This window comes from Tetrao urogallus, assembly GCF_951394365.1.
Source record: "Tetrao urogallus genome assembly, chromosome: 2".
Taxonomy (NCBI): domain Eukaryota; kingdom Metazoa; phylum Chordata; class Aves; order Galliformes; family Phasianidae; genus Tetrao; species Tetrao urogallus.
The window spans coordinates 58,286,221-58,347,168 of record NC_136814.1 but is presented as its reverse complement, the minus strand read 5'-3'; the positions used below and the strand labels follow the sequence as shown (position 1 = coordinate 58,347,168).

At 39.6% G+C, this 60,948-nt stretch overlaps 2 protein-coding genes across 2 annotated transcripts; one reads left to right on the top strand and one right to left on the bottom strand.

Annotated features, from left to right (window-relative positions):
• Positions 1-1,062: 1,062 nt before the first annotated feature.
• On the top strand, positions 1,063-2,121 carry RNF146 (ring finger protein 146; the record flags this gene model as incomplete). Its single annotated transcript, XM_079550538.1, has 1 exon — positions 1,063-2,121. The coding sequence occupies one exon, from the start codon at positions 1,063-1,065 to the stop codon at positions 2,119-2,121; it is 1,059 nt and encodes a 352-aa protein (XP_079406664.1).
• Positions 2,122-7,924: 5,803 nt separating this feature from the next.
• On the bottom strand, positions 7,925-34,187 carry ECHDC1 (ethylmalonyl-CoA decarboxylase 1; the record flags this gene model as incomplete). Its single annotated transcript, XM_079549886.1, has 5 exons — positions 7,925-8,330; positions 23,764-23,844; positions 25,750-25,802; positions 29,103-29,245; positions 33,968-34,187. The coding sequence occupies 5 exons, from the start codon at positions 34,185-34,187 to the stop codon at positions 7,925-7,927; spliced, it is 903 nt and encodes a 300-aa protein (XP_079406012.1).
• Positions 34,188-60,948: the final 26,761 nt, after the last annotated feature.

Below are 60,948 nucleotides of genomic sequence, written 5' to 3'. Positions count from 1 at the left end.
ATTTTCTCCCTCATTTGATATTTGGTGTTTTGTTTTGATTGCTAATATGTAAGAATATAAAGGGAAAATTATTATGAAACAATGTGTAAAAAGATGGGCATGACTAAAACATCTCTAAGCAGTTTTTTGCATGTTAAAGCTAGAGTATTTCACCTATTGAACTGCTACAAAATGACAGAGCAGCACAGTTATGCATTCTTTGGTCTTATCCTCACTTTTCATAGAGTTGGTTAGAAAAATCATCTTTAATGACAGAAGTAAGGCATGACTAGAGAAGGAAGTTCACAAACTAATCAGATTCTGGCTGTGTGTTTCATCTCCTGTGATATACTACCCCTTCTGCTGGGCTGGAACAATTCCTTTTGAGGTAAATCAGCGAGTTCACCTGCTCTTTGGGAATAAGAAATGCAAGATATGTTTCGAAAAAGTCACTTCAGTTTTCAAATCCAGTTCTTTCTGTAGCCCTGTGGCTGTTGCAAAGCAGTCTCAGGAATAGTACACTGGGGTGTATGGTGACTAACAGAGTGGGAATACAGTCTGGTGCTTCTGCCAAATGCATTTTGTACTATGGGACCCTACTCTGAAGGACTGTTCCAATAATCCACAAATCAAACTGATGAACCCCAGTACTGTGAAATTAGATGGATCTGTGGTTAAGTTACCCCCTTGGGAAAAGAATCATAGCTTCTTTAAATTTTCTGAGGATGCTCCAAAATGGCTGGACATTTTGTAGTACCTTTAGGCTGCATGAAGTTCATCAATCAGTACTGCTTCAAGAAAAGGACTGAGGAAATTTCAAAGCTTGGCACGGTATTTTATTAAAAACGAAGCAGAAAATTAAAGCTTAGTGATTACAAAAGAAATTCTCCCTAAATTCAGCTTAGTCTGTTGACTGAGGAAACAGGATGCTAACCTGTGTCAGTTTCTTCAGAAGTTGAGCTTCATAAACGATATCTCACCTTAAGATAAGGCAAACATCTCATTATGTGGACTGCGAGGTAAAGGCACTAGTTTAGGTTGACACAGTAAACTGACTTAAGCCTCTCTTTGATCTTCTGCAGGATGGCTGGCTGTGGTGAAATAGATCATTCAATCAACATGCTTCCCACAAACAGGAAGACAAATGAGTCGTGTGCTAATGCTGCACCTTCCCTGACAGTCCCTGAATGTGCTATCTGTCTGCAAACGTGTGTCCATCCAGTAAGTCTGCCTTGTAAACACGTGTTCTGCTATCTATGTGTCAAGGGAGCTTCTTGGCTTGGGAAACGTTGTGCGCTCTGCCGGCAGGAGATCCCAGAGGATTTTCTTGACAAGCCAACTCTATTATCACCAGAAGAACTCAAAGCAGCAAGCAGAGGCAATGGAGAATACGCTTGGTACTATGAAGGAAGAAATGGTTGGTGGCAGTATGATGAACGTACCAGCAGGGAGCTGGAAGATGCCTTTTCCAAGGGTAAAAAGAGCACTGAAATGCTAATTGCTGGGTTTTTGTACATAGCAGATCTGGAAAACATGGTTCAGTATAGGAGAAATGAGCATGGACGGCGCAGAAAAATAAAACGGGACATAATAGATATACCAAAGAAGGGAGTGGCTGGGCTTAGGTTGGACTGTGACACTAACAGTGTCAACCTGGCACGAGAGAGCTCTGCTGATGGTGCAGACAGCACACTGACTGGAGGGGCTGCAGCTGTACAGCCTCTGGTGCCTGTTTCTGCTAGGCCCCTGCCATCACTGGATGGTCAGCTTGTGAGTCCTTCGACACCCTCTCCTGATGCAAGCACTTCTCTGGAGAACTCTTTTGCCCACTTACAAATAAATGGAGACAGTATGGCTGAAAGGAGTCATAGAGGAGAGGGAGAGGAGGACCACGAATCATCATCTTCTGGTAGGGTACCAGCCCCTGACACCTCTGTGGAGGAGACTGAATCGGATGCTAGCAGCGATAGCGAGGATGTGTCTGATCCCCTCCAGCAACACCCATCCTCTGCCCAGCAGAGACACTTGAATGCAAACACAAACCAGCCTGGAGCGGATAGACCAGTGGCAGGGGGAGGGGTGGCAAATGCAAGTGTAAGATCTAGGAGGCCAGATGGACAGTGCACAGTCACTGAAGTGTAAATCTGGAGCCATGCAATTTAAAAACTCAGTCTCCTATCTGTAAATTTTCTGTCCACGTTGGCATTGCACTCAGACCTAGCAGTGTGTTTGGTGGGAGGGTGGGGCGAAGGGAAGAAGCAGATTTGGCCTAACTTAAGTCTTTTAACATGTCTTAGCTGGAAGACTAACTGTAAGAAACTGGGTTGTCCTGTTAATGGTTTGAAAGCTGCTTAGCAATACCCAGTTTTCTTGAAAATGTCTTGTGTTTATTTTGTAGCATTTTGCCCTTGAAGATACTCTATCCCTTTTTGGCCAATGTATATCTACTGTACAACTTGAATTGTCTTCATTATCTGATTGTTGCATTAAGTGTCTTACTACTTTCTGCATGGATTGATGTATGAAAAGAACACTAAAGCAACGTGGGAGCAGACACGATGTTGGGTGTGAGCAGGATGCTTAATTTAATGTGAGAAAAATAGATGTGAGTTTGGAGTTAAAATGTGTTTTTACTAGACAAAGAGCAAGCATTTACCTTCCTTCAATGGAAATGTAAAAATGCTGTTAACTTTTGTTGCAAATTCTTACCTATACACTTCATGGCATTTTCATCGGCTTTGCCATCTAGTCCTTGTAGTTCTGTTTTTGAGGTCTTTCTTGATCCGTCTCGTTTTTGTTACGGAATTTATAATTTAATAAAACTACATTTTATCAGTAACCATCTTAGATATGTCTCCAATTTAATTGAACATAAATGGAGGAACTTTAAAGAAAACAATCATGAAACAGCTTCCTGTATTTGCCAAAAGCAAGGATTGGTTTAGAGTGGCATCTTTAAGTTCTCATGTTCCTGACTATTTCAACCAGAACACTGATCTAAGAGGAGTATGTTTTTCTAATAAAAAAAAATAAATCATACAAGTAACAGGCTTACTGCTAACAGAGGCTTCATACTTTTCAAGTGCTGACCAACTCACTTCACTGTTGTTGTGGGCAAAAGTATCACACAGTCTTATTAGCAGCAGAAGTGTTGAAATGAAAGAGCAAAAATAATCATACTTGACCCTAAATTACAGAAGACGTGTTAAGGACGAGATTGCTATTATCTGTTCTTCATAGCAAAGTTCATAACTACAGAGATCGGATAATTTGGGACTTGTATTTGAAATGCACTCACAAATTGGCCCCAGTTATTATAGAATGATTATTAGAAAAGTCTACAAGCCAGATCTTAAGTACAATTTGTTTTTATTATAGCAGTTGTTTCTCATTTTTTTCAAAAACATCTGTTCATTGCCTTTAAGATAAAGCTAATTGAACCATAGTTCTTAGTGCACGTGGCCTTGAATAGAAAGGGCTGATAGCTGATTCTTAAGCATTCCCATCCATCAAACAAAAAGATGCTGTAAGTACACAATCATTTGAAGAGAATTAAATGGGCTGGCTTTTAAGAATGGTAGATTTCAGTTTCTAAAACTTTCTTACAGTAACAAAGACTGACATGCATTTTCCTGGGCACAACTGTATCCATTTCTGATTTCTCTGCCCACAGGTGAAACAGTGGGTCAGTGAACAAAGGAAACTGCACAGGAGACTGAGACAGATAAAAAGAGTATTTCTTGCTTTCTCAGCTTGGAAGGGATAGTCTTGGTCACAGATTTTCACATTCCAGTTCCATGAAGAACAAAGCCAGTAATGTGACCTTTGGCAGGAAAGAGTTTGGAGCGCTTTTTACTTTCATTTGTTAGCTGTCACCTTTCTTTTTGTTTTGAGTACCATACACTAGTTCTAATCAAAGTCTAACTTTGTGCTGTAAAATAGTAAGAATGCTTCCAGTGTTTGCATGCATTTCACTTAGGGTAAGGTCATGCCCTGTTAAAGCAAGAGGCAAAGTACAGGACCTGCTGTATACTTAATTTGAGGAGTTTCAGCACAATATATATATATATATATATATATATATATACACCCATATACACAATTAATTTTATCAGTGATTATCCAGTAGGGTTTTTGACCAAAGCAGAAACAGACTTCTGTTCAGGCCAAATACCCATCAGTACTGTTTTTGGCTCCCCCCCTAGGGTTGACTGCAGCTACAAATTACTAAAATTAAAGTAAGGTTGATGGGAGCTTAACAGCTAATCAGAGTGGTAAACCCTCTCCCAGATCATGCAAGGAAGAAGTAGCAACCAGTAATTCCCACCTTATATTTAAACTGTTATCTTCAGTAGGAAACTTATTCTGCATCTATTTTAGCCAAGCTACAGCTACACTGCATATATTTTTCTTTAATGAAGTAGGGGGAGCACCTAGCTTACCTGGGTAAGTATATTCCTGCCAAAGGTTGGGTAGCAGCAAATATGGGGAAGTATCAATATTGCTAGAAGTGATCCCCAGTGTGACAGTGTTCAAGCTTTCAGCTAAGAATCCATGCACTTTAAGTACTCAAGAGTGTCCCAATACACAGAGGCAAGAAATAAGACAGGCATTTCACAATGGAATAGAAAACCTTGTTTGCTGAGGAGAGAGGTGGCAAATCAGCCCCTAGAAAATACAAAAGCGAGTACTCCTTTTAATTAGGAGACCAGGGTGGATCAATTCTGAATTGGGTTTCTAATTCATTTTGTGCATTTGGTGCTTGTTCAGTTTTAGATCATTTCTAAAGGAAAAGCAGCATGTAGTCTTTAACAAATTTAAAGAAAATATAAATGCCTATTAGCTGCTGGTTACAGGTTATTTGGCACTTCAGAATGACAAGTAAGTGCTCTGAAATTGACCACTTAGGTTTGAAATTTCTAAAATGGGATTCCATTTCATCTCAGTCTGGAGCCCTCATGATAGCACTCACAGTAATTTAGTTAGGCTGGTTTTCATAGTAAAGACTGTACTTATTTTTAAAATGAAGAAGAATAATACAGTATTAGACTGTGCACCAAATCTTTGATCAAAGCAAACACCTATAATTACGAGAATCTCCTACAGTAGTGTTTGGTGTGTTTGCGATTCCAACTGAGAGGGCAAAAATGAGTTTCCTGTAACCTCTTCTGACAGTGTCTTGGCTCCTTGGTTCTAGCACCAGTTAATTACATGTCCAGTTCTTAGTAACAAACACTGGGGATTGCTGGAGAAAGGCATTTGCTGATGGCCGTGCCTATAAATCAAACTGGAAAGAGGACTCTTGTGCATATAGGACGTACATACATACCTAGTTTCACTTACTGACAGCACAGGTCTAGTTCAAACTGTATACATAAAACAGATGCAGCATTTCCACTGCGGTTTCCTACCCAATTTGTATCACTCAGCTCACAGAATATACTACTGGGGGCCTTATAGCACTTTGATTTTAAAAAAAGAGATACAAGTGGCCTTTATTAGGTTCAAATATTCACAGCTATTAAAAAAAAAAAAAAAATTAAAAAAAAAAATCACAATATTAGCAACAGCAAACTTGGCAAATTGTTGGTGGCAGAGACCTACTTACTTGCCATAGAAAGCACATTTTTTTGACTGACAATGTGAGGTGCTATTGCTTCACAAAGTTGAATAGGGCATGAGGAGGAGGGAACATGGACCGGAGCATGCTTTGAAGGTACAGACAGATGGGCAATCTGGAATCCCTCAGGGATTGAGAGACTTCATGAAAAGCAAATCAGCTTCATTACAAATGAATCAAGTATTCCCTTACTATATTAAAACACCCTTATTTCTTAAGTCATGGGGTTGAAACCCTCTAGAGTATAGGAAAACACCCACCAGCACAGGGCTATCAAACAATGAGCTGCTAGAGAAAAAAGGGGAAGAGGGAAAGCACATAATAGACAATACCCTCTCCCTGTATTCCTATTCCCATCTCTAACCTGGAAGTAAAAAAATCACAAATGTTATTTTTAGGACAGGGAGGTGTGAAATCATCCTCTGAAAGTAGTACAACATACAAAGGCAGAAAGGAGGGATCAACAGGCCAAAGTTGCTCATCTTCTGCAAGTTGCCAGCTCAAAACACACCTCTTTCTTCAGCATTTCTTTTGGTTGCTTTATGCTACACTCCCCACTGTGAAAGCCATATAATAAAATACCCAGCAGAACGTAGCATATACTCAAAAGCTACAGAATCTTAGCTGGCCATTTAGCCTGATTCCTGTCACTGATCTGTCCCCAAATCCCCAAACCTACATATAGTTACCTCACTGTCTCTAGCTTGGTAATCCTACCACACTGTGAAAATCATAACATGGATTTTCATGCAAGGAATCACTTCCTTTTCCTAAGGAACTCTGAACCATGCACCTAGTTAGTTACGCTTAGTGAGAGCAAGAATGCACATCCATGCCAAATAGTCCAGAGTTTCCTCCTTAACATGCTCCCCTGGGGTACATGGGTCCCAGGTCCAGCCCTCATTATCACTGGATTGAGAGACAAGGTGATCAGCTGTATAGGAAATTCTCAGTTATGGATATGCCTGTACATTTCTGCTTTCACAGATGTTGCACTCTAAATGAAGAATCATCAGCCAAAGCAGGGACTCTGTCTCAGTTCCTAATTTCTAAAGGAAAAACTCTCCCTGCTGAGTTATCTAGTAATTCACACAGTCACACTAGCATGGTGTAAGAAAGGTGACAGTTGATACAGTTGCCTTTAAGCAGTTTCAAATCACCCAGGAAAGGTAACAGTCACAATCCAGTAATAAAGAATGAATAGCTTACCCCTTTTCCAAAGATCAGGGTTCCCTAGAAACAACCAGGGGAGATGATCTTCAAGTAGAGTTGCTTCCCTTTTGATGCCAGCCCTTAAATGAGGTTAGTGAGGGGCAGACCCTGGGTTCACCCCTTCTGGTTGCACTGGTGAATTGCTTCCACTGTGATCCCAGGGCTGGCTGTGTCCCTTCACCAGGTGCTCAATCACTGGTTCAGGCCGTGACCTAACGGTTCCCATACACATGGTTATTGAGTTCCAATGATCTCTCACAGCCCAAACATGTACTACTAGTAATAGGAAAACAAGTCCTTCCAGACACGTCTCCCATGAATGCTGAAGTACCGAGAGCATCTCGCTAAAAAATATTGTATTTGGGAGCATTATACACCATAATCTTCTAAAATTTCAAGAAGATTCAAAGTGAAAAATGATGTCAGCAGCTTTGCGTGTGCCCAGCAACACAGACCAATGCTGTGGGAATGCACAGATGCATTTGTTGGTAGCTGGTTTCCAAAGCTGTGAGTAGACACTTAAATTCACTTAAAGATCCGGATCCACAACAGCAAATAAAGTCTACAAGCTCTTCGGTGAGTTACAACAATTTCTCTAAAAAAAAAAACCAAAAACCTAAAAAGTAACACATCCTTGTATACTTTCTGAACAATTATACCAAGAACTGACTGAAGATGAAAAAACGATACTCTTACCAGTTATCAAAGCTTCAAAGTTGCTTTAAGGTTTTAGAGCTTTGGGCACACCTGTTCTGTAAATAAAGAAACCTCTCATCTCTCACACAATTCATTTCTATACCAGTTAGAAAAAGCAAAATTACTCCAAAGAAAATAATCTTCAGCTTCATTCCAAAATAATTAGATTCTATTCTAAGCACAGTATTTACCTTTACATAGGAATTTCACTAATCTTCATTCAGTAGGTGATTAAAACAGTAAGGGATCTTCTGGGGATTACTGTGTGGTTGCACACCAAATATGTCTGCCAGACATGAATGACAGGAATGTTAAGAACTTGTTCCTTTAAAGTGGCACTAAACGATTCAATCTATTATCTGCTTTGGTGAAAGCTTCGTGTGTAAAATATCAAGAATATTTATTATATATTGACAATCACTTATGCTTTTGTCTTCTAGCCAATGCCTCCAAATTGGCAGGCCCACCCCACACAGTTCCAAAAACATCCTTCTCTGTCCTTAAGGCAGCTTCGAGCGGCAGTTCTCTTCCAGCTGCGACCACCATTTTCACAGCTCGAATCACACTAGCTGGACCCTCTGTGTACTGACTCAGCCAGGCTCGAGCTTCTTCTAGTGATTCAGTTTCATCCGAAGAAGACAAGGTCCGCTCTGACAGCCCGAGATGCAGCGCTCTCTCAGGGTCCACCCCACGAGCCCCGCTCAGCAGCTGGAGGGCAGCTCTACTGCCAACAATTTGCACCAGCCTGGCGGCTCCTCCCCAGCCTGGCACCAGGCCCATGTGCTTATGGACAAATCGAATCTCGCTGCCTGGCGTCATCAACCTGTCAATGAAAAACAGACATTCAGAGGTCAGTCTGAGCTGTGACTTCAGCTTTCAACTCTCTGGCATTCACTCCTCCATTTCCTCCCTTCTGCTTCCAAATGATAATGCAGTATGACAGTTTGCTAATTACAGCCAGAGCTGTAAAATCTTAATTTTTACATCACTGGTGCTTCATTATGTTTTCTGTTGTTGGTGGTCTAATTTAGAGAGTCCACACAATGTGTAGCAGAATTCTGCTTATGCCTTACGGTGTGCAATAGAATTGCTCCTCTCCAGGAGATAGTCTCACATTCCTGTTTTCAAATATTTCACATCTTCATTTCATTTCCACAGTCTGTCACCTTCCCTGTTTAAGAACTCACCTCAGGGTTGATTAAGCTCTCTCCCTGAAGGAGCTCTGCTGCAGTGGATGGTACTCTCTGCATGGCATTCATACTGACACACTGGGTTAGTGGAAAAAGCCTCTCAAAATAGAAACACGAAGGACAGATGTACAGAAGTAGGCCAGTACTTCTCATTCTTAAGATATGGTTCTGCAGTGTGGTTGCTTGCTGCTACTTCTAACACAAGGGTTGCGAATTATACTTGTGAGGCAGATTAACTTCCATCCAAACACTAACTGGCTTTTTGAAGATAAAGCATGTAATACTAATATCTACATGAGTGTTTCCTAACAATGCAGTTTTCTATAATTGAAAATACCAAGATGAACAGCTTTAAAAAGGGGAAGAAAAAGAAAATCTTCTTTGAAAGTGGAACTGCTTTTGGAAACTCACTGTTCCCAAATCTGCTTAGTTATTGTTAATTGTAAGTTTGTTTGGTTGCTTTTTTTTCCTTTTTTCTTAATGAGAGCATTATCAGCATTCATGATGTATTACAAAGCACCAGGGCTGAAGAGCTTACAACACTTTATCCCACCCCCAATACAATGCACAAAGGCAACAGCTGACATGCCAGATTGCATGAAGGCCACTTTGTGGAGATAGTGGAGGAAGGTTAATGTGACAAAAAGAAGAGAATGGTGTTGCAGGGGAAGAAAGGCTTTTAGCTAAAATGAGCAAGTGCTTCCCAAATGCAGCAAACCCCAAGAGGTTCAAGTCTCTCCTGTTCAAATTCTGCAAGTATTCCAAAATTCCTTTCTTGGTGCAGCTTACTTTGCAATTTGCTGACACCCTATGTCCTACTGGGAAAGCAATAATGAAAACATTATTAAGGGCTTAATTCTAGCTGTGCTGAGCAACACAAAGCATTAAAAAAAAGAAGTGGTCACACACAGCGAGTCAGACGATGCTAGATGATCTGTAGGCAGCCACATAACACAGCCACAATGGATGAGTAAGGTGGTGCCATGTTTGTTGAATCTGAGATTGTGTAAGCACGTAGGGACAGACATGTCAGTGAACACACTGTGGGAAATTGCATGGATTCATCTGGTAAGTTCTGTCAATGCAGTTGGAAGCTCACATGTAAAGTTGAATTTTATGTTAGAAGCATGGTCAATCCCTCAGTACCATCAAGAAAAAAAAAAATTTACTGTGTGGGAAAGAATATGTGAACCTGCTCAGTTGTCACCCTCTTCAGAGAAAATGAAACCAAATGAACTGAAAGGAAAACAAATGTCTGGCTGCAAGTTCCAGACTCCCACAGGAAGTGAGAGACCTCTCACTCTCACTCACCTCTCCTTATACCGCTCACCTCTCCTTATACCGTACCTTTGAACAAGCTGCTCAGAGAAAACTAAGTGGTCAACAGAAGGTGTAAATGTAGTCTCTGCCTGTCTTCAACCATAAGAAAGGTTTCTGTGGTTTTTCAGGCTTTTCAACTATGAATCCTCTCCTAAGTTATGTCACTTCTTTTAGAAACCACCCATCACTCTCTCCATTTAGTTACTCTGCACAATTCCAATCCTTCTGCTCAGGGAAGTGAAGGAGACTTGAGCTCAGATTTTGCACATTTCGAAAGGCAAAGGTTGCTGTTAAGCTGCCTGGAACCAGCCTTGAAACACCACCAGCTGCAGCCTTGCATAAATACTTCCCTCTTTGTTTTATGAAAGGAGTTGAGTCTGTCTTCTGAGACACGAAGATCTGATCTAACGTTAGACAAATTTATGTAATAAAAAGTACATCAAATGCTACTAAACACAAAGATGCAGACATAAAAAGACAGAAGCACCATTCTATTCTTGAGCTGTTTATAGCTTATTCATCTATTACTGGCCCTGTCTGAAACACAACAGGGGATGAATACAAAATGAGTCTCTGATGTGACTTAGTATGTCTGTATTTCTCTTCTAGGTCAAGAGAATTAAAATCTGGGTCTCCTACATCCCAAGGGAAGGTCATACAATGAGGCTCCTGGACACATGCCTCTTCCGTCCCCAAAAAAATGAAAATCTGTTGCATGACAATGCTGAAAAAAACATTTATCAAACACAATTTGTATACAATGTAACTGAAGGACTTCAGAAGCAGAGAAACATCCTTCAGAACAGTGAAATCCTTGTATCTTAAAACACAGAGGAAAAGGCAATAGAAGCACTAAAGAGCAGCACAAACCTTCTCTAAGAACATTATAATCCCATGTTACAAACACTACAACACCTCTAGGAAGAGAGCACAGCTACCAGGGGCCACATCCAATTTTGGGTTTGTCTGAAGCAAATGAGCTGCAGCAAATACTCCTGCTCTGCATCTTATAGTATTCTCAGATCCACCAAATGTTACAAACCCTCCACACCTTTGATAGGATTCCCTTACGGACATCTTGTTGTGGCCACAAACTGACTGTCACATCATCACATCACATCACATCACTAAAAATGCACGTGAGAAAAACACCATGTTTGCCATTACCAAGGCAGCCAAATGAGTCCCATCCTTGAGCAGGCACACTTGCTTCCTTAAAGACAGTGCTCCTTTTGAGCTAAGAGTGATGCTTCCTGCACTAATGCACCTTCCAGCTACTTGAAGGTAGAGCATACACAATGAAGGCTGGAAATGTAATGCAAACTGAAATGTATTCTCTGAGTTTTTCAAATTTGCTTTTTATAGCACTCCTTTTACTGAACTGTTCCAATAGGTATAATCAGCTTCTTGGGTAGAATACAAACTGTTTTACAGTCTGTGCTGGCCCTCACTTTCACATCTACTGAAATTCTGGGATTTGAATTCAATTCAGCATTCTGACAAAGCAAAGGCACTAATGACAAATATCACATTATGCATTTTAGAAGTTTCTGCCACTATGCTTCTGAATGCCATGATGGAAAAAAGGATGCCTAAAACATTAAACATGCTGTCAGCAATCTGGATTTCGTTCTCAACCCTGCTTGATTCTCAGTGTCATATAAGGACACAGATCCTTACTTCCAGTCTTCTCCTATGATCTGGCCTGACACTGACACATCAAGGAGAGAAGCAGCCAGCGTCACACAGGGCTGCAGCACCTGGTTCTCAGCTCAAGTTGTCCTGGAGAAGGCAGCCAGAACTGCAGGAGCTCACTTTCATCTCTCCCACACATACTTTGGCCTCCTACCACTTCCTCTCAAATCTCCAGTCAACACAAATAACAGGCCTTTGGGGTCATATGGTTCTCTGACCAAATGTGCTAGCTAACTTTTTCCATACATTTTGGTAACTCTATGAAATAAATCTATACATTCTCGTAAATCTGTAAGGTGATTTTTTTTTTATTTTATTATTATTATTATTATTTTTTACAAAATCATAACTCTAAAAATAGTCAAAGGTCTTAAGATGCTCAGTACTCTGTGAAACCAGCAAGAATGCAGTACTGACATCAAAAGCTTTCAGACAACAATCCAAACCACATATACAAGTATTTTAAGCACAGAAACATATTAAAGAAAAAAAAAGCCAACAGGACAATGGTAACAGAAAGAAGGTAACCAAGGGCTGAACATTTATTTTAACCAACAACAGAAGCACAAAGTTAATACACAATTCAGTAAAATTTTGCCAATGTATATGTTTTTCTAACACATTTATCAATACGCCATCAGCTTACTTAACTCTTGTTAAATTAAGCAACAACTGAGCAACGCTGACAGATAGCCACAGCAGCTTTTTAAAATAAATGCAGCTGGAAAGTTTAAGTTCTAGAATTTGTTAGAGGTCAGACATTACATTGCCTGTGGATGGCATTAATTACGCAAACAGAAACTGTTTCACTACATGCGCATTAAAATTTGAGGACCTTGCTTGCAAGTGATAAAAGCTCACAAGTAACTAGCTCAGGATTTTGTATCTTTGCTTGGTAAGTACTAATAGGACCAACAGAAGTTGCATTAGCTCTTAAATCCATATTAAACTATAAGTGAGCTTGAAAGTCCTGGGTCCATTGGCCACTTCTTCCCTTACTGTACTGCAACTTCCCCAAAATACAATTCCCACCCCATCATCTCACCTGCACACTGTGCCTCAGTCTCACTCCACCTTCCTTAACTTTTCCATCATCCCAAGTGGCACAGAAGATCCCAGTATTGATGGTGGGTCCTTGCAGCCAGTGTCTGTGACTCAGGCAGCAGACATAGTTACACAGGTAATATCCATACTCTGACTTCCCTTCTCCTCTTGATGCTTGCAAAACCCACAAAAAAAACAAAAACAATAACAAAACAAAAAAAAAAAAAAAAGAAGAAGAAAAGAGCACTGCTCTTAATGCACAAAATCTGCCAAAGATGTGCAAAATATTGGGCATTTTTAGCCAACTAAGGTTTTTTAGAGCAGTAAGTTAAAATAAAGTAAGGGAGAATTGTATCTATTGAACTTACAGCATCAGAATAATAAATGAACTACCAGTTCCTCTACCTGTGTAACAAAAGCCCTGATTTAGGACCAAAAGTCTTTTACTTCAGCTTGGTCTCTCACACTGCATAGATCAAGTATTATCTTCCAGACAGCATACTACATCTTTGGCTTTGCAAAGAAAATAGCTTTAAAGTAGATGGCTGAAAAACAAAACTTTAGACGAGGTAAAACGCGGGCAGTTGGACGCAAGAGTATTTCCTTAAAAGAAAGAAGCCATATGTTTCTTTCACAGGAGGAAAAAGAACTGCCACAGGTCTCTAAAGTGCAGTACAAACTATCAGATCTGAGTAGATGGAATTCTCCCATACTGCCCATGTTGGAACATGAAAACCAGAGTCCATCTGTGCCTGAGGAGATGCAAATGTGTAAGAGGGCCTTCAGCCAACAACAGATTAAAGCTCTTCCTATAGCCACAAAAGGGCCAAGCAAACCTACAATTAGGGCAGTCAGCCTGAAGCTTGGGCAAGGCCATCAAAAAAGCAGTCAAGCACTGCTGCCACTGCATGCTACTTTGAATGGTTCACATAGCAGCACATAACTGCAGTTTGGATATTAGCTGACTTGTCCCATTTTTCTTTAGCAGGGGAATGGCCCTGCTGATCTCATGCTCAATCAACTTCTGATATCTGCACATCAAATCTCAGTCAGAAAAATACTTCAGATACCACACACCTCCCCAGTCAATGTATCTGAACCCTGCCCACACGTTCAGATGTTAATGCATGCAAGAAACTGTGGAACATTCTTGGCATTAAGATACTACAAAGTCAAATTCTTAAGGCCTTGTATACGAATGTTCTGTGGCATCTTGCCATAAAACTCATGCCTACCTCCTCCAGAATCTTTTAACAACAAAAGCAATTTCTGAGTATAATTGTGAAAATAAGACTTGTCAAGGCAGTGGTTCATATTCATCTTCACAAAAGCACACAAAGCCTGATATAACTGATAAAGGGAAGGCTCAGTTCATACCAATGGAGACCTTACTTGGAAATTTAATACACTGCAATTAAATAATAATATCATGTTCTATTAGTGACAACTTGTCTTGAATAGTATTTAGTCTCTCAAAATATTCTCAGGACTATAAATCTTATTAGAAAGGCTAGGAATACTTTCATGAGTTTCATTTTTAATGGAAAACAAACTAACAAACAAACCAAGTTTTAGGTTTGTTCCATATTCTAACACACAAGCTTTCCATGGTTATTATAGCAACGCTGGACTTGAGGCCTTTTCCAACCTGAACTATTCCACAGTTCTATGAAAGTCCTACTAAAACAACAGTCAAATTAACTAATTATTTTTGCAATGCATGCTGAAGTAGGAAGGTATTGCAGGAAGAATATTCTGCAGAAGAAATATGCAGTATAACACCAAAGTAACTTAGGCAGTCAGCAAAGCTGATGAAGAACAGTTTCCTGTCCTTGTTTCAGCTTTCCTGACAGATGCTGTTAAAATAAGACTGTCTCCTCCAAAAAATAAGCCCTATAGTGCAAGGTCTCTTTACCACTACACCACCAAATAATTATCCAGGTTACTCCATCAAGGGATTATCTACATAAAACAGCTAAAGATTTTTCTGAAATTCAGCTATGTTACTACACACACTGTCATCAAGAAAACATCTCAGTTTCCTGAAAAGACTAAGAACTTGATTCATCCTGAGAATAGTTAGTCATAATTTCACCTGTCCCTTCAATCTCACAGGCTTTAAAGAGACCAAAAAGCCCCGATTATAAACTTAATGAATGACTCCTTGCTAATTATGTTTAGCAGATTTTTCAAACTAACAGTGCAGTAAGTATCGATCAGCCACAATTGCTTAGTGCTTTCCAACACAACTTACTAGTATTAATTCCCTCTACTCCTCTCTCATATCTTCTGTCTCATGGAGAGCCTCTCATGTTTCTGCCCAACACAAATAAAACAAGTATCACAGCAATAGCTGCTTCAGAGCAGTGATAACATGAAGAGAGACTTCCAAAACGAAAATACTCTAAAACTGATAAAACAAAGGAATTGACCACGACAGTCCATGCAGACTGACATCATAAAAACAAACCCTCAAATCTTTGCTCTTCCTGAAAATCCTTTTGTCATAAATATACTCATGACAGATACCTAAATGGTAACCAGTAGAGAGTGTAAAGAGAAGACAGTTTAGGAGTTTGGAGAAACCACGTTCTTATGCATGTATAATGGCTCAATATTGCTCTGCAATCCCCAATTTCACCAGGGTCAGAAGACATTGTGCATATTAATCATCTCTCCTGCTCATAAACATTAATCTGTACTATTCACTACAGGAACGCAATGGAAAGATGTAGATCCAGTCAGCTCTCTCAAATCCTTGCAGGGATTAAAAAAAAAAAAGAAATCACAAACACATCTTCTTTACTTGAGATTTAAATACATTAAAATTATATTCAAGAACCAAAATAAAAAAGATTCTCCCAAGCACAGAGAGTTCTACGTACTTTCTAAAACTCAGTGTCAAAGGAGTAGGCTTAAGGACAGCATAACAAATCTCACCAGCAAGGGAGCTCACTTTTCTTACAGCTCTTCTGCCTTACAGATTATACAGAATGTTATTTATAGTTACGGAATTATTTTGTAACACGCTTAGTGCATCCGCTTCCCCCTGCTCAATATTCACATAAAGTAGCCTAAGAGAAAATATCTCACATTTTGCCAGCATGCATTGCCTTTAACTTTGTTGCTGCCCTCCAGTCAGATTTTTCCAATGCATTTTTCAGAATTCTAAGAATTAATCTCAAAACCTGGACCCAGAAATAGACTCCTCGTTACAGATGTGTTATCTTGTGGAAGAGCTAAGACTTCTGAGTTGGCTAGGGAACCTGAGTCCACTTCCCAGAGCTGATAGACCTTAACAATGAGAAGCACATTTATGGGGAAACTTAACTGTTTTTAACCACAATCCTATCATGCTTTCTCACATCAACTCAGAGTCAACTAAAATGGTACGGGTAATTCTGTCATCTATGGCCCAAACTTTGAGGAACTCAATGGAAGGTGAGCCTCCAAAAAGTACAGGGCCAACTCAAAGAGATTACTAGTTTCAGGAGGAAGAAGCACAAAAGCAATACTGTTACTAGGTCTACTGAATAACAGGATTTAAAGCAAACCAAAACCAGTCCAGAACATGACTGCATAAGAATGACTGGAGCATGGAGAAAGTTTTATTTCTCAAACAGTTCCCTGATCAGAGGTAAGAGGGTAAAACAGAGCCAAAAAGACTGTTAATTAGAAAGAGATTATGGGAAAAAAAAAAAAAAATGCAAGGAGAGAAGTTGTTGCAAATACCCCCCAAGGAATCAGCCTCATCGAGGAAAGGTAGACAGGGCCACCCAAAAGTCTTCTACAGGTGATGTTTATTGTAATACTTGCTGCAATCCATGGTGATGGCTCTTCTAATCACCTTCTGAAAAAGAATCTCCCAAAAGTCAGTTAAGGATGAAGGTTCAGCCAGTAGCTGAGAATTAAGGGTTTCAGATCTATTTTTGTTTTCTATTTTTTACCTCAGGCTGGCATTTTCTTGCCTGTGGTTTCATACAGAAGAGCTTGCTACTAAAATTATATTTGTTCTAAAAGGTATAAATGAAGTTCAATATTGGAAATTACGGAGTGTTTTTTTTTCTGTAACAGGAATGAAAAATTGAATTAGATGACAGTTCACAGGGCAAGAAATAGGCACCCAAAAAGCATGACTGATTAAAACTCCAAATGCAGTATTAAAGGAAGCAAAAAAGAGGGATTTTTTTTTCTTTTTTTCTCCTGTCATTTTTCAGAAAGCTGACAGGAAGGAAAATTATTTGGCCTAACTTCAAAGGAATCAATCCATTTCCCAGGTTCAGATGTGGTTCACACACCCCAGAAGTGCTAGGGTAAAAGCAGAGGGCTGGCCAGGCTGCTCAGCTCTGGCACAGCAGGTCATGCTGTCTACCACGACATGCTACATGCAGATATCATGTGGCCCTGTTACAGGGTGCAATGTGAAGGAAAAGTTATACAAGATGTGGAACTGGTCCCTCATCCTCGCTCTCATGCCTGAGCACTCAAGGTAACCTGGAAGACCAAGAAAGCAGCAGGAGACTTTGAAAAGGTTTATGAAAGTGTGCACACAGCATGTTATAAAAGTATATGGAAGAGAGAAAACAAAACAGATAGCTATTCCAGGGACTGCAACTTCACTGAAGTGTGAGGTATGAACTCTGATAACCTACCACAAATCACCAGAACAACAGTGTGGGACTGAAGGCCCGTTATTTGTAATGTGGTGCCTGGATCCCTTTTCCCTCCCTACAGCTGTGATAAAGCTGTATAGTACATACCATGGGTTCCACCACATTGTCCCTCCCCTAAGTACTGATGCCCCTCCCACTCTCTTCCTCTCCTAATTCCCAGCTATGATTTATTTCCGTTACCCTGGTGTCAGTTCAATGGGTCCCAGCCACAGTTACACTGCAACCTCCATTATCACACAATTATTTTGAGTAGTTTCCATCTTCACGTAGGACTTTGGTCTTGCCCATGAAGCAGGTTTCAGCTACTCTTTATAGGCTGCCAAAACCTAAAAACACAAGCGAGTGAAAGCCAAATAAGGCTCACATAAAAATTACTCATGCTAGAAACCTAAAATATTACCTGTCTTTTCTTCTGAAAAAGGAACTAGAGTTGTTTGGATTTCATTCAAATAAAGGCTTTCAACAGCAGATATGCTTTTCAGACTGAAGAAAAAATTTCCATTAGAAGAGATCCACATTAATATTCTACAAGATTTTTTTTTAATGAAAAACAGGCATTCATAGGTGACTTTTTTTTTTTTTTGCAGCATATTAATAACCTATATTAATAACCTCAGTTTCCCAAATTGTTATTTCTGTCATATATGTTTATCAAGACCAAAGAAAGCCAAACAAAATACTCCTGGATGAAACTCAAAAGCTTTTGCTCCTGATATGTAAAAGGGGAGGGGGAGTTTTTCAAAAATCAGAGATTGGCATCTGAAATGTCAAACAGGCAAAATTCACTTTGGTCTACTAAACTCAGTTGATTGGAAAGTAACAAAGTTTCTCAATATTGATCCTAGGAGTTGCAAGGTCTGAACCACTCTAATACCTGAGGATATGCCTGATACACCACACTTCTGCAACACTCAGCATTGAGGGACCTAAAAACTGTCATGACATCACACTAATAAACCTTTGCAAGATTGAAGAGAACAAGGCACACTGAAATTCAGCTCTGAGTGATGCTGAATTTGCACATCCTACCCAGCAATTTCTGACTACAGCAACAAGATCACTTTATGTCACTGGTGATTAAATCGTAACATGTTGCCGCTTTGTCGGGATACTACACTAATGAACTGAAGCCTTTTTTTTTTTTTTTTTTTTTTTTTTTTTTTTTTAAGTGATCACAGTGGCTGTTTCAAGTTTTCCAGATATAATATGAATTCAGAGCTCATCTCTTTTTTTTTTTAGAATTGGGGGAGTGGTGTCACAAGGACATGTCAAAAAGGCTTAAGTAGAAAGACCATGATAACACTGACATTCAACAGTAACCTGGCTTCTCCAACTTTTAACTTTTTAATATGACAGATCAGTTACATTGATGAGGAAGTGAAGACAGATGCAGATCACAACTGGTGGTACATTCAACCATAGATTCTTAAACACACAACAATTTAAGGAAAATAGGAATTTAATGTAGGAATTTAAAATTTTATTTATTCCTTACTGTAACTGATGAGTTACAGCAGTAGCAACTCATTTTTTACAAACCATAGAATCCAGAAAGGAAGAAGTTGAATCTACCCATGTTTACAGGTCCGAAGAGTCTGCATTCTTTATTACACAATTACATGATTTTAGATAAGTCAGGAAGTAACAGGGCAAAACTGAGGCAAAAACCTAAGAGTTCCCTAAAGCCAAAAGATTGCCATCCTCTCCTGATTGTCATCCTCTCCTAGATGCCCAGTTCCACTTTTACATTGGTTCTAGTCATTTCTAGCTTTCTGCAAATCACTCACTCCAGAAACAAAAAGTATCTAGCCTTTCCATTACTTTAGGTTTGATAATTGACTCATACAGGCATTTTCAGTGGTACTTGGCACATGAGTAAGCAGTGAGCAGAGGAGAGTAGCAGGGACACTCTACTCCTCCTACATCAAGGTGAATTGTTCAGTCAGTTTGCCCTTTTTTTGAAATCATAGTTTAGTATAACTCCACATCATAGTCAGTAGACTTGAATACATAAGTGTCTCTCAGACTTTACATTAATCAACTTGTGGAGGTATCTGATATAAAAAAAAAAATAAGGAAAGGAAGATTATTTTGGTAGCGAAAATCAGCAGTGGAGTGTCAAATACCTGGAGGCTGTTTTATCTACACTGGGGATGAATCACTTCACAGATGCAGTTGTAATAGATGATTTCCTTGCATTTCTACCTTTCCTGAACTAATTCTTCTCGAGCCTAGAATGCTTCTCCACAGCGAAATGACAGCCTGGTGTCTCAGCAGGAGTTAGCATGTATCCAACTCTGCATTCCCTAAAATCTATTTTATCTTGTCTTCCACTGTCTGTCTGGGCTATCTCTACTATTCCTGCATGGCATTAGCTGTACACAAAAAGGACATGAGGTTGCCTAGTGTTAAAGGTAGTGTAAAGGTAAATAGACGCTGAAAACAAAAATCTCATTCAATCACAATAAGATGGTTTGGCCTCCTAAAGAAAAAAAAAAATTGAATGAAGTAAATCTCTACAAAAAGATGACTTCAAAAACAAAACTTCAACTCAAATTCACATTATGTTGTTGTTACTTATATTTTTAGTTAAATCAGAGGTCAATTTGAACTGCAGACATAAAAAAAAAAATACTTAAAAAATCCTCTGTGTGGAAGACTGTAAACGCGTGAGATTCAAAATCCAATTAAAAATGGTAATAAAGAAAATACAAATCCATAGACGTACAGGTTTTCGTGTCCCTTTTTAGTAGTACTGTGGTTACTTAATGAGATGCCAAACATTCAAAGTCAAAAATAAGAACCGCATTCTTAAAAGTTTCACACAGTTTGCTTCTATAATCCATTGCTTTGAAAATTCATCAGAAAATCGTAACAAGAAACCTCCCAAGGTTCTAAAAACATGAAGTGGTGCATGACTGCAATGAAATTTTTAAATTGCCAACTGATTTGAAGGGCATTTTATGCTTGGATATTGTCACACACACACACATATGAATGTGAGAGGGAACTTAAATATAGCTAAACAAGTGATCGGTGGCATCCAGTAAGCACCTAAAGCTGTGAGAACACATTCTTAGATTTAGCTACCGATTCTGTCCCTGACAATGTGCAGCTATGTTATTTCTGGAGTCACGTGTGATAAAGTCAGCCTGGATTCTGCAAGAACTCATGAATGTGTGAATTGCCTCCTGTAACACTGTACCATTCATACCATGCTCTCTTCAGTACTGAGGCACTCTTTTTTTGTTTTGATGGGGTTTTTTTGTTGTTGTTTTAAAGGAGCAACAAATGAGCTGTAAACTAATAAAAGGATGAGTGCCTACAACTGAGAAGTCAGTCATAGTGGGCCTACATTTATAATGCGTCTGTATTCTTCTGCTCCTATCATTTTGAGTAAATTACATTTAATTCATGCTTGTAAAAGTACATGAACTAATCATTACAAGAACACAAGGAAAGCTATCCAATAATAGTGCATTTCAGTGCATTTCTTATGTGTCTAATGGAACACACCTATCACCTTAAAATACTAAGCAGCATGCTTACATGTTTCACAAATATACAGAAAACACCTGATTAAAATGCAGCAAGGCCAATATGGTATCAATGCATTACCACCAGTATTAGCTCCTTCCCTTGTTAAAAGCTTGATTCTGCCATTGCTAAAGACAGCAAGAGACTGCTCAGAAAGCAAATGCCTCTTTAAATCACTGGTGCTTTTTATGAGGTAAAAATATGGCTAAGCACAAACAAGAACAATGAAATTGGGCCCTTGTGATTCAACTGTGCCAAATCAGTTCCACCTCAAGAAATTACAGTTGATTAACTTATTTTCTAAAAAGGACAATTATACTTCGGCTTCTATCGATGAACCATTTTGACATTAGTGATACAAGACGTGGGCGGCTTTTCATCTTTTTACTCTTGCTCTCTGCCTGGAGATGCTCCCTTTTACACTGGACTCACATGGAACTGCAATGTCTCTATCCTGGTTAAAGGGTGGTGCCAAGGAAGTGTATTTTTCAAACACACTGAGGTACAGTGAAGTCCATTCGCCAAGAGGGGTACAGACGGATTTTTACAGAGCTGCACAAGTAACAAGAAGACCTACACAGATTGTCGCAGTGAGATTTCTCAAAGGCAACAGTGTGAAATAGGACAGTTCAGAACACAAAATTAGCTTTCCTGGCTATTGGCTGCTAGCCTATCGATATTAATATGCTCAGAGATTACCATGTTCTGCTAATTGTACAGACAGATTCATTATCAAACTTTCTGCTCCATACCTAATCATTAATTAATTGCCCAGAAACCCACTGTAAGCAAGTCTTCCTCAAATTCCTTAGCCAATCTGCAAACTCCACGCTCCTTAACTTCATGCACTGTGCAAATATATGACATATTTCAGGTTTCCACACATAGAACTCATTTAACTTTTTTGTAAAATTGCATCACTGAATCAGGTGAAAGCTTCAGCATCACAGGCATTTGTGTACTTCACTGAAATGGCTGCAGTGTTGAGCAGAACTGCAACATACACCGACGGTAGGCAGCAGAATCCCCAAGGTGCCTTCAGAAGAGAAAATGTTCAGCAGTGGCACGCTGGAAAAAAGTCTAGATTTCTTGAAACTACTAAAAAGCTTTGCTACTCAAACAAGTTTGACACATGCATGGTTTTACATTGCTCAGATTTACAGGAATAGACAAGTGAGATAATTACAGTGACAGAAGCTTCATCTTCCTAATTTTCATATCAGAAAAAAAAAGTCTGAAAGGATTTTATTGACCTCATGCTTGGCTAGAGAACAATTTAAAAAACAAATTGTGTGTTTATGATCTTAAAAGGATCTTGCTTCTTATGAAGAGCCACACTGCAACACTCCATAAGTAAGCTAAGACTGAAGATGCCTTGAGAAAACATCCTCTTCCAGATAGAAGGTGGAATAACCTAAGATACTTTCTCCTCCCATCACTGCCCTTATGTCAGCAATAAATCGCCAAAGTTCATGCAAGACCTACCTAATCCAATTTTAAATCTGGTGGAAAATAGAATAAAGAAAATAGAAAGAAAAAAGAAATAGAATAAAGAGACAACCACAAGCACTGCCACTGGAAGAACAGTCTATTAACACCAATAATATCTTAAACCACATCAGCTATTTTAAAATTGAATTTGTCCACATTTCTACTTCAGTACAGATTGTAACACGTTACCAGAACACATTTCTAAGAAGGAATATAAGCCATTTTCATTCAAGTGAATCACTTCAACAATATCAACATAAATAATGCAGAACAGACTGGTATAGATAAAGAAAGTTTTTCAGGCCAGGACCAAACATTTTGGTAGCTTAACAGTGAAAAATATTCTCAGTCGAAAACTGAGAATCAAAAGCAGCCACAACTCACTCATTCTCTCTGACCAGTTTATTCAAGATAAAAACCAAACCTCTCTGATTCATTCGCAGGTTCCTCTTTTGGCATCTCCTGATTCAAGACAGAATTTCTGTTCCAGTAATATCTGCTCATAGTCCTCAAAAGAACTGCGATTCTGTTGCCAAGTACTGAAATCATCGAATTCAGGAGCAATAACAGCACACAGTATTTTTCTCTAGCTTGTTTCTGCTATTAATTAAGTCCCATTTGCTGCTTCTGAATTGCTATTATTTAGTTGCACTGGATGAGTGTGTTAGAAAGCAGTGGAAAATTGATCAACAACTGTAGTTATTGCGAAAATTATGGCAGCGCATTAAAGGAACTGCAGCTGCTCACTTATGCAAATAAGAGCTACTTGACAATGATTATAATGATAGAGTATGTCAAACAACATAGCTGGAGTAAGAGTAGAGTATATATTTCAGAAAGCCAAAAGATTCCATTTCATTATGCTTATATTCCTTAAACTCCTCTTTAGGGATAGCACGATCCACTTTCTGTCAGTGGACTTGCAAAGGACTCTGAGGTGCATTCCAGCCAATACTACAGCTGTCAAACAAGACACCTTTTACCAAGTATTTATAATGCTGCAATACAGAGGCTGTAACAAGAGTGATAGTTCAGTGATAGTTCTTAAAGTTCCTCACTGCTCTTGTTTTACACACTGATTCTAGCTATATAACTCAGCAGTAAAACATCTTTCCTTCATACTATCACAGGAAAAGATGGAGCTTCCTGAAGTTTACTGACCAAGCAAACAGGCCTAATTCCTAATACCTTGGAATCCACGGACATGACTCCAAGAAAAAGCAGTGCCTAATGCTTCCTACATTTCATAGGTACAGTCATTAAGTTGTCAAAGCAACGTGGTGACTACTCAAACTGTTAATCATACCTGAAATCACATGCTGTGGTAAGTTCTGCTCCTCCTCCAAGAGCTTTTCCTTGGACTAGTGCAATGCTGATCAATGGCAACCTAAGCAAGAGAGTTTTGTGAGCAAAATTCACACATGAAGTTCTAGAAATAAGGATTCAGACAAACTATCTCTATAGTAGAAGCTCAGAAAAACATACTGCTCCATCTTATTCAAATAACTACATCTTTTGCAGATAATCAGCACAATACCAACTCCACTTACGCAGAAACAATTATTCCACAACTAATTCAGGCTCTCGTGTTGAAGCAGCAAGACAGAAGTAGCTAACAGAATCACAGCAAAGCAGATCATGTATTATGTTATGGAAAAATATATGCCACAGATTATACCTGAAAAGATTATCTGCAAGAAGGACGGTGATACAAGACTAAACGCTAAGTTGATATAGTACATAGAACAATAGATAAGGACTGCACAGCTGGGTTATCTAAAAATAATGAGATTCAGTGTAACAACCTCAGCAGCTTCTTCAAACAGCAGTGCTACCATCTCAACCAACAAAACTTCTTAGAGGACAAAACCGTCCTTTGAGGATAGCAACAATCTGCTACCTTTGATGATGCTGTATTTAATCACATTCAAGGTAATTTAAAGGACAGAAGGAAGGAACAGTACATAGGGATAAATCCTTCCTATTCTCTAATTGTGAAATTAATACTAATAAACAGTGACTGACTTAGGATAAGCTAAGTAACCTAGAAAATAAAGATAACTAGTCCTAGACTTTTCACGCTGGTAAAGCTGTTTCATTTTTACTATGAAGAAACATTTAATTCATTGTTCAGTGTTAAAAATACATTCAGAAGTCAGCCTCCCAACCACAATCATGTATTTGGTTTTATTTCTACCTTAATAGAACCACCAACAATTTCTTACAGCCCAAGTCCACTTATTGCAATACACTTTACACAATAAATCACACAGGGGAGCCCACTAGGAGAAAGAAATCTCATTATTCCTATAGTCTATAGGGAACCAGACGATATGGTCCAAGTATCCTACATCCACAGTCATCTGTTTGAGGCACTTCCTTCAGGACCACAGTTTGCCTCAGCTCTCTCTGATGGAAATTGATCCCCTGAAAGATAGATTTGGCCAGACAGCAATTTAGTGCTCCACTTGAACCACAAATGGAATACAGTGTAAAATACCCTAAGTTAAAACCCTTGAGGTGAGGTCTTAATCTTCATACATTTTCTTCGCTTTGCCACATCAATCTTTATTATACTTAGGCCAGCTTATACAAATGGATGCTAATTCTGATCCTCAGGATTCCTTACAATACAGTATTAGTATTAATAAGTCACCAGTCTCCAGGGCAGTTTTACAAAATAAAGTTAGCTTATAACATTTTCTCATATATACTACTTGAAAACAAAAAATAATTATCTTTCCAGGGCCCTGAACAGACCAAAAAAAAAAAAAAAAAAGAACCTAACCACACGTGCATGCAATAAAAATGTGATTTCTTAAAAGAAGCCTAATCTAAAGGAAAGAAAAAGAAACAAAAAACAACAGAAGAACCAGATGGTAGAACTGAATATGTTCTCCTTATGAAGTGGGAAGATTAAATAAATACATTAGATAAATGCTACCTGCGTAGGCTGTATAAGCTAGCCCTGCTTGTTTGTTAAGAACAACTGATTTCTAGCGAGTAAGATACTTCAAGATCTTGAGTTCCTTAACTCTAATTACCTCCCAGTCCCTCCATATACAAACTTACAGGTTATTTTTTAATTTTTTCTGTTCCAATCTCTGGAAAGGCTAACAATGCAAATTGTCAAAGTTTAATTTAAATCCACAAATACTTACCTGAATAAGTATACACAAATACAAGCTCTGGGATTTAAAATCACACGCTTAAACATCTCATTAAAGAGTTCGCCAAAACAAATTTCAATCATTATAATTACTTTAAAAGAAGGGTAAAGAAAATATGTTACCTCATGAGTCTGGTTAAGGTATTTTGCATAAACATGCACATATTCATCCCATCCTACAAAGAATAGAAAATTTAAAAATGATAAGTAATTCTAACGTGTCACAATTAAAAAGAGTAGATATGAGTATTCATTATATTCACTCTAAAAGGTTTGAATTTGGTTAATTTTGCTCAAATTCCAGCCCAAACTCAATAAGCACCAATAGAAAACCTATTTAAAAACATATAGAAAAACTATATATGGATTGAGTTAAAAACAAACAAAACTCTCAATCACTTTTTAGAATTTCATTTAGAATTAAGACACTATTAAAACAATTGCAAGTTTCTGCGATGTGAAATTTTACAGCCTTTCCTCTTCTCACTTCTCCCAGGCAAACATCCAAAGAGATTTAAAGGCCTATATAGGACCATGGATGGCTCTGAACTTGATACTGCTTCAATTCAGTATTTTGGTTTAAAAACAGTGGCTTTTGTTACTCACTGCAGCCACCTTCTGTGTCCATTAAGATCAGTAGCAATACTTCCACACCAAATTAAAGATAATAAAATCTTCCATGATAGCTGCCTTAACATTTCTCATCAGGAAGTTCAAAACTCACACAATTATCCATGGTATCAGTTCTCAAATGTACTTGAACAGTTCCCATATTATAACCACAAGGATGCAGCTGGAAAAGAAGCTCTGCAGAAAAAGGCACTTTCAATTCATCACAGTTGGGTTCTTGCATTCAAGATGGCCACTTCAGTTAATGCCAAAATTCAAGATGTATGTAAAGAAAGATTAATGCCAGAACAGGCCAGCTTGATGAATGTAGTTATGACTGAGCTGAGAAAAATAAAGGTCTTCCTGTAATCAACTAGTAGACCGATTACTGTATATCATATGGAAAAATATCTAAACAGAAAACACCCTGAAAAAAAACTCTAGGTTGAGTCTCAGACAACATAATTTGAAAGTCTTCCTGAATAAAATAAAATAAGGTTACTGTGAAAAACTTCCCCCTGATATCTAATCTAAGTCTCTCTTCCTTTCGTTTAAAACCATTCCCCCTTGCCCTATTGCTAAATACCTATATTAAAGTTCATTTCCCTCCTGTTTATAATCTCCTTTTAAATATTGGAAGGCCACAATGAGGTCTCCCCACGGCCTCCTCTTCTCCAGACTGAACAAGCCCATCTCCTTCTGTCTGCCTTGGAGGTACTCCAACACTTCGGTCATCCTCACAGCCTCTCTATGCACCCTCTCCAAAAGCTCCACATCTTTCTTGTGCTGGGGGCCTCAGGCCTGGATGCAGTACTCCAGATGGGGCTTCACAAGGGCAGAGAAGAGAGGAAAAATCCCCTTCCTCGCCCTGCTGGCTGCCCCACTTTTGCTGCTCAGAATACTGCTGGTCTTCTGGGCTGCAAGCACACATTAAGTTTTTCATCTACCAGGATCCCTAAGCCCTTCTTGGCAGGGCTGCTCTCAAAATTCCCTTCTCAGTCTGTATACACGTCTGAGATTGCCCTCACTCAAGAGCATCACCTGTCATTGCTAAAAGTTACGGGCTAAAGCAGCCTCACAAAACAGAAAACAAAACAAAACACCTTAGAGACACTTGCGGATAGAAAACTTAATCTTCTTTTAACCTGAAAGAAAACAAAACTCTCTGATTTGCAGCAAGTTAGAAAGCAGAGTTCAACAAGACTAAAGAGCAGCAAATGCTATTCCCTATTCTATTAAAGTTTTATTTAATAAAGACTTAAATCCCAATAGATGGTTTAGGAGTGTGCTATTGTGAAGGAACTTTCACTTCAGAATAAATAATTTGAACTCTCCAAAAGAAACATAAAGCAATCAGGTTTAACTGTTCTCAAATTATTTCTGATGACTTGCACTTTTATTTAAGTCCTAGTGTGAGATCTACATTCTCAGAGAAAGTTTTCAACACAGTTATAACTAATACCAACATATTTCCTCATGCCCAGTATCGCTGCTAGGTCTCATATAAAGATTAGGTGCCTTATCTCCCATTGCAGTGGCTCCAACTAACTTACATAAACATACAGACAGAATATTAAACATCAAAGAGAGGATGGAAGCAGAATCATGGAGAATTACTAAACGTAGAAGTCTGAAAGAAAGCGTAGACTGCAGATGTGGATAAAAGAAAGCCCATGCTTGGTTTTTACTCCTTTTCTGTTTCTACAATGCTATAAAAAAAATGAAAAAAATCAGATTAAAAAAGATCAATAATAATAATAAAAAATCACCGATATATTTCTATTTTAAAAATGAGCAGTGCTAATAAACACAGAAAATGAAAATTCCTCAAAAAATGTATTTATAAGGTAGAGTGCCCCCCATATCAGGAAAAGTACACCTCTCAGGGTGTTCCACAGATGAAACAAAGCCTACTGTACCTTTTGAAAGCTGGACCATCCTACTTGTGTTACCAGGCCAGAAATACTTCAGACAGGGTTTTTTAAGATGCCTAATTTCATCAACAGAAGCAATTACTAAAGAAAAATACTAGGTAAACTATTTTTATTTTTTATTTTTTTTTACTAAACCATTCAATAAGGACTAATTTGTGTGGTCAAATCCTGTAACTGGGCATAGAAAAGCACCAGCCTATCCATTACCACAATTTCAAATCAGGATGTGACAGTACTACAGAAAGGCTCACTTCCCTTGCTGCCAACGAAGTCAAGCCTTGCCAACAGCCATATATTAACCCATAAAAAAAACAAAAACAACAGCACATGTGAAAGTTGTCAACATAAGGAGGCATAAGTGAAAACCCACTATCCAACCCTTACCTTTTCAAGGCCCAACTTACTCACAACTGCTCTAACTGGTCACAATCAACGCTATTGCTCAACTGGACAAGAACTGCATCTCTCTTTTTATCCAGGTCCAGACACTCAGCTGACAAAATTGAAATGTTCTTGCAATAGCAGCCATGCTACTCAAATTTATTTTTGGCCTGAGAATATATGAGAAATGATTACTTCTCCTTGCTTTCAAAGATGAAGCTACTGAAGGACACTTTTTTATGAGTCAGTTTACAATCTAATCCATCTAATGTTCTGAGAAACTGAAAAGACTTTTTTTTTTTTTTTTTTTTTTTTTTTTAAAGAAAAGGCTAAAAAGATGTTAATACAGAAATTCAGGGCTATGAATCTATTACCATAATACTTAAATTGTGGATTAAAAGGGCTGCCAGCATTTTTTCAACCATGAAAAGCTCCATCCTGTGACTTGCATGTACAATCGCAGCATAACCACAGTGTAACACCTCCGTTTGAAAGAGACCTCAGAAAACTAGAAAGCTCATTTTTCTCCAAAGTCTTTCTACCACTACTTGCCTGGGAATTGGATATTGCTTTGACAGCATTCAAATCAGATCCTGAACAAAAAGTGTTCCCTGCACCACAGATGATAAGGCCTTTGCCATCCTTCCAGTTTTCCAGTTCAGTTACTCTCTCCTGGAGTTCTAGCATCATAGTGCCTGTTACAAGAGGGGAAAAGCAACACTTTTAAAACAAAATAATTATGACCAGCATGTTTCACATTACATTTTTCAATATCTACATCAAGTTAATACAAGAAAGGCTTAAAAACACAAAGGAAAGCATCATCTTAAATTCCTGTCTCCCCTCATGCAAGCACTATTTTTACTCAGCGATGCACTTGGAATTCTAAAGAGTATTCTGCAATTTGCATTACACTCAAAGCTAAACAAAGAAGTGCAAAGAAGTAAACACAAATTGTACTTGATTTATTTTTGTTTGTAATTGCATGAATTCAGGACATCTGAACTTATTTGTGTCTATTCGGATCAGCTCTTCATTTTAGCACCACTGCATATTTCACTCTACATATTCAGCTGAAAAGATTTAAAAAAATATATTTAAAAAAAAGGCTCAAGAGCAAAATATGTTGAAGGTCAATGACAAGCATCCATTCAAAAAATAATAAAAATAAGATTTGAAACTAGAAGCAAATTACATTTGTCTTTTAAAAGAATAGTTTTAAAAGATATTTCTGAAACTTCTTTTGTTCCTTCTATGGTAACTGCCTAGAAAAGCTCTTTGGAAATTACACCCTAAGCTTCAAATGTAGGGATTGAATAATACCAGCTCTTTACTTCTAGCTTAAGCATAATACTCTCATTCGTTAGCTTGAGAACTTTCTCGTACTACGGACTGTTGTAACTATGCTAATCTCCTGTGTTATGAAACAGATTTCTTTGGATTAATTAATTTCTGCTCTAAATAAACTGAGAAAAAGGCTAAAAGGTGGAAGATTATCAGTGCTATGAGAGAGCTTGTTAAAGATCACATTTAAAGTGTAGAATTGAGAAGCTTGAAGAACAATTCAGGGGTGTCATCACAAGCTGCTGAGGTTAGAGTATAGTTTGTTCAGTGAAAACACTTAGTTTTTATGCACTATCCACAGCAATCCCCTGAACTTGCATTGGCAGGCTCTACTTCCAAAGACTTTCGACCACACCTATAGTCTTCATCAACTGTATACATAATTTGATCAATTACTGCAACATTCCATGTCTGTGATTCTTTTCACCTTCTTCCACATAACATTGAAGTGTGAATTAATATTTGACATCCAAAATAATTCATTCTTCAGCAAGAAAAGCTTTCCCTTACAGTTACGGATCTCTGTTTTTAATCTACTTCACATAAACATATGATTAAAACCTGTTCAATTGTTGCTGACTGACCAACTAGTGAGGACAACTTTCCCAATCTTCCTGACACAGATTTCTATACTCACGTTTCTAGAGCTAGTCCCAGACAGCAGCATCTTAGAATCACAGAAGCATAGAATCATTCAGGTTGGAAGGGACTTAAAGCCCCTTCCAAAGCTTGCTAAAGCAGGGCTGCCACCCATCAGACCAGGCTGCCCAGGACCCCATCCAGCCTGGCCTTGAGCACCTCCAAGGATGGGTCACTACAGCTTTTCTGGGCAACCTGTTCCAGAGCCTCACCATTCTCATATTAGAAAACTTCTTCCTAATGTTAAATCTAAATCACCCTTTTTTAGTTTAAAACCATAACCTCATTTCCTATCCTCCACAGCAATGGAATTTACAGAATGTTAGCTACAAGATCTTTCTCTTTGAATGCGTATGACTCTCACGCACTCTTAAGGCACAAATATTTACAGAAATTAATTTCAAAAAACAGACTACATACATACAGGCTGATGATACTCTGAGCACCACTCTTCTTAGACAAAGATGCAAGTGGACAGGACTATCTTTTTCAGATATAAGCATGCCTAAGATTAATATCTCAAGTAATCTTTCTTCTACTACTCTTGGGTTTTTTGACCCAATGTCTGCACGTACTGATCTTTTCTTGTCTTAAAATGGCCTGATAGCATCCATCCTGATGTGGAAGATTCCTTCTTCCTGCTTGTTTTCCTTACAACTCCTTATAAAGGAAGCATGTTAGCACCAGGTCAAGCACCCTGTAAGGGACATCCGCCTTAGTCTTCCTACTTTTTGAAGACGTTCCTAAGGAAGTCAAGAATTAAGTGGACGTTAAATATTCTTTAAATAAATGTGTATCATTCCCCTGGATTTATCTTTTTGCATGTAACTCAAGCTTTCTTATAATAAAGTTATTTTGACTGACATCAAATCTTTGCCAAAGTCAAGATACAGCACAATCATTTGTGGTGCTCTAAATAATCAGAGCAGCAAGCTACTGAGTCTTTCCACAGAGTATTGTGAGTTAAACATCTAGTTTTTAATCAGTTAACACTGAAAAACTGAATATACAAAAAAGAACTGTATCAGGCTGTTGCGTGCAATAGCAGGGGAGACTAGAGAAGAAGGTCAGCAACTGCTTCCCTTCCTTCACTTCTTCCATTGCTGTGTACACTGACAACTACCATTAATTCTATTACTTCACCAACAGACACTACCAAGTTTATTTGATTCAATGCGTGAGGACACAATACCAAAGAAAATACTCATCCTGCCAGTCTTAGTCCTTCATTATGTGATACCAGTAAGTTCATTCTCCACACGGCACTAAATCTACTTGGAATAAATCACTTGTTTGCATTTTTAATTATAATCCAACAATAAATACTTTGAATTTATTTTCTATAATTGACTTCATCACCATTATTATCTAGTTCACGCAGACTACCTTCTTTCTATCTTAAATGAAGTTCAACTTCAGTTCAGAAAGAAGTTGGGCTGCTGAAATTGGTTCCACTAGGCTTGAACTGACATTATTAACACTTGTTTCCAAAGAAACCATTTCAAACAGGTAGCTATCAGATTCCAATTAAGAAGAGAAAAAAGGCATAACAACCTCCACACTGCCCATTAGCAATTTGCCAATAATTTTGTTCTATTTTCAGTTCAATGTGTTGCTTGAGCTTAGAATAAACATAGTTCTCCTTTGAGATAAAAAGCTGCTGTGTAAAATAAATGCCTGGGCAAACAGGATTTCTCTCAACAGTTTAATTATGTTTTGCATCTTTCTAAAGGAAGCATACATGTATCGTGAATTCACATCTGCCATTTTCAAGAAGCTCTGAGATACAGCATCAACAGTATTTCATTTAGGTACTGTGTTTTACAGGCTCTGGCAAATGAAGACAGCTAGGTCTTGTTGTAGCAATTTAAGGTTTGCTCATCCTATTCCTTTTCATACTTCTCCTTCTCCTGAAGGGTATTACTCAATATACAGCAAACTGAAAATGATAAGTTGCTTACTAGTTCCTCATTATCTACAGCTTACAATAAAATTAAAATGAAATGAAGAGCAGTGTACATTATTAGGCCATATCATCATTTGCAGTGTCCAAGGGGCCAGCATGACTTTGCTTCTGCACTCTCAGCTGTCACAGCAAAAATCTCTGGCAAAGATGCACAGTCGAAAGAAGCAGTAATCTCCTAAACTGACAGAGTAACATCTCCCAGAGCAAATTTCTGTTGCTATCACGTAGCAAGATGAAATACTGCTCTCTGCAAGGTTCTACATACTATGATAAAAACAGTACTGCCTGGTCCCAGGCTCATTTTCTAATCTGGGTTCACTACAAAAACACAACTATTTATTTCCTCCTGGGTTTTTATAGCTTCTTGTTAGCCACTAGAACATAAGCTATTGGTGTGTACTAATAATTCATTTTCATAGCAATCACATGAAGAGAGATTACACTACAGAACACTAACTGAGACACAAAATATGAGCTAATTTTGACTGTGATTTGAGGTATGTGATGTGATTTCAGAACATTAACGTTATATAGCACTCATTATAGTCAAAACACAGCTACCAGTGACCTAAATAGCAATTGTGACTGCTTAACACTTCTACATATCACTTCCGAGACTCTCATGTCAAGCAAGCAGAAAACAAAGAACACAGTTTTAAGTTAAGTTTAGTCTAAGCAACATGGCTTATATCACACCTGATCTCCACAGCAGACTGTGATTTTTCTGTCTTTTCTCTTTCTATTGCCGCTTATTTCTCATTCCCGTTTCAACTACCACAACAAGTAAGCTATGAACACACAGCCCACAGCTGTACTTTGCACAGATCTATTTTAAGTCAAAAATAAGAAAAAAAACCTGTAGAAAAAGAGTGTAATTGTGATTGCGTAATAACATGCATGCTGACAGGGAGCTAGTCAGAGGGACAATCTCCATGCTAGTTCTTTTAGCTGCATTTTCTCAAGTTAGACAATGATTTTATAGAAGAGCTTTTAAGAAGAAACAAAAGAGTAACTGCAGAGATATCTAGGTGAATTACCACAGATTGCAGAAGCCTAAGTGAAAGATAAAATTTTAGGTAAAAAGCAATAATACAATCTTGTCTTTTCTACATCATCTACAAATACATCTACATCATATCTTCTCTTCTCTGTAAAAATACCTTATGTTTCTAAAGCAGTAGAGGCAAAATGAAATGAGAAATAAGAGAGAGCACAGCAGCAGAATCACCTCCATTGAAAAAAAGGTTCTATCAGACATTTCTTGTGTCATTGAGAACTTCTTATATTTACAATGTACAGGGCAAAGCTACCACACAGAACCATGGATGTTTATTACACCTCTGGTTAAAAAAAATCAAACATTTCTTCTTTTACCTAAGGAATTATAACATACAGCTTTTCACCTTGTTTATGCAAAGGGAAGGGGAAAAGAAAGCAACCACCAGCATCCTCATCAATTGATTAATACCTGTGAAGGCATTCATTAGCCGGGAGTTGTTCAAGGTAAGTATTCCAATGCCACTGTGCTCTTTGGAAAGGTTGATAGATCCACCAGCAAACTGCTGAAGTTTCTTCTTTATCAATTCTTCGTCATAGCCATGAGCACCATTATACAGAGATGCCCTTCTCTGCTGTAGCATCCTCCCCTTTGTAGTATGAAATACGTTTTTCCATAGGAAAACTGCCATTTCTGGAAAGAAACAGTAAAATAATAATAATAATAATAATAATAATAATAATAATAATAATAATAATCTTCCTTTGAGATCTAATTCAGACCTCTACAGAAGAAGCAAAGCAAAACCTAGTATCAAAGTGACCCCATCACAGAGGTCTACAAAAATTTATTGAAAGACAGTACTCACAAAATTCTTATCTGGAATCTTCTCCCACAAAGTTAACAGTTGAATGTTATGCAGTGATTTCAGCAGTTAAGACAGAAAGTAGCATCTTTTAAAATCTTTTTTTTTTTTTAAATCTTTAAAATTTTTGGAGAACTGGGAAAAGACCTCCTCCAACAGTCATATTTGGCAGAAACAAGATTCTTCCAGAACTGGCAAGTAGCCCCCGTGAATTTTAAGGTGGAACTAAAGCAAAAATAGAGATGAAATTTGGTGAAAAATATATTCTATACTGTGCCCAGGTCACCTCACAGCTAATAATAGACTAAAATTGTTGAGAACGTTATTATATATATGTAAGAGCAAATACATGTTAAATACACACATTTAATCTAGTATTTTACAATGAAAGAAGAAAACAATCCAGTTAGGTGATACAACTAGCTTGTATCATTGGATACTAAAGTGGGAAAATGCTTCTGTTGGGGCAAATACAATCCCCACTTAAACAGAGCAGGAGTCTGCACAGCAGCCATGTAACAGAATGCAAAACAGTATATGCTATATGGGGAGCTCAAAGAGAGCCACCTATGCCAACAGATTCATACTGGTTCTGCCACATTGCTATCTCACAAACATGCTGGTAAGACCTATACAAAGCCATATATTATAACATCATATACATGGGAGTAGGTAAAGGAATCATTGCTTAACATCTGATAAGACATTCTGAAGTCCCATCTAAGTTCCTTATGAAATTCAAGGTTTTAATTTGTCATAATCATCTTTTGCATACTCATGTATAAGCTAATAAAAATGTATGTAAAGCTAATTAAAATGTATTAAAATCTGATTGAATACAAGATGAATTATTCCACAAATAACATCAACCTCCTGTTCTTTATCTATGCACATTCTAATATCTCTAACACCTCAGCCATCGCTTTCACAGCTTGGAAAATCGCTTCTTTATAATTTTTATTTAAAAGTGAAAACAGGTTACCAAAGCCAATTTCTTAGCCACTTCTTCTTTTTATGTTCAGGCTCTCAGGAGAGAAACAGCCTTCCATGTTCTCATTCATTTTAACTAGCAAGGTGCTAGAACAGTAAATAAATAAATAAATCAACTACGTAAGGGAATAATGTGACAAGCTCCATTAATTTACTCAGCTTTGATTTATGGCAATCCACATAAAGCACTGAAAATGAAGTGTTTCTCTAAAACTTCATTTTTCAACATATGCATTCATACAATAAAACTCCCACCCAGCTACTAGTTTTTGCCAGAGAGAACAAACACTAAAAACAGGGATGGGCACAGGCTCCTGCTGCAAACTCTAGTTTGTACTATGCTTGACTCAACACAAAGCAATTAGTTTCCAATTTTAATGAATACAAATCTTCCCCAACCCTCCAAAGAGGAAGGACTAGAATTAATTATTTGGGAAACAACAATGACGGGCCTAAAACAACAACAAAAATAGAAAAAAAATTAAGAAGGTGAAAAAAGTCTCTACTTAACCCAAGTCCCTGGCAATTCACAATTGTTTGATCACCTTTATACTACCTAGACTTTACATGTCAAAGAAGGTACAAAGCAAAGCAGACTTAAGATATGGAAATTTTATTCCACAAAAAAAAAAAAAAAAAAAAAAACCAACAACCAAGTCTGTCATTTTTAACTGTGTGGTTATACGCATTAACAGCTCTTTAATATTATCACTATGGTAATAAAGAGCATCAGCCAGTGCCGAATTAAAAAACAAATTAAACATCACTGCATGCTGATCATGACTCATGATTAATGACTCATGCAAGGTATTATCACTGAATTATTCTTTTTAAATCCATCTTTTACAGCACTGGGCAGTACCCACTACTTTTCTAATAAATACAGGATTATTTTAACTGCTCAGTCTGAGAAAGCTGATCACTCAGGAAAACCGTGATATTTATGCCTCAGTGCTCTCAAACTAAAGGAATTTCTGCTGATCTCTGATAAACAACATTCAAGTAGGAAATGCTCGCAATCCAAAATGTGACTCAAATGGATTTTTTGTAGTGCAAATGGAGGAGTGCGAGGGCAAATTGCATTAACCAGCACAATGCCACAGGACACGACAAGATATATTTACTAGACTGAAGTTTTCAGTTTAATATACTTGTCTACTTAGATGATTTACAGAAATGAAGTTTTTGTCTAATTTCAGAAAGTCAGACATGCTATATCCATTAACATCTGCAACACGCACAACTTATGCATGATTTTACAACAATCAACTTTCTGACAATACAGTACACTACAGACAATTGCCGATTTTCTGCTTGTAAAAACTGCTAGAGTTCTAGCATATCAACAGTAACAATGGACAGACAAGCCACCAGGGTAGATATCAAGAGTTATATGTTCCACAACCTGCAGCTACATCAGTAACCAGTTGTTGTATCTGTCACATAATGCAACAGTTTACATCCCAGATAGTACTTAAATGATTTTTAATGCACTTATCCATGGACTGGAAGATCATGGATTAATACAAACATATGCTGAAAGTCAAAAACTCAGCACTGTAGAAATGATACACAATGTACAGGAGCAATACACACATACACAGACATGCATTTTCTATTTTTTGTGCATGTATTTATTTTATATATATATATATGTAAATATATATATATATATATATATATATATAAAATGTATATATATATATATCTCAGAGTCCTTTTGGAAACCTCTGTAACTGCTTAGTTAAAATTCAGCTCTCATGATGTTAATAAAAAATAAAATATTACCATAAGTAAACCATAAACACTCCCTAATTGATCAGATTCACTGAGTAAATAATAAACCTCAAGACTCAAGCAAGTATTTTTGTCCTAGAAAATGCCATTATTCTCTTCCAATCTCTAAAAACACACTACCTCAAATAGCAACCTCAGTCAGCACCCAGCTGCAGTTCCCAGAGAGCATGAATTTGGCTGGCCAGAGCAGTAGGTACAGGATATACCTAGCAAAATCTTAGACGGGCATAACAACTCCATCAGTGACCTGGATTAAGAGATAGAATGCACCCTCATCAATTTTGCTAAGGATACAAAGCTGAAAGGAGTAGATGATACACCATAAGACTGTGCTGCCATACAGCGAGACCTGGACAGACTGGAGAGATGGGAGGAAAAAAATCTGATGAGATTCAACAGGGGTAGTGCAGAGTCCTACACCTGGGGAAGAATAACTACATGCACCAGTACAGGTTAGGAGTTGGCCTGCTGGAAAGCAGCTCTGCAGAGAAGGACCTGGGTGTCCTAGTGGACAACATGTTGGCCATGAACCAACAGTGTGCCTTTGTGGCCATGAAGCCAATGGTTTCCTGAAGTGCATTAGAAAGAATGTGGCCAGACAGCTGAAGGAGGTGATCCTCCCCCTCTACTCTGCCCTGGTGAGGCCACATCTGGAGTACTGTGTGCAGTTCTGGGCTCCCCAGTTCAAGACAGGGAACCTCAGAGAGTCCAGCAGAAGGCCACAAAGATGATGAGGGGCCTGGAGCACTTCACTTATGAGGAGAGGCTGAGAGACCTGGGACTGTTCAGCCTGGAGAGAAGACTAACGGGGAATCGTATCAATGCTTGTAAATACCTGAAGGGTGGGAGTCACGTGGATGGGGCCAGGCTCTTTTCGGTGGTACCCAGCAACAGAACAAGGGGCAATGGGCACAAACTGGCACACAGGAAGAATATGAGGAATAACTTTCCTGGGAATGTGACAGAACACTGGTACAGGCCCCCCCTGTGATGGTGACAGAGAGACTGTGAAGTGTCATTCTTTGCTGATATTCAAAATCACCTGGATGGTTTCCTATGTAACCTGCTGTAGGGAACCTGCTTTAAAAGAATTGGATCAGATGATTTCTGGAGGTCCCTTCCAACCCCTACGATCCTGTGAACTAAGACAATCCAGAGAACTGGACGTTGGGAGCCCAAATAAGAACTTGAGCTGCATGCATCATAGAGCAGCTACACAAAAATAATAGGCAAATTAAAATATGCAAGCAGGGGAAACTCTTAAACACTCAAAAATAATGCCTGAATTACTGACACAAATAAGGAAAAAAGAAAGTATGCAGAGATGTGTTTTCACCATGCAGAGTTTACCGGGTACCCGTGTGAGACCAGAGAAATAAAGAAGCCCATTCATGGGGGCAGGAGATGGCAGGTATGAAATGCAGACACAGACCCATGTGTCATTTGTAAAGGACATCAGCTGAATTTTTTGTCTTGGATAAAGGTATCCTAAGATAAAGTATAGCAGAAAAGAAAGGGATATAACGTACAAAATCCACAAAAGAAATCTAAAGAGAAAGAAAATATTTAAACATCATAACAAAAGAGCATTATAAAGACACTTATGTGACAATGCCAAACACTTAAAAGGCAGCTGACAGTTCAAGAAGCACAGACCTTGACAAAGACCTCCAACAGCTGTAATTTCAGTGACAAGCACAGAATTGTAAAGAAGGGGCATAGAGAAAGGGATAGAAGAGGTAAACTGAAGATGATTGTGAGATAACTCATGGCTCAACATGCACGTGCGTCACCAGACAGCATGGAAGGTATCCATCTGTACCAGGGTGCAGTGAGTGTGACTGCTAGATGCTTCACCAGCTCCCCACAGTGACCAGGTAACAAATGAAAACAAGTGGTGACCCAATGCTGAGGACCAGCATGATGGTCTCTACAGCATGAAAGCAGGCAAAAAAGCAAGAGCAAAGGAAAAATATATCCGAAGCAAGACACTAGTTCTCTTGTACAAAAAGAGTGATAATCATAAACATCAGCCGTCTGAAATCAGGGATAGTAGCTGGTGAGTGTTAGGGGGGAAAAAAAAGGGGAGGAAACATCCAGTATTGGAATTCAGAAACTGCAAGATTCAAGAGGGCCAGCATAGATGAAAATCAAACAAGGGCACGGGCCTGATAGTGAAGAGAAGTCAGAGAACCCTGGCTTAAGATGCAAGAGAAGTGAAGGTGGGATGTATCAGCCCAGCACTGGCTGAACAGGCCACTGTTCCAACTGTCGTCACAACCGCTCACCTGAAGATTACTGAGTCCCTGCCTACCTCATCTGCACATACACCATGCTTCTTTCCTTCAGCAATGTGTGGTCAAGTTTACTTGAACACCTTACCTGACAGATTTTTCCCATTCCGTTAACCATCAGCTAAGGCAAGCTGAGGGCAATAACCTCTTCAACTGGCTTAATTCTGCTGGCAGAAAGCAGCAAGCAGACCTTGAACAGGCTATGGGAGCAGCAGCACAAAACTTAGCAACAAAACATAACCTACAAACAGAAAAAAATCTTGGGATATTCTACAGCCCTAAGTGAAAAGCATTTCATTATGGCATTTCTAGACAAAGTGGGAACTCCTGCTAAAGCCAAGAGCAGCTACCTAAGGCTCATACCCTTCTCAAGGCATTCTAGCTCTTAACTTGCTGAACCCTGTTCAGACTTCTAGTATACTGTCTTTGGTACCTACATGCTAGACAAGGCAGGTTCAAAAATCCCTTCACTTCAGTGTGAAGATCCTTAAAGAGCTTTGTAATTCCCATAAGAATGGAGTTTAGAAATAGCCTATAAAAGAAGGGCTTTTTTAGCCATTATAGTACCACTGAGAAAAGAACAATGGATTTAGGTCTCCCAATTTCCCCATGTCAGCCAAAAAAAAAAAAAAAGTTTATATTTCCAGAAGCTGAGAGAACAAGTGAGATGGTGAAACTAATTGAAGCTGCTTCAAATCATGTACACAAAATGCATTTTGAACAAAGCCTTTTAACTTCACAAGTTAATTTGTGTATGGTTTCAGTTTTAGTCTGGCTTACCCTTTATACCTGTTTTCTTTCACATGATCTCTTATTATTTTTTTCTTTCTGCCTCTTTTTCCCCTTGTTTTTTCCTTGTTACTAAACAACTCAATTTTGGGGATGACAAGTTATGTGATTTTCAAGTTATGTGTTCTCTGCTGCTGAGCATTATATTTTTAATGGTCTCTGCAGGCTAAGGTTTAGACTTGAATTGTCTCTCCATTCCTAAGCAATTATGCTCTCTTTTAATCAGGTTTCAATTACTTTTAAGATTTAGTAAACCAATCACACTTATCTGAGGTTCAGTGAAAAATAATGGCCTTCAAGGATAGGAAACAGCTGGGAAAAGAAGCTCTTCAATAAAGTACATGCTACTACATGATAGCATGAGTGTGTTCACAGGGTAAGTACATGGACTGAATTTCATAATAGAGCGTGAGAGCAAGAACCCCTCACCTTCTGCAGATGCTATATTTCTAAAGTCTTGATATGAAGAGGTTCTATTTACCTCAGTTAGCAAAGGACTCCATGTAGCACTGTCAGAACCCAGGTTTCAAGTCCACACACAGCTCAAAGTCCACTGGTGAGCTTTGGACATTGCTAGATGAACAGATGCAGTGCTCCTCAGGCATAGAAATTACCACTAGCAGGTTTTCAGTCACCAAACCCTAAGCCATAAAAAGCATGAAGGTGAATTAATTCCAGCTGCAAACTACTGCAGCACTTCAGCTGATCAAAGCAAGCATTTTTGGTGCAGATGCGTTTTTCTTCTACAAAACCAACAGCAAAGGGAGGGAAAGAAGCCCTGCACCCCAGTTCCGAGCCGAGCAGAGCCGGAGGGGAGGCAGCTCCTTGCACAATAACACTAGAGATCTCCAGTGAAGCTGAGCAAGCGGCTGGATCCCCAGCCCCGACCAAAACAGATCACGCAGATGCCGCCTGCCGCGCGGACCGGCCCACTAATGAGGAGCGCACCCAGGCTCCTTCCGCCCGGCCCGCCGCCCGGCTGCGTCTCGGCTGGGAGCTACTCCTCCCGCACGGCCGGCCCCAGCAGCGGCGGCCCCGAGCCCGGCACCCCGCGGAGCACCTGCTCGCCCCACAACTCGGGCTGCCCGAGAAGAAGCGGGCACTGACCTGCCAGCGGCACGGCACAACACGGCACCACCGCTCCCCTCGCTCTGCCGGACTGGCGGGCGGTGCTGCGGTGAATGCGGCCCCACCGGGAACCGGCGCCGCGCCCTAAGAGCCCGCAACGCACAACCGGGGGCTGCTGGGCTGCGGTGGATATCGGGGCTGCGGGAGGTGATGGCGGTGGACGGGCACTGGGCAGGGCAGGTTGTGTGCCAGTCTCTGGATGACACCGCTGACGGCCCCGGCTCGGAGGAGTTAGCCCACGGAGCTCCCGCCGCGCTGTAACGAGAGAAGAGCCTTGAGCTCCCCTCCTGGGAGAAGCAAACCCAGGAACATAAATGGGGGTTCCAGCGCAGATCTGGTGCATACAAAGCGATATGCAGATGCCAGCCGGCCTTTATTGTTAATATACGTGTGTGAGATGACTCACTTATTTGTAGCATGGATGAAAAAAATATCCTTGGAAGTGCTTCTCCACATTTATTAAAGCTGTTTTTCAACCGAACTGTCAATACAAATGTTCTGTAGTTGGTCTAGTTGATTAAATATTATGATTAAACATGCAAAGTATTTCAGTTAGTCATGCATTTAGAAGAAGTAAAATCTTTGCACTCTGAACAGATAGATACTTTTAATTTTCCACTGTTAAGAGAATCCTGTAGGGATATGAAATACTCCAGTCCTAAGTGGCAATATCTTCATAGAACAGGGGGATTCATTTCCTTGTTACAGCATTCCCAGTACACAAATAATGCCCCAGGCAATTTGTTCCTTCATTCAGTGTAAAGATTTTTTCCTCTCCTATTCGTGGAGACTTTTCCAGCAGGATTTGGTACTGCATTTCTTTCTGATAATCCTCAGTCCCAAATTAGACTGTGGGAAGGAAGCAGCCCTCAGCATGCCATCCTCCAAAGCCTTCTCTTGGATGAAGCAGTGCCCAGGCTGTCCTGAGGACGGCAGAGCAGTGCCTGGAAGGAAGCTGGTGGTTTACTAGGGAGCATATTGCCACCTAGCAGTGCTTGAAGAAAGGAGCGCAAGCCTGACCTTAATTTTCGTTGTTTGTCTCATTCTTGTATATTGTCGTGATTGGAAAAGGATATATTACTACTGTGGAATGAAGACTGTAGAAACACAGACTAATAAGATTCTCTTTGATCCCTTACATGTTGAAAATTCCACCAGCAGGACAGTGACACTTGTTCCTGCATGCTTTGTTGTGCAATAAGAAAAAAAAAAAAAAAAAAAAAGAGAGAGAGAGGAAAGAAAGACAGACAATCCTGCAAACAGTTTCTCATTCTTACTCAAAAATCCCAGTAATTTTGGAGAACTTTCTCCTTGTATTGCTAAACCATAGGAAAGTCAGGTCATCGCCTGAATTATTGAGCATGTTCTTGTTTCCCATCACTGACCCCGACTCGACTCCATTATAGCTGATGGCTGTGTACTGGCTAAAAGAACAAAGCCTCGCTCTTAGGTTCAAGGCTGTCAGACTGAAATATCGAATTCCAATATATGCACAGCTCCATGGAACTATTTTTACAAGCTCCTTTCAGAGTCATTGAACAAACCAATGACATCTCAGGAATTATTAGATACTAACCAACACATGACCCCATGGTCAATTCTTAAATAGTCCCTTGACTGTAATGTTCGGGATGAAAACATCATCAACTTTGTTTGGAAGAATAAAAGGCCACACACTTCAAAGAGTAGATCCACAAAAATAGCTTGGGTACCTGCATTGTATTTTTCAAAGATTCCTCAAATTTGAATTTCTAAATCTGAGATCATGATACTCTGTTTCTCCTTGCTGATCAGCTGCCCAACCCTGGTGGCTCCCAAATCCCATTGGTGCCTGACAGCCTCAGTTCACAGGGGGAGTTTATATCAGGCTGGCTAACGGGATTGCCACCCCAGCTGTCTCTCCTGTCCCCACCGCAGATCTCTGAAATACCCCTGAGCTGTCATAGCTTTCTAAATGCAGCTCTGCATGCCAAGTTAAATTTGGTTTGATTTCGTTGGATCAGGGCTGGTTGGGGACAGCACAGTCACTGTGCATACCTCAGGACTGTAACCTTATCAGTCACTTGTGTGTCAGCCTGTACCTGCCATGAACCAAAGCCATGAACACTCACGGCTGGGATTGTTTCCCAACTAACTTGCTGCCACTGAACATGTGTACAAAGGGATCAACTCTTCCTTGGGTAACTCCCTATGATCCCACTATGTGTTGATTCTGTGTCAAAGGCCCTCTTCTACCCAGGAAGACAAACTCATTTCTCTGATCACTGGGCCACAAAGTACTCTGGGTTAGTCAAGCATCCGTGCAAAAGCTATTTCTCTTGCTGTAGCATAATTAAATATTCATCAGGCCAGAGAGTAGGGGAGAAGTTCAGCATGGCCATAGCTAAGTGTTTGCTCAGTCTCTTGGTGACCCAGCAAATATTGATGTATTTAAACCTTAATGCCTCCTTTAAGTTCTTGCATGCAATATCGAGCAGTTTAAAGAGGCAGGATGAAGCAAGTGATTGCTCCTCAGAGTCCTCTGATTACAGCTCAGTGCTGCAGGAGTGGGCTTGGTATGGCTGCTACCATAGGGCCAGGAAGCTTCTGCCACCTAGTCACACTTTTCCCTGCTACCAGCCCCTTCATTTGATTGGACATTTGTGTTCTGGCACAAAGTGTATACAATACAAAAATACGCTCATGTATGTTCTACCTTCCTGCACAAGCAGGAATCTTATTTCACAACATAGCTCAATTTACAGTACAGCTTAAATGAGTACTTTTTCCCTGCATAGCAGTGCATGGTGGTTCCATGCTTCTTTCTCCTTCCTTGGAGTGAGGGTGGCTGCACAGCCAGCTGAGCTCACCCACAAGCAGTAAACTTCTCTAGTTTTTGTTCTGTTCCCATGGCTAATGAATTGAACCAGACTGGGTTGCTGGAAAGCAAGCCTCAGGAATGCCAACAAGTGGAACAAAGACAGAGGATATTCCAGGCAGAACTCTGTCCTGCTTTAGCAGCACCGGGCTATCAAATGGGCTCAGTTGTGTTGCTTTACTCTGTGGTGCACATGACATAGAGAATTTGAGGAGTTGGAGTAGATTAGAAATATGTGCCCTGGGGCCAAGCTGGGAGATGTGTGAGCATCTCTGAGGGGCAACCAGTCCAGTTGGACCAGGTAAATTGTACTGGGAAAGGCCAACCTAAGCCCCTCTGACAATGCAACTCTATTTCCTCTTTTTCTCAGTTGTCTCTCACCACGGTGTTCTATGAAATTTCATTAAAACAGGCATTGTACCTTTTTCTGCAAGAGCATTTGAATCACACAGAAGTAGGCCAGGTGATAATTGCACAGCATATTGTAATGCTGCTTAAATGTCAGCTGTTAATTAAAAGCCTCTCTGAAAATGGGCCATTAATTAGGGCAAATGCAGCAATTCTTGATGGGTTCTGACTAACAGGTGAGAAGAAAAAAAAAAAAGAAATATTTCAACATTGATATTGGAATAGTTATCTTTTACTTGTCTAATGTTTATCTACTAATAAAAACATTTTATAACTAGCAGAACATATTGTTCTTTCTTTTAAAGAGGTTAAGAATAAGTATTCTGGCACAAGAACATTCACAGGTACAGGGGCGGTAGCTGAGAATATGTCACTGTTAGGTCCAGATGTCTCTAGCAGTTGTAAAACCTTAGCAGGAACACTGTAGATATTAAAATGTAGCCCTGACCTACAAACAGCCCACTGTGGCACTTCACTCGTGTCTTTCTTTTCCTATATAAATAGCATGATCCACACAAATAATATCACACAGGCACCAAAATGTGTGCTAAATTTTGGCCAGAAAGCAAGGTATATGCTCCCTAAACCACCCTGAATTGTTGGGGAGAATCATCCTATCAAAAAAGGATCCAAATGTCTCAGTCTGAATAGTCTTGCGGCTTACCGTCTCACTTTTTTCCTCTTTGGCTCAGATTCAGCAAGGCAATTAAGACCCTAAGCAGTCCCCTTGATGTCAGCGACATACAAGAACTCTGAAGCTGAATCAGGTCCATCCTGCCTGCCAGACCTCATGCTTTCCTTCTTTGTGGTGCATTACAGATTCCCAAAGAGCAGTTACAGTAGTTACCTTGGCTGCAGCATGAGATCACAGGAGGTGCTGGCAGTTTCATGCCTAGATGCCCATGCTGGTGGTCCATCCATCAGAAACCGTGTTGTGACCTGCTTAAAGATTTCAGTCTTCTGCAGCAGTGCCATGATGTTGCATGAAGCACATTTAGGCACTTTGCTGGAGACATAAAAATAACAGTCTCATTTCTGACAACAGCTTTATCCACGTAGCAGCCAAATCTCATAGCTTTATCTCATAAAGAAACTAGAGCAAAGGCAAGCTCTTGGCTCTGGACTGATCTGAAACCTGCCCACTCCAGAAGAGACCTTGCAGGACCAACATTCTTTTTGCTTTTAATATTACTATAGTTCACAATTCATAGGTAAAGAGCATATTGTAAGAGTGAGGGTTAAGCAGCAGGAGGAGCTACAGAGCACTTCTCTTTAAAAGTAGAGTTGTTTTATTTGTCTGGAGTGAGTGTTACGTAAGTGTGTTGCTTCTGCAGCTGAAATATTTCAAAAGATGGGTAATGAGGTTCTCAGCTGGACTGACGCACAGCAGCCTGCCTGCTCCCATGGCTGCAGCATCATTGGGTCATTCTTTAAGGAATAAACAGCACCTGCATTTCTTCTCCTTTGAAAGCATAATCCTGTACATGTGTATTATTCTAGATCATCACACTTTATGGTGTTAAAATTTACTGTTTTTGTGATTAATTTGAAGCTAGTACCGACAGAGAGATCTGGATGCAGAATAGACGTGTTATGTCACTGGCACTTCCTGTGCTGACCCACTTCTCTCTATTGACAAATAACAACTGTAAAAATGACATACCGAACCTCAAAAAACTGTATTTTTAGAAGTAGATAATTTAAACCGAAAATAACAGCTAACTTGAATAACACAGGGATGTGAGTATCTTTGAGTTTCCTCATAATTTTTGCTACGTTTTCATTAGCAGTGCTGTCCATCCATATTTTATTTGTTTTGGATAGATGCATGATAGACAGCTGGCCTGAAGTACCAGGACTGCAAAATTACTGGATTACCTGTGGGAACAGACACTTCCTAAGAAGACTAAGGAGCATGCTACTTACAGAGTCCATATACCTCTCCTACAGCATTTCTGTCTCTTCCTCTATTGTCCAGTGGTACAGAACAGCATTTTGCCAAAGGGCTACAACTAACATACCCTTACAAAGTAGAAGCCAAAGTACTGCTCTAAATGCATCTGATGGAGGTCTTTGAGATGAAAGTAGAAAAAGGGGGCTGAGGCACAGAATCACAGAATCACCAAGGTTGGAAAAGACCTTCAAGATCATCCAGTCCAACCATCCACCTATCATTAATAGCTCTCACTAAACCATGTCCCACAACACAAAATTCTTCCCCATCTTTGAAGGGAAGAGTTTTCAGTGGGAAAGCTTTACTTAGAACTGGTGTCCCCACTGACAGTCCCTGCAGCCTGACAGAGGAACACTCACTCACTGTGGCTGATGCTGTAGGAGGAGGTTGGTAGCAAGGATGAACTTGGCAGCCCTTAATAAAGAGAGAAAGCTGGGTCATCTGAAATAATTAGTTACTTTATGCCTTTTTCTCTCACCTCTATCCCTTTTCTTCTTAATTTGATTATGGCACCAGTTTTCCTCCGGCTCCTGCAATAAGGGAGGTTCACCTATTTTTGCTTTGATATGGAAACATAATGATGCTTTTGTAAGATCCCACCTGGCCAGATGGCTGCTGCTGATCTTAATGCTTCAGCAAGTGAATACAAATTGACAGATTATATCACCCTCTGAGCATACATAAATTTGCATACATTACTTATTTATGGCATAATAACTTCAGAGATAATTACCAATATAGCAAGACAAGCAAGGCCCTGGAGCAGGGACCATTAGCATCTCTCAGTACATGTTGATTGGATCTACAAACGTGATCATGTGCTGGGACAGTGTTACCATTAGTCATGGTTTCAGAGACTAGAGATGTTGCACAAATAATTTTCTTGCTTTTGAGAGCAGTGCTGCTAAGGTTTACACAACACACTACATTCCTCTAGGGGCTCTTTCCCAACTTAATGCCTCTTCCATTGTACTGGTGCGAGGGTTTGTGTTCCCAGATCAGGCACCAAGTCAATGTTTTGGTTTGAAAGGAAAGAAACGTGGTCAGGTAAAAACAAGTTGGCTTTCAGACAGATAATCTCTCTGGTCTAGTCCATTGCATGACTGTACAACCAGTTGTGCCAGACCCAACAGAGGAGGGAAGTGCAGTGTAGGAGAGAGACGTGAAAAGAAAGAAGGGGGCACTTTAGCAATCATTGCAGCAGAATAAAGGTCCATGGAGTCATAACTTTGGTTGCTTCAGCAGAGATTAGCATTTCTGATGATTCATGCACCAACTGTCATAACCTGCTTTGGTAAGGTATATAGAAATGAGACTTTCTTGGCTGATATTCAGTCTCGTCAATAAAGCTGTGCCTTTTACACAGCATAGCCTAGACATATATCTGAGTTATCATAACAGCTTTTTCAACAGAATAAATATAAATCTTCCTGCTTTCTCAGTTCCCCAGTACATTAATATCTTTCTGGCATTTCATCCGCATTGCCCTGTGCTCTGAGATTCTTTTCTGGACTCAATCCATCCAATACGTGGAGCTGTGTGTATCTCACAGCAGTCCAACCCAGAGAAACCTCTGTTTTTAATTTCACAGGCAATCAGACACACCAGCTTTTGGCATAACTTCTGGTGCATATAGCATTTCTCTGGCACCACACTTAGACACATATGCACTAAATCATAAGGCTGTATCTGTCTGTACCCGTCACCTACAAGCAGAATGAGCCCAGAGAAGGATGTTATTGTTGTAACACAGTCATCTGCCTTATGTATTGGGAGATTCTTGACACAATTTCCCAGGTTTTGCAGCTTGTGCAGTGTGGGTAGCCTGAGGACTCTGGCTGCCTTGTCTGACTCTCCAAGAAGAACGAGGACAACGTGGGGAGTGCAGCTCCTCTGCACGGATTGCAGCCCAGGAGCCATGGAGCTTTCTTCCCCTTGTTGCAATAACATTTATTTCTTTTCAGGGGGGCAGCTTCTCTGTTCTTTCCATATAAAGTAAAGCCAGGAAGGAACAAGGAGCAAGACATTAATAACAATGGCAAGTTTATACAGTGAAGACAGAAGGTAAGTGTCAGAAGAGCAACAAGAAAACAGGAGGGAAGAAAGCTGGTCAAGTGTTGAGTGCAGATAACTTGGTCTCACCAAGACAGAAGGCAGTCAGATCTGTTTGCAAAGATGGTATTGGCAAGTCAGTATTTTTGACATTGATCAGGAATTCTTTTGTGGCTGTGCCTTTTGATGTTTTGTGCTGATAGGTGAGCACTGTCCATATGGCATATAAGTGCCCAGGTGCCTTCCTGTTGGGTGGGTGCATGACACTGTTCAGAACTCATTTACTGAGGCATATGTGAGAAAAGATGAAGTACTCTAGTGTTTCTTCATAGTGACCTGTCTGGAAAAGAAACCAGGAAGCACTCTCTGTTTATACAGATGGATAAGTGTGTGTGGCATATAATTATATTGGTCTGGTTTCACTTCACCATGCTGTTTGATAGTCCTGAGCAATTTGTTCTACACAGCCTTGTGTTGGCATAAAACAAAAATGTCAGTTTTAGAAGCATGACCACACTGGTCTCTGACCTCTCTTCTGAGGTAAAAATGGATGCAGAGAGCAGATACGAATTATTGTCCAAATCCATCCTTCAGCAGGGGCTGCACTGAGTTTCCAGAAGGGCTAAGTTTAGTACCAGGGACTAGAAGACTATAGAAAAACCATGATTCTCAGCAACATGCACAGTACTGTCTGGTTTCAGACTCTTTCCATCCCAGCCCAAGCCCTGGATTCCTGCAGCCATTGCCAAGTGGATAGAACTTCCAGAGCAACTGTACTGCTGCCTTTGGTCTGCAATAACAACTGACAGCTGTGCCTTAAAACAAACAGTGTAGGAGCTGCTGGGTGTCTCAGCATTTCTTGCAGATTAAAAAATTATTGTTAATCAGTAAGAGGAGTGGTATACATTCCTGAAGTAAGTGAGGAGTATCTCAACAAACTGTAGTGGAAATAAATTTTTGCTACTATAATAAGTGAATTCAAATTCCCTTCAGGCTGAGAAAAGTGAGAAAAACCCACATCTACAGCAGGAAAGAGGAACAAATAACATAATAGCTAACACTGGATGTTGTTAATGATTTAACTCCAGGGAAGGCAGCGCAGCAACCAACATACATTTTGGTTTGGCTGGTGTTCATGAGACAATCTTGACTTCAAGAAGATACCAAAGCTTTGCATCTTAGGCTTACCTCAGACTTCAGGAGTTACAGTTTCTTCGTAGGAGAACACTACAACTCCTCATGTACTGCTGTCTTCAACATATTGTGAGGGATTTCATGACCAGGTTCCCTCAGAAGGAAAAACCACTAGCTTCCATGGGATGCTTCATGTCCCCATGGTGCCCATCACAGTGGGAACCAATGACTGAGAGTCAATGTCAAGTGAGTGATCTTTCATGCCCTCAGGTGAGAAAATAGACACACTTATTTTAAGCACATGGGTAAAGTGAGGAATCCTGGAGTCATAATAACATTAAGGTTGGAAAAGACCTCTAAGATTATCTACTCCAACCGTCCTCCCATCACAACCATGCCCACTAAATAATGACCCCAATTCTACCCTTTTCTTGAAAACCTCCAGAGCCATCACTTTCCTGAGCAGCCTGTTCCAATGCTTTAAAATTCTTTCTGAGAATTTTTCCTAATATCCAACCTGAACTTTCCCTGGTGCAACCTAAAGCCATTACTTCCCATCCTATCACTAGTTACCTGGGAGAAGAGGCCTACACCCACAGCAACAAATGCCAAGAGAGTAAAGCTCTCTGTGCTTTTGACTCAAATGTTTTTGAGTCACATTCCCCAGTAACATAGGAACAAATGGGTGGAACACAATGGTCCATTTTGTTCAAATGGTCAGGCTGTCCTAACCTCAGATCTCATAAATCAGTGTCAAATATCATCAAGTGCCATGCTGAGTGCAGAGTGTTACAGCAGACTGAATGCACCCTGGAGATAAAAACAAGTATTTTAAATAATGTGAGTGCAGGCAAGGCACGTATTATGATATAGCCTAAAAGTCATTGGTAGAGATTTTTCAAGCTGCCGTATCAGGGCTGGGCTCAGCTTATGGCCTGAGGCTCCTGCTAATGCACATAGCTATAAAGCAAGTTTCAGTTTCATGGATGCAATGTGTTGGTGGTGTTACAAAACAGCTACAGCAGACCAATGGGTCTGACCAGAGTGGTAATCAAATGTTCGGGAACCTGTGTGGGAACAAATGGAAGAGTGTAAAAACAGTTGACTGTAGGCAGGATTTTGTGGGAGAAGTGAGGAAAAAATATTCTGCAGTAGGAAAGACTGATGATATTTTGAAATTGCTCATTATGAGGTTCAGTTACTGCTCTGCATATCTATGCCAGGGAATACTCTATTCCCTTCCATACAGTTGCCAGGGAAATTAAATAAGAGGTTGCTACTATTTCAGGGCTCAGAATGAAAAATAAAAGAGCTGGTTTGCTGTGGTGAGTAAATTTGCAGGGAGTCTTTGGGCCTGGCTGTTGAACCAGACTAAAATGTGCACGCAGGTCTTTATTTTTCTTTTCAAAAGCAGACCAAGACTCTGATTGTCCAAGCAGGAAAAGCTGCAGTGTGGCATGCACCTCTTACTGAGAGCTTACTCTTACTGAGAACTTACTACAGCCTGCAGAGCTGTGGCAGAAGTTAGATGTGCAGATGCTGTTCACTGAAGCACAGCTCCACCTCAGTTAAAGGTGTTGCAAAGACCTCAATGGGAATAGCATTTTTTTTTTTTAAGCTATTGCTGTGCTTCGTATATAACCCTGGCCATTGATCTGACAGCTGCACATGAATACAAGGAGGTCACCAAGAGTGGCTGAGTGCTGCCTACGGGGCTCAAAGAGGTGCTGGGGCTGAAATAGCTATCAGAGCTCCACACAGGAATTTTTGTGGCACAGCACAATGGCATTTCTCATTCTCTTCACCAGGCTGACTGCTTTGTTTTTCACTATGAACATAAGACAGCATAAGTGTGTATCGGTGCAAAGATCTGGCATTAACAGTGAAGATGAATGTGCACAAGCAGAGTCATTTTCTATACAATTATTTATTTTCTATATATATTTTCTATAAGATTATTTATTTATGCTACTATCTGAGGAGGGGAAACTGAGGGAGCTGCTCTTGGTCACCAATGGCAGGATAGGAACAACACTAATCTTCACTGGGGAGGGTCAGATGGGCATTGGGAAACATTTATTTACTATGAGGATGGTCAGATCCTGAAACTGGTTTCCTAGAGAGGTTGTTGATGCCCCATGCTTGTCAGTGCTCAAGAAGCATTTGTACAATGCCCTCAATAATGAGATTTACCTCTTGGTTGGCACTGAAATGGGCAGGAATTGAGACTGGATGGTCTTTGAAGGTCTTTTCCAACTATTCCATTCCATTCTATTGTCACTACATGAAGACCAATGGCAAGAAAAGACCCCCCCGGCTATAATTTGATAACTTCCTTAAGTTAATGACATGGTATTACAATCTGAAAGTCCCTCAGTTCCTCCAAGCTTCACTCACCTTCTTCTGTGCTCTGTAATGCACGTGAATAATGCATCCTCTGCTATCACCGCTCAAAGTCAGAGAGATAAACAATCTCCTGTAAGAAACCGTGTCTTCAATTCATTGACAGTGTTTCAAAAGTCTTAAGTCCCCAAGTGAACTCCAGAGCATGTCTTTAAACAAATAATAGGGGACTGGGGCAAAGAAAAACAGAGTGTTAAACAGATAGTGCTGAGCAGTGCCTATTTGCTACTGCAGCAAGCTACAGTGGCTGACTCATGATTGCTGAGGCAGTGTCAGGTGAAATGGAAGACCTCAAGACCCAGAAAACAGGCAATGTCACATCCCAAGTGCAGCACTACTGTACCCTGAATTCATGCCAAAAGTGGCAGGAGTCATTTTCAATCACTGCTTCAGACCTCTGCTTTCCTCGTTCTCTCTGCCAGCAGCTGCAGACAGCTCAGTTTGCCCCTCAGCAATATGCAAACAACTGGCCATGTGTCTGTCGGATTTGCAAAATATTTACTGAAAATATCACAGCTTGTTATTTTGATAGAAATTGCATAAGGCGGAAGAATCATATTATTTACAGGGTGGCATTCTTATAAACATTTAGTTTGTGCAAGCAAGACTAAGATCACTTTCTTGTTTGAGGCAGGCAGGGAATGAGGAGGAAGAGTAGAGTCAAACAAATCTCTAATACCCAAGGTAATCTCAGTTAAACTCTTCAAACAAGTCTGGTTCTGTATCCACTTTGAGCAAACTGACAGATTTTGCATTATATTGAGGCAAAATAGATAGATAGATAGATAGATAGATAGATAGATAGATAGATAGATAGGCAGACTGGCAAAAACCTGGGCCGTGCAAAATTGACCTCTTTCTAAAGTAGGCATAGCTATGACAGACAAATTGCTTTTGCTTAAATTTGTTATTAATCAGTTCAAAGAAACATTATAAGGGCTCAATTTAACAGAATGTCCAGCTCAACAACTAATTCCTCCGATTGTAATAATATATCAGAGAAAGCAGTCCTAATAAGGTTGAGAGAGGCACTACATGGCAGCATAGTTAGTCAAATTGCCTGCAGGCTCACTGGATGCAATTTTCATCTTAAAAAGTTTTTTTCCCTCCATAATTCTGCCAATGTCTAAGCACCTTGGTGGAAAAATGAAAATCCTAGTCACATTTTGGGTTTGTTTCAAAGTAGTATTGCTTGCTTAGCAAGAAGAGCTGCTGCATGTTGTGCTAACACTGAACACATCCATATGATGATAAAGCTTCACAGAAAAGAAGCAGAGGCCAAAACAACCTGCTGCTTCAGATTAGCACATCAGCTTTACAGCCTATGAGATGTATTTAACTGCTACAAATATTTATATACACACACAAGCGTCATTATGTTCATAATAAAGACTCTCTTTCGTAACGTCATCATCTGGATTCTCTTAGGTAGCTGAGCAATGAGACAGCATAATGAAATACAAAGTGTGAAATGCTTTAAAATATTATGGGTTGTTCCCAGACTTTTTCACAAGTGATTTCACTATAAAAACTGAAAGAAGAAAGGCACAGAATTAGCATTCCTAGGAAATGAATAAATTGTTGCAACCTGATCAGGAAGACAGATGTAACGTTTTCTCTCCTCAGGAAGTAAGGAAAGTTAAGCTAGTACTGCAAAATACAATGAGGAGTGTTTGTCATAAGTTAAAAAACAATGAACTCCAGCTGTTCTCTTTGTCCTGGAAGGTTTATATTCAAAGATAAAATATTTATTTCTGCAGGAACATTCTAGAAGAGATTTCATCCCCAGTGACAGCTCTTGAAGTCAAATTGTGTGTGACATAGATTTACAAGCTATCAGAGAGGCTCTCTGATGCTCTATTGAAAGTAAAAAATGATATATCAAAATGAGGATTTAACCTAAACTTCTACAACTGGAAGGTCAGTAGAATGCAACTTGCCTATTCTTTTGACTAGAGGTTCAGCCCCTGTTCCGAACGTCATCTGCTGCCTTGCCAAGGAGCGCTTTCCATTACCAATCCATCATGCCAAAGCGTCCTAGAGACAACTCAACTTCATAGAATCACCAAGGTTGGAAAAGATCTACAAAATCATCCAGTCCAACTGTCCACCAATAGCTTTCACTAAACCATGTTTCTCAACACAAAATCCAAATGTTCCTTGAACACCTCCAGGGTCAGTGACTCCACCACCTCCCTGGGCAGCCCATTCCAGTGCCTGACCACTCTTTCAGAAAAGTAGTATTTCCTAACTTCCGTCAGAAACCAAGCTAGCCTTAGAGTGTCTCTAGTAAATCATTGCATTATCTGCCCAAAGAGGTATCTCACAAACCAGAACGTATGAATCACATGGCACTTGGTCTTTTCTTCCTTCCAGCCCAGACTTGCTTCTTATTATTATTTGAGAAATCTTCTGTCTGTATGCCTTGTCTCCACTTTAAGCAGGAGGAGTTACCTTGGTGATAGAAGGCATGCTAAGAGTCTGGATCTCTAGTTTCTGCTTTAGTCATAGATTATTCCTTATTTCTATGGAAATAAACCTCTGTGATGATGGGAAAAGGAAATTGAATGTAAACTGTGCATCCAGGGAATAAATCTGACAGAACCCTCTTTCCTGTTGGAAACACATCCCACATAAAGCCTGTTTGGATGGAAAATAAATTATTTCAGTTTCTGGAGTTCCTCACTACTGCGTTCCCCAGGAAAATACATAAGTAAGTAAGTAAAAAGTAAGTAAGTAAATAAATAAATAAATGTAGTGATATGTCTAAGCCTGCATTTGTCTGAATCAGAGCTAGTCAACGTGCCATCAGAATCAATCATGTGAAGTCTGACAGTAAGTAGAGCAAGAAGCAGCATCAGAGTGACTCGCTCTTGTGTTCCCTTCATGAGCCAGCACGAGTGAATTTAAGCAAAAAACACACTGGAAAAAAATCCACCTGTTCTGCAGGCAAATAAAGGTCAGAATCATTTCTCACAAGCAACTATCCATAAAACTGAAAAAATAACTCAGATGTTTAAATAATTTTCCCATGTTAACAGGAAAGATAAAGCAAGGGACAAGTTGCAGTTAAATTTTTGTTTCATCTTCTTCTCTTAAGCCATGTGAAAACAATTAATTTTCAGGGAAGGCAGTAATATGTGTAACTGCTGAAATGTCCTTCTACCCAGACTTCATTCAAGGGATCCTAAACAAAAATGATTAGTGTAAGACAATCTGATTTCACCCATTGAGGAGCTCAGCTGCTAAAAAATAGCATGCACATATGTAATCTGTCATGATTTTGGAAATTCTAATAACAGATACGACCTTAAACTTAAGCTCCATCCAACGGTGTAATGCAATCAGTTTTGAAACACAACATTCTGGTTTTAAAATCTCTGGCACTCCTGTAGAAAAGTCTATATGACCACATATTTCAAAATTGTTTTTTAGTGAAGAATCATCACTGAACAGTGATTTATCTTGAGTGCTTCTGGTCAAGTCCAGCAACAGCCACCATTAATGTAATGGACCAAGAAATAAGTATAAAATCACTGGTGCTAAAACTTGTGGCTAAGACAAAACGGAATAGATGGAGATCAAACTAAAACTGACAACCAGAATGATTTCACTCAGTTGGTGAACTGGACTTACTCAGTGAAAATGGCTTCCACACAAAATAGCAGATTTTCACATGAAGGAAGAGGAGATATAAGCCAGACCAGCAGACTGAAAAACACTATCCTAGGAAACAAGCTAACAAAGTGACCACAAGAATTAGATAATAAAAAAAAGGTCACATGGCTACAACACATTTCATGAAGAAATAAGTGGGGTTTAAGATGACTATAGACATGATGTTACAAAATCAGTGGCTGGAAAATGAAGCCAAACTAACATGTGCTAGAAGTTAGAGACGTATCTATATCTGCGCTGTGTATGTGTAAGGCTGCATTCATACACAGATAAACCAAACACTCCAGAACATATTGAATGGCATGGCAGAGCTTCAATCTCTCTCATCTTTAGCCTCTTACCAGAAACATTAGTGAAACACATCAGTTTTAGATCAGAATAAATCACTGAACTCAGTACAGGAAAAGCTGGGTGAAGCGTAATAGTCTCCTATTTTGCAGGAAGACAGATTGGATGATCTAATTGTTCCTATCAACAAGATAGATTTCAGGCCTATTAACAAAAGTGTTAGCAACAATTATTCAAAAAGTCAGTCTTAAGAAAAACATTCAACACAAGCACCCATGTTTTGCACTTGTTGCAATGATGCCCCAAAGATTATGCTCTGAGTACAGTATGATATGGGAGATCACAGCCATGTGTTGAGAGGCGTTTGGCTCCTCTGTAACCAGCCAGGAATTAACCCAGAGAACTTCCAGCCTCTTCTTGGCAGTTGGCCTTTTATGTTAGTGTCAATGGGTTCCTTTGTTTCTTCTCACAAACCTTATAGAAGTACACTATGAACCCAAGGTAAAAACCTACTGCTCAAGACTATATGAGAATGCATTGAGTAGTTAGGACTAGGTAACTTATCTGTTCAATATATAATGTCACTGATGGCACAGTAGGAGCATTCAGAAAGATTTGTGACTATTGTAATCAAGGAGTTCACCTTAATTCAACAGAGCTGTTGCTCCAAGTACTATAGCCAGTTGCAAGTGGAAAATATTTCCAAATATTAATTTGCAGCTCTGGTAGCAGAAGGTTAGGACTGCATTGCAAAGTGGGGTGCACAGAGGTAGTGGCCCAAAGAGGTGCTAGGAAAATCCTCTGTGCAGAAAAAGACCAGAGCCTTTATTCACATAAGTATTATGATTACAAGTGAAGAAGTTGGCATCATCTAGAAATCCAAGCCATTCCAACACCTGAGTGTCTTCAACCGTATGCATATCACTGTTTCAGATTCGGTCATACTAGAGGCTTAATGGGATTACACTGTGCAGGGTATTGGCTTTTGAATAAAGAGTTTATCAGAGTAGGAAATGACTGAATGGTGAAAGTCCAGGGTTGAAGTTGGAGTGCAGAGGCAAAGAAGCCAGCAGATGGAGCAAATTCAGAGCATGATTTTGTGTGCCTTCATTTTTCTGACTGCTGAAATTCTAGTGAAGAAAAAGATCTGGCCATTAAAGTGAGAAAACAGCAATTCGGAGTGTGAGAAAACACAGATATGTAGTAAAACTGTCAAAGTTTTCTTGATCTGTTCCACCTTAATAGGTCCTGACTATTTTTACACTTTACTCCCCAAAGAAGACGAGTTTACAGTTATTTTCCACCTTCACACATACAGGGATCTGTTTTCTTTGAGATCATTTTCCTCAGACTGCTTCAGGTTAGCTGCCAGTTGCAAATGTTACGGTGTGTTTGGAGCTGTCAGGGAGCAGGGGGACATAACACAGGCAGCTCACCTCTGCCCTGTCAGATCAGTCCTTAAGAAGGATGTGCTACAAAAGCCAAACCTACTGCCAAAACGCACTCTCCAGAAGCGGTGCAAGTAAGCACATGTTTTAAAGCCAGACAATTTAGTACTGGAAGTTTACAGCTTAACAGTAATAGGACAAGAAGAATGGTTTGAAAACAAAGAAGGGTGATTTAGGTTGGACTAGTCCAATTCCTCTGCTGAAGCAAGAACACCTAGATTAGGTTGCACAGGAATGCATCCAGGTGTATTTTGAATGTCTCCAGAGAAGCAGACATTCAACAACCTCTCTGGGCAGCCTGTTCTAGTGTTCTGTTACTAGAACAGGCTGTTACCCTTATTGTAAAGAAGTTTTTTCTCATATTTATTTAGGATGTCCTATGTTCCAGTTTGTACCTGTTTCCCCTTGTCATATCATTGGATGTCACTGAGAAGAGATTGGATCCACGTTAGGAGAAAATTCTCTACTCTGAGGGTATACCTGACTTTCTCCACCCTGCTGTGCAGATGGTAGCAGGAGAAGGTCCTGCTACCCACACACTAGCGCATTACTTTCTAAGCTACACAGCAGATAGTTCTTACATAAGGGGGAGATTCTGAGCTTGCAGACTCAGCAAAGTACTACAGGACATGTTGCTGAGAACAGCAAGATTCAGGGCAGATGATGGCACTTAGCTGCGGATAGATTGAACAGAAATTTTGTAAATGCAGGAAAGATTTATCTTTGCAAATGTTTGCCCCTAAATACTTAGATGCCTCATTCCCAAGGAAATAAAATATCTAAATGTCCCGTTATATAGAAGAAGCAGAATAAAATCACCTGATCTCTCATCACCTAAAGATGCAACTCTACAAAAGCCTCACTAACAGGGAAGGATTAAAGGAGCAAATGCAAATCCCGTTTCAAGGCCATAACCACCCTCTACCAAGCATCCCACCCAAGAACTGCTCTAGAATAGTTTAAAGGGTTTTGGGCTTCAGACTACTACGCTCACCTTTTAGTTTTTGGCTGCAACTGATTCACAAAAAATTAGAAAACTCTGATCTTTGGCTCACCATTGCTGCTACATAATAGCTCAAGAAAATGAAAGGGAGCAGAATTTAATAATTCTCCCCACACAAATTGTTATTGCTCTGTCTCCTTCACCAGATCCATATTGTTGAAAAGATGGAATCTTCCCCCAGCAGGATGCAATAAAGCAGCGTAGGAAGAGCAAATCTATCTGGCCCTCTCCCAGTTTCCTGAGCTGAAGGCTGCACGAGTCTAACTGTGTGAATTCAGGGCCTTGCCTCCCTCAGGACTACTATTTCTATTTTTACTTTATTGTTGTGCTCAATGGCTTGTTTTGCTCTTGGCCCATCCTGTTCTCAGTCTTATCTTCTGCTGGAAGGTACTGAAAGCACCTGGGAGCACCAGGGATCCTTGCTATTAATTGTGCTTACATAGGAGAAGAAAAAAGTAGAAACTCAGCTATGCTCACCCTAGCAATGATGCCTTCACTTGCTGTTGGGATTCAGCACAGCTGCTCATTCATCAGGGGCACAGGTTTCCTGCAGGATCTCAGGCAAACCCACCACCCACATACCCCATCCTCACACTCTGCCCGCAAAGTGAGAGAAACCATCTCATACGCTGCCTCTTTTTTGCAGTGATTAGGAAGTACTTTGGATAAAGGCTTCACTGAAATATCAGGCTTTACTCTTTCCCCATACCATACCACTTCGGTTAATTATTTTCAAATCATTTCATTTGGAGCTTATTATTGTTTGTCTTTTACTTATTTCCTCAAGCTTAACTTTTTTCCCCCATCTCTCTTTCATGATTCTGCTCTCCAGTCATTTGCTGTGCACCTGAGCAATGCCTGCCCCATCAGGACTGGGGAGATCAATCAACCCCATTCTTCCCAATTTAACCCAAGTCCACAGCAGCAGCCTGTGGCAGCTCAAAACTGTCCATGAGCATCAGGAGAATAGATAATACCTGGTGTGGGATGAAGTTAAAATGGTGACAGGAGGTTAATAAAAGCAGAGGCCACTGGTATTTGTTGAATACATGGGAAATGGTAGAGTTTATCAATATCAGATTGGCTTCAGGTGAGAGATGGGCATCTCAACAGATCAAACTCTCAACTACATTGTCCCTTTGCAGACCCTGCTGTTTGGAAGTCTGTTACTTTGTGCATTAATAAAGCATTTTTTCTTCTATGATGGCAGTACAGCTCTGGGACTGTTAATCAAATGTTGTGAAGGAGGGCTCACACAGAGTGCTGCTTTCTGAGTCCCAAAAATGTAGTTGTAGTTAAAACAAAAAACAAGAATGCAAATCCACATAACTCAGGTGTAGTGTAAAAATAGATTCTTAGAACTTAAAAAATAATAATAATGAAAGAAAATACAGAATTTAGAGGAAAGAGCAATTACCAAGAGAACAGTTTTCATTTTCATATAGATTAGCTCTGTGGACAATTTTCTAGCTTTACATACAAAGTGAAATTGATCCATTCAAGATGCATACTCAGCCCTTTTGCAAGAATAAAGTAAGAAGGCACCAAATCACAATTTGACATCAGGAAACAATATGTGTGCTGCAAGCTGGCTGAGACTGAGTTAAATTTTAAATGATTGCCATCTGTTTCATATATATACGTTTATCATGGTTAAAATACTTAAAAGCACAGTTTTGTGATAACCCAAGATAATAAGCTGCCACTATACTTGGCTCTATGTGCTCTCTCTCTCTCCACTTCCCTTGCCCACAAAACTTACAGTTTTTATGCAAAGAAGCCAAAAGCCAATGAAAATGTGTGTTGATTTGGTAGAGGAGCTGAAGTGTATTGAGGTGTATTTGCACTTTTTCTACATCTATCTGACACTGTGTCTGATAGCTTAGATGCAGCATGCAGGCCTGAAACAAAGCTCTTCCTAAATCTTCTGCAGGGATCTTGTTAAAAGCTGCAGCAAGGAGACTTTTGGCAGTGTTCAGCTGCAGAGGGAGCAGTGACACAGACAGCACTGCCCTGGAGCAGGATCCTTGATACAAAGATCTGGAGACAGCAAATACTGCAAGAATAAAGGGGAAACCAATTTTCCAAGACTACAGTGAGTAAAACAAGAAGGAAGGGTTTCAAATTAAGTGTTCAGTACTGGAAGTCCTGTTTGTCTTCTGGAGAAAGATCCCCGATGTCTGGGATAGCAAGGCATGGAAAGGGAGCTCTCCCAGGGGCTTCAAGTCTGGCTGATCTTGCCTTGATATTTGAGACTCCTCCTGCAGTTGCTTTCATCCCTATTTCTCATCATTTTTTGGAGTTAATCCAGAAAGCAGCTACCTTTTCCTGGGATTAAACTAGCCTGATCAGTGGAGTTTTCCT